We start from the raw sequence: 71,760 nt of genomic DNA on the forward strand, positions 1-71,760 counted from the left end.
AAATCTGCAAATAATCAAATCCATGAAAGTCAAAGCCACAAATGTGGAGAGCCAATTGTATTTGGCATCAAGTGATGTCCATGTATAGAGTCACCTCTTTGATTGCTTGAAGAATGTGTTTGTGATGAACAAAGTATCGGCTGTGCAAAATTCAATTAGTCAATCTCCTGCTTCATTTCTTGATCCTGGCCAGTTTTTCCTACAGTCTTTGATTCTGCTCTGACTTGTACTTTTGTATTCCAGTAGCCTAAGATGAAGAAGTCCTGTTTTGGTGTGTGATCAATCTCCTCCTGGACTCCAGCATAGAGCTTTATCACACTAGATGAATCCTGCACTAAAATGGGATTTTAAAAGTAGGAAAAAAAACATGCAAATATGGGATGATTTTCAGACCCGTTTCTCCAAAAAGTAATAACGTGACAATAAAGCTAACTGAAAGTGGACAAAAATGACAGCTTTTTACTTTCAGAAAGTTCCAAAAGTAAAAAGGTGTCATTTTTGTCCACTTTCCGTTCGCTTTATTTTCGCATTATTACTGTTTGGGAGAAACATCATCTGAAAAACCTCCTGCATTTGCGTTTTTTTTTAAAAAAACTTTTAAATCTTGTTTCTGAGTGGGACTCATCTAGTATGGTAAGGTCCATAGAATCTCTCAGTTTCTTCTTCTCCTGCCTCTGTAGTTGAAACCTAAACTTGGATTATGGTTATACTGATGCATTTTCCGTGAAGTCTAATTCATATGGTTTGGTCATATCAATGGCAAGAGACTACTTTAAAAAAATCCTCCTTATGGATGGCTACCATTACCACCCATTTCATTCCCTCTTTTTCAGCAGGGAGATATGGCTCCCAGGCAGTTCACCGGGCTCTGCCTGTGTATCCCTCTTGCTTCTGAATGAAGTGGAAGAACATGAGCAAATGTACCACTTCTTTGCACTTGTCTGAAAAGGAAGGGAAATTGGTCAGGACTGCTTGTAACAAAGAAAGAACAAGCTTGTTTCTCCACTGCGGTGCTGCCGCCCTTAATTGGTTTGTAAAGGTTTATAATTCCTTTAATGTTCTGAATGGTTGTGGGGATGGGTGGAGGAACACAACAGGGTAGAGCCTCACCTGTTCTGAAAGGCAGACCTGTCTGCACCTGTGAGCAAATGTTAGCTCTGTGCTGAACATAATAGTCAGACACTCAGAGAACTGTGTTTGGGCTTCAAACAGTGCCAACTGGGCATGACTCTCCAAAACCCAGTGGGGTCACTGACGAGCTCAATTTTAATTCCAAGGCATGCAAGTTTGGGGAAGGTATCAACTCTTAGTTAATAAAACCAGCTCATCTCCATTGTTGTTCAATCTACCTTTAATGATCTCATTAAAAAAAAGTGGGCAAGCAGAAACAGACCAGCTATACAAACTTATAACAAGACAAGTTACCTGCTTCTGTAGCAACATGCAGATGAAATTAGAAAGGTGAAGTCCTGACAGGTATAATAGCATGCTGTTCTTATGGGTCCCTTTGTTAAGAATAGCATCTAGCATCTAGCTGTATTGGCATCTAGTTGTATCGGCATATGGGGCAAGTTATCTGCTTCTTGGTTTGAGAAGAACAACCATAGCTTTGGCAGCTCACAATGATGATGCAGGAATTAGCAGGAATAGGCAGGAATTAGCTTATTTTAACACTGGAAATCAATTCCATTTATGTTTATCCTTAAGTACTATGTTCCCCCCTCTCTCCTACTGCTTTCCAGACTAATTGTGTTTAAAATGCCAAGCCTTATTAAGATTCCATAGCTAGACATTCTCTTGCAGCAGATGCTGTTCACCTCTGCAGTGCCATAGTGGTTGGTGAGCTCAGCTGACCCTGTCTTTCAGCTTAGGCAAGGGAATAAGTGCATTTTATTTTAGCTGTGTAGAGGGAACCTTAATTGTATTAACCAGTTTGGCAGCTGTGCCTGATATGAGGTTTGAAGTTATTCAAGGTGAACGCAGCAATATATGGCTGAGGAATTGAATGGTGCAGCCGAGAATAGTGTCTGCAGTATTGCAAATTAATCTCAGTTATTAAACTAAGAGGCAAGGGAGCTGTTGCTGTTAATGATTTGGTGACGTGGGTTGTATGGATGGGAGAAGATTGCAAGGGTTGCTTGTGATAAAATGCCTGCATCAGATTCTGCTATGATGTCCATTACTGTGGGGGTAGATCAAGAGGAAGATTGCATCCATCTATCTATCTTTCTTTCTTTCTTTCTTTCTTTCTTATTGAAACATTAATATATAAACATAAGTTGCATCTTTATATTTCCCAGGAAATCCAATGAAATTTTTACATTTCCAACAAGAGAGCAATGCAGGGGTTAAGGTTAATGACAGCAATTACAATATAAAAAATAATAATGACAACAATGGTGTTATCTTAAGGGATAATTAGTGTTAATAATGATGATAGTAATAAATAGATAAACAAAACATATCAAAAATTCTGTAAATATAAATATATTGATATTTACATATTTACCCACACATATGTTTATGCATGTAGATAAGTATAGAAACTAGCAACAGGGATCTTATGCTATGTCTTACTCTCTAAGTGGGACAGAGAACTGGGAGTTGTTTTTTGTACTTCTTTGCGGCTGTTTTGCTCTTCCCTTTGCATCACTGAAAGAGTGAGGAAGTCACCGTTAACCATTGTTTTCTGTCATATGACAAGTCAGAATTGAGATCCAACTTTAGTTAAGACGGGGTTTGGTCATCCAAAAAAGGTGTAAGAGTTGGTACTTGTTATTCCCATTAACTGCTCCCTGAGCTATTGTCTGTCCAGAACCAAGGAGAAGCATCCTTTGGGTTAGAGACTTATCAGACACTTAAGCAAGAGTTGTAGGCTGTGCTCCCAGTCTGATAACAAGTGGTCAGTGCAGAGCATTGATACCGGTTGCAAATCACAGGAGCTCATAATCCACACCTTTCTTTCTTTCTTTCTTTCTTTCTTTGACTGAAGATGGATCAAGATTGAATACAGCAAGTCTCAGACAGTTCACCTATTCCCATCCCTGGCCAGGAAGATCTCCATTCATGTCCTGGAACCACTTTGATGGTCACTCAGTAAATGCTATTGATATAGATGGTACGCCATGGGCGGGTTTACTCTTATCTATTTTATTGTTTGTATGTACAGCGCTGTGCAAATCTACAGTGCTATAGAAATACATCATCATCATCATCATCATCCCAATAAACATCCCAATATGTAAATACATTAAATCACCAATAAAATTCTGTATTTAATTCTCATTTCTCACGCTCTGCACACTGTACTTTACAATGATCTTGGACCTTCTTAAATCCCATCTTTATTTCTGAAGACTGCATCTTCTGGAGCTGCTTCTGAGCTCTGTCCAAATGCTGCGACGCTGCAGCTTCACAGCACTCCCCTGCCTCCAGGGAATTCTGGGAACTGTAGTTTGTTGTGGCACCAGAGCTTTCTAACAGTTTAAGTGGTCTCAAGATGGATTGTTTCTGCAGTGTGTTTTGGCCCATAATGCTGCCTAGAATTCAAAGACACAGCCATGTTAGCCTGGACAATGAGTTTGCAAGGGATCTTGTTGTAGCACCTTTGAGACCAAGGGTGTCTCCTACACCCCAGAATGGAGGGGAGGGGAAGGAAGACGAAGCAGGAAAGAAAGAAAGAAAGAAAGAAAGAAAGAAAGAAAGAAGCAATACAAATTTAATGGGAGAACAAAAAATGGGGTATAAAGCAAAGGCAAAGACCAAGCAAAGGATGCACTGTTCTGCTACAGCAAGACAGGCTCCATCTGTGTGGCAGAAATAATGCAATCTGTTGTTGTTGTTGTTGTTGTTGTTGTTGTTATTGTTGTTCATGGCAACCCAGTGGATGAGGCATCTCCAAGACCCCTGCCTTCAGCCTCTCTGTCTTTCCTAATAGCAGTCTTTCCCAATCATTCGTTTTTCCTTATGATCATGTGGCCAAAGTATGACAGCCTCAACCTTATCATCTTGGCTTCCAGGGAGAGTTCAGGTTCAAAGGCCCGTTTGCCTGTCTTCTGGGTTACTATCCATGGTAGTATCCTCAGCACTTTCCTCCAGCACCAGAGCTCAAAGGGGTTTCATTTTCTCCCTCTGCACTTCCTTCCTTGTCTAACTCTCACATCCATTATATCTATGCTGCCAGATCTCTCTGTAATGTTGTTTTATGACACAATGTCAGCCGTTGTCCTCCTCAGTTTCTGTCTGTAATATTGTGTTATTACATATTCACACATCACAGAATCCCCTCACAAGCCCCTGAGGAGAGAGAGAGAGAGAGTTCTGACAAGGGGAGGAGCCTCACTACGCCCCGCCCCTTAGCGTTCCCAGTGTTCTAAGAGCGGCGCGTTCTGGTGCCGCGCTTGGCCCCGCCTCCTCCGTTCGCGGATTGGCTGCGACTTCCCTTTCCCTGACTGGGGGCTGTCAGCTGTCAGTCACGCGCCTGCTGGCCCTTCCTGGTGCTGCTGGGGCTGAGAGGGGCGGGAGCTGCAAGGCTCAGGTGAGGAAGAGGGCTCTGGGGCGTCCACACTGCGTAGTTAGCCCTGTTTGGTGGCGCTTTAAGGGCCAGGGGCTCCAGGGGAGGGAATTCTGGGGGTGGTCGTTTGTTGTGGCACCAGTGGTACCACAACAAACCTCCACCCCCAGAATTCCCTCCCCTGGAGCCCCTGGCCCTTAAAGCGCCACCAAACCGGGTTAACTACACAGTGTGGACGCACTGCTATGTCTCTTCTCCTCTAGGCTCCAGACCTGTCTCTGGGAAGATGGATGCCTGGCCGTCCAGGGAGTGACTTGGAGGCTCTGGAGGAAGAGGAGGTAGGTTTGGAAAGCTTGCAGGGTTTTGCTTGCTTGTTTGTTTGTTTGTTGTTGTGTGCCCTCAGGTGAAGCTCTCATGGTGGGCCTACTAAAACAAATGACAGTGCTTGCCCCAAAGGAGTCCTTGGGGAATACATGCCCATTGGAGATGTTTCCTAGGGTTCCCTATGGGCCAGTATTCCCCAATGATTCCCTATGGGCAAGTATGGTTTCCCTATGGGCAGCTACAGTACTATCATTTGTTTAAGCATGGCCCCTCTCAGGGGTTTTTCTTGGTTGTCAGGTTTCTTCAGAGCACGGTTTGCCCTTGCTGAGGCCGAGAGAGTGTGACTTGCCTCAGGCCACCCCATGTGGCCCAGCTGGGATTCGAACACATAGTCCTATTCCAATGCTCAAACCACACTGGCAAGTAGTAGTATTCTCTCAGCCTTATGGAGGGTGAGCAGAGGTCCTCCTCACTGCAAAGGAGGACGAGGCACCACAAAATGTAGGACATTTCTAGAGAAACATGGGAGGACATTGGCCAAACAAAGCAGAAGACACTCCCAGGAATGTGAATATGCGCTCCTTAGGCATGCTCAAAATGGAGGGCGTTCTGAAATTCCTCCTTGACAGAAGGTGGAAATGTACAAGTTCTGGAAAAGGAGGATGGCTGGTCAAGCTGGCCTTATGGCAACCCTATCATAGGATTTTCTGGGGCTGAGAGTATGAGTCCACCAAGGTCACCCAGTGGGTTTCCAAGACCAAGCAGGGATTCAAACCCTGGTTTCCAGAGTCATAGTAGATTATCGCACTACATTCTTAAAGCATTGCTATTCCACTTTAGCTGCTCTGGCTGCCTTGTGTTGCATTCTGGGTTTTGTAGTTCAGTGAGGCCTAAGAGCTCTCTGGCTGAACATTCTAAATGCCCCTCCTTAAACTGCAAATCCCAGAATGCAGCAGGAGGCAGCCAGAGCAGTTAAAGTGAAATAGCAACACTTTAAGAGCGTAGTGCAATAATCTCCATGGTCCATTCTCAAACCATTACACCATGTTGGTTCTCAGCTTACTTCAGCCTTGAAGCCACACAACAACAGCCCAAGTGACACCCTTATGGTCCCTTTTCCTGCGTCTTGCACATTATGTGCAGCACATTTATTAATGATTTTCTGCTTGTTTGATCGGAGGAAAACCCTAATAAATTCTTGCTGTTGTTGCATGCTTTCAAGTCATTGACCCTAAGGCAAAGCTATCATGAGGTTTTCTTGGCAGGTTTGGTTCAGAGGAGGTTTGCCATTGCCTTCCCTTGAAGCTGAAAGCATGTGACTCGCCCATGGTCACCCAATGTGTTTTGTGGCTGAGCTGGGCAGTGAACTCCAGCCTCCAGAATCATTGGTCCAAAGCACGCTGCAGGAATAATCCAGTATGAGCCTGGCTCAGTGTTAGGGGATTCTGGGAACTGTAGTTTTATGAGACATTGAGCCTTCTCAATGTGAGAGAGCTTTGGTAGCCACAATAAATGAGAATTTCCACGATTCCTTAGCACTCAGCCAGGGCAGTTCAAGCGGTCTCAAACTGCATTATTTGTCCAATACTCAAACCACTACAGCATGCTGACTCTCATCCTAATAAATTAAACCACTCTTTATTCCTAGCATCTTGCAGGAAACTGCAGCCTGGTACCCATCTTTCTTGGGAGCTGTTACTTTCTTAAGAAATTTGCAGCCTTCTGAGGACAAAAACTTGTGATTGGTGCTATAACTAGAGAAGCCCTATTGAGCTTAGTTAGGTTTGCATCTTGTTGGGTCAGATATGGTTAAAATTGGATTTAGCCCATTCAGCTTTTGCAAGTGTGAGCAGCTGGAAAGATATCTGGCTGTAGGTTTGAAAATGCATGGGTCTACACCAAGCTGACAATAACTAGGGTCCAAAACACACTATAGAAATAATCCAGTTTGAGATTGCTTTAACTGCCCTGGCTCAGTGCTAGGGAATCCTGAAAACTGTAGTGGCACCAGAGCTCTCTGATAGAGAAGGCTAAATCTCTCATAAAACTACAGTTCCCAGAATTCCCTAGCATTAAGCCAGGGCAGTTAAAACAGTCTCAATCTGTATTATTTTTGCAGTGTGTTTTGGATTTAGGTTGTAAATACTAATTCAAAATGCCTCCCTCATTCTACAAACATCTGTGAGCCCTTTCACACTGCATAATCATAGCATTTTGATTCAGCTTTAATTGCCATGGCTTCAGTTTGTGGCATTCTAGGGTTTGTAATTTGGTGAGGCACTAGAACACTCTGGCTTAGCATTTGAAATAGCCCATGAAACTACAAATCCCAGGTTTCCATAAAATGGAACCATGGCAGTTGGCGTCAAAGTGCTATAATTGTGTTGTGTAAAAGGGTCCAAAGCAAACCAAAGAGTTTCTGCTCTAAAGGTCTTCTGTGTGGCAAGATTAGTTGTATGAGAATAAAGAACTGCTGATCTGGTATATCATTGCAAAACAAGAGTGAATCAATTTCCCCTTACTGTTCTTACAGGTCTGGTCTGTTAGTCATGGCTGCTTCCCCCGTTTTTGTTGTTTGTTTTGGGAGTGATTCTGTGTAATCTAAACACAGAAATGTTACTTTTGGACTACAACTTCCCAAATCCCTTAGCCAACATTGTCTCTGATCATACTGGGATTCAGTGAGTTTTAATTCAGAAAAGTAACTGAGTATATTTCTGGTGCATTTCTACTTTCTGGGAATTGCTGAGTTGCAGGGGTGCTAACTTTTGACTCTCTTCCCCCACCACTATGTCCCTAAGCAAGCCTTGTTCTATGATTGTGGTGTCAATTGTGCCTAGTTTCTGGGCACCACAATTCAAAAAGGATGTTCAGAAGCTGGAGCGTGTCCAGAGGAGGGCAACCAAAATGATTAAGTGTCTGAAAACCATGCCCTATGAGGAGCGACTTAGGAAGCTGGGTATGTTTAGCCTAGAGAAGAGAAGGTTAAGAGGTGATAGCCCTGTTTAAATATTTGAAGGGATGTCATATTGAGGATGAAGCAAGCTTGTTTTCTGCAGCTCCAGAGAATAGGACATGGAGCAGTTGGTTCAAACTACAGTAAAAGAGATTCCACCTCAACGTTAGGAGGAACACATTCCTGAGTGGTGAAGTCTCCTTCATTGGAGTTTTTTAAACAGAGGCTGGATGGCCATCTGTTGGGGGTGCTTTGATTGTGTATTCCTGCATGTTAGTGGGTTGGACTGGGTGGCCCTTGTGGTCTTTTCCAACTCTATGATTCTATGACTATGAATTGTGGAGCAAAAGGGATGTAAAATTCTAAAGGAAATGGAACCAAGGTTAGTTTGGAACATATTTATTGTGTTCCATGGTGATTCCTTCCCATGCCTCTTGTGATTTGGTAGAGAAGATCCTAGCTTAGAGCTCCACTCAGCCAGCAACTCCTAGGGCTGTTGGAATCAGAAAATGGGGCATTCTCTGCATATATAGCAGCCTTCCTCGATTTTACCCAGATGTGTTGTATCACAGCTTTGGTCTTCTCCATCGTGCAGGTGTACATCCAGAAACACACTGAGTTCAGCATCATCTGGAGGGTGAAAAGATTCCCCACCCCTAGTGTGGCTTATAGATATAGCCATGTTAGTCTGGATCATTTTGCAAAAGGAACTTGACACCAACTGAGAAAAAGAAGTATCCCAAACTGTTGTTGACTCGGGTCTTGTCTGCATTGCAGAAATAATGCAGTTTGGTACCATTTTAACTGCTGTGGCTCAATGGTATGAAGTCCTGGGATTAGTAGTTTGTGGTGGCACCAGAGTGCTCTGACAGAGAGAAGGGGAAATGTTGCAAAAAACTACACATCTGAGGATCCGAGCACTGAGCTGTGGCCATTAAAGCAGCGTCAGGCTGCATTATTTCTGCAGTGAAGATTAGACCCCTGTCTACTTTATCAGATGCAACATCTGATGAAGTAGGCCCAATCTACGAAGGCTTATGTTACAAATTTCTTTCTCTCAGTTAGCCTCAGAGGTGCTATAAAATCTCTTTGCATAGTAGTGTGACTTAATTGATTCCTTCTGTATAAAGAGTTTCTTCACAGATATACACTGTTCAGGGCACCCTGTAATGCCTTGATACGTGCAGAGGAACAGGTTTTCTTATGCATATCTGCAAGACTTCACTTGGATGATAGCAATTCACTCTCCCTGAATATTCCTCCCACTGATGCATAATCTCCTGATATAGTAAGGGAGAGTAATATGTAGTAATAATGTTATGCAATTTTCTAATGAAATTGTACTGGGAGAATTTACTTGTAGGTCCTGTCTGAAGACTTAGGGATGGGTAAAAAAAGCTGGGCTTGGCAAAATGGATTTGCTTGAAAGGTCCGCAAAGAATGTGTTCCACCATTGTCAGGCTGTGCTGGCTAGGGGTTGTTGGAATCCAGAAAAAAGTACCTTTTTTGAACTCTGAACATTTATCAGGATAAGGTTTATATTTCAGTTCTGTTAGGATGAAGGCCTCTGAAGAAGTCATTCACTGGTCTCAATATCTGAAGAGAGCTCTCCTTTAATATCCCTGAGAGGAGACTGTGGCTGCATCTGTACTGCAGAAAAAATGCAGTTTGACACCACTTTAACAGCCACAGTTCAGCACTGTGGAATTCTGTGAGATATTTAGCCTTCTTTTTCAGAAATCTCTGGGTGCAACAACAAACTACAGTATTAGAATTCGATAGCATTGAGCTGTGACAGTTAAAGCAGGGTCAAACTGCATTATTTCTGCAGTATAGATGACGCCTATAATTGTTTTTCAGATGAAATTGTATGGAAAAGGATGCTGTGAAGGGATATTGCAGCATGGGGGAAACATGTTTTCTCTTATACACAGTCTCACCATGGTCCAGGATGTTGCCTATCCTAATTGGCAGTGGCTGTCTGCAGTTTCATCACTCTTGGAGGTTCAACTTCATATCTTCTGCAATAAATACAGTATCTTCTACTGAACTAAAGGTTGTGCAAGCCACTGGGAGCAAACATTGTATGTAGTTGAAGCTGAAAAGACTGGGGGTCCTCATTCCCTGGCCCAGTTATTTTCCCAAAAAGTGAAGTGAGGAAGGTGGTGGTGTTAAAAGCATCATTTAGACAGGAACTATTGCTTTTTGAACAGGGTAGTGGGGAGATGTTCCTCTTCTACCATCCCACTGCTCCCCCCCTTGGGGAAACATCTAGGTTAATTTTCCCTGACCTGGAGCCTGTGTATTGGACTACAAAATTCCCATCATATCTCACTAACATGATCATCTAGACCCAAACATAGATGAGTGGGCTTCTGTTCTGCATTGTAGATGGTCTCATGCTTGGAATCCAAGACTTCTAATATTATCTTCTTTTTTTTCTTCTCTCTCTCCCTCCCAATCTCTTGTTCTTAGATTTTTTTTTTTTTTTTGCAGAATGAAACAGCCAGGAGCAGACTGCATCAGTTAATAGGAGAGCAGTTAAAGAACCTTTTTCCTTGCCTATTAATCCTTTATCTTGGCTTCAGTCAGCTATGGATCATGCCTCAAGGCTAAACATCACTTTAAAGGGTTTCATTCACTAGGATGAGGAGGACATGTGACTGGCTTGTGACTTAAAGAACCTCCTTATCATGCACAGCTATGGGGGAGGGGAGGGAGGTTGGGAAGAAGATTGTGGCAGCTTGAATAATATGCTTTAATCTTAAAACTGTTTGTTTTGGCGATTTTATTTTAAAGGTGGACTTCCCAATGAAGACAGAAACCCTGGTCACCCCTGAGCACTATTTCCCTATGCCATGAATAACACCACCATGCCCACTTCTGCTGGGCCAGCCAATGACTCCTTGGTGGAGTATGTTTTGGTGCCATTTTTCCTTATCACCATTGTTGGTGTCATCACGGCTGTGGTGAGTGGCTTGAATTATACTAGAAGAGGCCAGTATCCAGAACATATAAGAATACAAGTTGAATATCCCTTGTCCAGAATTCTGAAATCAGTAGTATTGTACTCCAAAATCCAAAACATTTTGAGTTACGTTGCATGTAGTGTAGTACATACCTGATCTGTATTTATGAGTGTGGAGAGAGATGCGGCTGGAGAGAGTATTGAAGATCTGTAAAATGGCAGGAATCTATGCCTCCCACCATTTCACAGATCCTCAGTCTCTTTCCAGCCTCATTTTCTCTCATATTCTCTCTCTCTCTCTCTCTCTCAATATGCAAATACCAGTATTCCAGAATCCAAAAAAATTTGAAATACAGAACCCTTCTGGTCCCAAGCATTTTGGATAAGAGATGCTCAATCTGTTGTATTTATTTGTTTATTGTATATATTGTCTTTATCCTAAATAGGACCCAAGGTGGCTCACAAAAGATACTTTTAAAAAAGTACAATTTAAAAAACAGAATTAAAAACATCATATTAATATAACAATTAAAAATATACATTCATTAAAAACATCTTATATACTCATGTATAAATCAACTTCATGATTAGGTTGAGGGCAGTTTTGGGGGCCAAGGTTATGGATTTTGATATGATAAGTTGAGTGAATAAATTGGAGGTAAATCTTAGAGGCACGTAACAAATGATGTAAAGGATGAAGCAAAGGAAAATGATGTCAAAGAACTTATACAATTCTGGCAGGCATGCTGTCTGTGCTCACCTTAAAGGCTGGATGTATGAGGAGGGAACTATGGTAAATGGTGGCTGTGCAATGTGTAGGGGAGGTGATGATTGGGCTAGGAAAATGTGCAGATGTCAAAAAAGGATGTAAAGGTAAGAGTTAAGGTACAGAATTAACTCTTATCAAAAAAGAAACCATCCACCTTCCTGAGTAGAGTGGTGAAAGGGTGAGTGCTTAGTCTGTCCCAGGAGAGCCTAAAAGAAATACCAACCCCTCTACTCTTTCTGTGCTCTTTCAGGGGAAATGCCATAGAGCTGCTGCTGCTATTTTCCCACCCATGCATTCAGAAAGGCCAGAAGTAGTGCCATGGCGGAGATCTTAGAGGGAGGTTGGTTCTCCCAGGATGAACTAAGCTCCCGCCTTTCACCACCCAGAAAATGAAATGGTTCCTTTTTTAAAAAATTAAGAGTTAAGGTACAGTACTTACATTGACCTGTGGATAAGTTGACCCAGGTTTTTGGGGGATCAGTTTTTTTACTAAAATTTCTAGACTTATACATGAGTGTATACAGTATGTTAAAAATATAAAGCATTCAAAGTAAGAATCCTCCCTGGAAATTTGTTGCTTACCCTTATTTATCACCAGAAACATTGCTGGAATTCTCCCGGAAATAAACGAGGCCTATGTTGATTAACCTGACATCTGGGACGGGATGTGTGGGTGCCACTCCTGCTTTGCCTGTTTCAGTGGTGAGAGGCACCACTGACTGCTTGTAGGAGTGTGATAAAGAAAGTTAGGGAAATAGGAAATTTATTTATTATGTTCATATCCCTCTTTCTTCAAATGAGCACTAGGAAGCATACCTTTCTGCTCACTGGCTGAGAGAGAATGACCTGCTCAAGGTCTCCTGTTATGTTTCACATCCCAATGAGGATTAAAACTTGGATCTTTCTCATCCCAGTCTAACCGCTACACCAGGGGTAGACAACCTTTTTGAGCCGGGGGCTGGGTTGCTGTCCATCAGGCAACTGGGGGGCTGAAGCTGGGGGGTGGAGCTTCCACCCTCTGGGGCGGAGCCACATGCCAGGGGTGGAGCTTCCACCGAAGCCCCGCAGGGAGGAGGAGGCGTGTGCCCGCCCTCTCCTCCTTGGTCCCTTCCCTCAGCTGAACGGGCTCCAAGGGGCCCTTTTGGCCGAAGGGGAGGGAGGCTGAAGGGAAGGGCTTGGGCCCTTCCCTTCGGCCGAAAAGGCTCCAAGGGCCGTGGAGGAGCCCAGGAGGCGGCAGGCCGCTTCTGTGGGCCCCTTCTCTGCCCGTGTGGCCCCAGGCCTCCCTCTGGAGAGAGAGGCCTGGGGCCGCAAGGGCCGTGGGGGAGCCTGCGGAGGTGGCAGGCTGCTTCCGCGGGCCTCTTCTCTGCTCGTGCGGTCCCAGGCCTCCCTCCGGAGAGAGAGGCCTGGGGCCGCAAGGGCCGTGGGGGAGCCCGCGGAGGTGGCAGGCCGCTTCCGCAGGCTCCTTTTCGGCCCTTGCGGCCCCAGGCCTCCCTCCGGAAAAAGAAGAGGAGGAAGAGGGAAAAAAGAGGAGGAAGAGAAGAAGAAGAGGAGGAAGAAGACAAGAGGGGAAGAGGAAGAGGAGGAGGAAGAGGGGAAGAAGAAGAGGAGGAGGAAGAGAGGAAGAAGAAGAGGAGGAAGCGGGGAAGAAGGAGGAGGAGGAGGAAGAAGAAGAGGAAGGAGGAGGAAGACAAGAGGGGAAGGGGAAGAAGGGAAGGAGGAGGAAGAAGAAGAAGAGGAGAAAGAAGAGCAGGAAGACAAGAGGGGACGAAGAGGAGGAAGAGAGGAAGAAGAGGAGGAAGAGGAGGAGGAGGAAGCGGGAAAGGAGGAATCCTCAGAGCCCAAGAGGGGAGGGAAGCCGCCCCAGGGGAAGGCCCCCTTCCCCCCTTGGGCTCCAGCCAGGGGCCCGGGCTGCCCTCGGAGCCCAAGAGGGGAGGGAAGCTGTCCCAGGTGAAGGTCCCCTTCCCCCCTTGGGCTCCAGCCAGGGGCCCGGGCCACCCTCGGAGCCCAAGAGGGGAGGGAAGCCATCCCAGGGGAAGGCCCCCTTCCCCCCTTGGGCTCCAGCCAGGGGCCCGGGCCGCCCTCGGAGCCCAAGAGGGGAGGGAAGCCGTCCCAGGGGAAGGCCCCCTTCCCCCCTTGGGCTCCAGCCAGGGGCCCGGGCTGCCCTCGGAGCCCAAGAGGGGAGGGAAGCTGCCCCAGGGGAAGGCCTCCTTCCCTTCTTGGCGGCGGCGGCAGGACCGGGCTGGTCCTCCACACCCCCACTGCTCTTAAAGGGCCAGGGGCAGCTTGGAAGCCAAGAGGCCTCCAGACTGCCCCTGGCCCTTTAAGAGCAGCGGGGGCGAGGAGGCTTGCCCTCGTCCTGTTCACCCCCGCCGCCGCAGAAAAAGGGCCGGGGGCAGCCTGGAGGCCTCTGGGCCTCCAAGCTGCCCTTGGCCCTTTAAGGGCGGCGGGGGCGAGGAGGAGGATGAAGCCAGGCCTCGTCCTCCTCCTTGCCGCCGCCCTTAAAGGGCCAAGGGGAGCTTGGAGGCCCGGAGGAGGAGGAGGAGGAGGCCTTGGTGGCGGCGGTGGCGGCAAGACCGGGCTGGGGCTGGTCCTGCTGCCTCCGCGGGCTGCATACGGCCCGCGGGCCGGGGGTTGCCGCTACACCATAGCTTTATGCTGTAGCTGGATGAGTTTTGCCATATTTTTTTTCTTCTTTCACTTCTGCAAGATAAAAATTCCCCTTCTTTTCGAATTGTTCCCTCCCCCCCAACTTCTTGTTGAATCATAGATATTCTTTCAATTAATCCCTTTCCCCTGTCATGGAATATACTTAGTTCTTATTTGCATTCAGCCAGGCCATCAACTGAATTTATGAAAGGGGTGTATATTATACCAGCTCTGAAAAGGTCATACACTTGCTTACCTGGAAACATGCAGCCGGATTCTGGTAATAAAGATCTTCCAAAGAGAGCTGTTTTACTGATGGTAGATATTTAATTTGCACAGTTGCTCTTCAGATTTAAAGTTTCCTTTAAAGTTGAATTTCCCTTTTTAAAGTATATAGATGTAGTGATGGGGAAAGGACTGGGACTCTGCTTTTGTTTATTTTAAAACAGGCAGCTACATGTAGTCTTCCTAACTTGGAAGGTATGCACATATTTTGTCCTTGTGCATCTGTGTCAAAGAAAAAAAAAAAGCTGATGAAATGCATCCCTGATAATGCTGAACTTTAAAAAAATTCAGATAAAATTTGAAATATTTCTTGCTTTAATGCTACTGTAGTTGACCACAGAGAAACTCACCAGTTTCCTGCATTAAATCCTTGTGACAAACCTTGTGACTGTCATTACTCTTAAAGAGCCCATAAGCTTTGGAATTAAATCCAACAGTTTTGTATCAGGCTTCTGCCATCATTCATAAAATGGATGTTGGAGTGTGATGGTCTTTTTCCCCCCCAGGAAAAGGCAAATGGGACAAAGTGTGTATAGATTACTTTAGTCCCCTCGTAACCCCCATTTTTTTTTTACTAAATACATTCGCCCCTTTGAACTCGCGGGGGATCTGTTCTGGATCCCCCTCCCCCGGTGAGGCTTGAATGGGGCACGGTCATGTGGGGAGTGTGCTGTGGGCACACGCCTCATCAAGATTAATAGCAGTCACCCCTCCGTGAATTTCCAAGTCTGTGCATTTCAAGTCCGTAGACTTGGAGGAGCGACGATATTTTAATTTTTTTCAGTAAAAAATGCCCAACACCTTCCTAAGGGCTTTGTTATGGGGCTATTTTTGTTAAATTTTTTTAAAAAATGCTAGAAGGGGCAGTCCTCTGGGGTCCCATGGAAGTTGCCTACTACTCAGCAAAGCAATTGTTTTATTGTCATGGATCCCTTTCTCTCTGTATCTTTGCAGACATCTGACACCAAGAGCCATGTTTCTAATGAGCTTAGTGTTCATCGTAATGCCTCCTGTACTAATATCTTGTGACATTCCCATTGCCAGAAGTGGATCTTGCAAGCAGGCAGATACCGAAAATGCTTTTCCTGCTGCTGTCGTTTCTTGTGCTGCTTCTCCTCGTCTTTCTTGTCCCATGCTTCATTCCCTCTAAGAAATAACTCCCATACCATGTTTATGCTTCTCTCAGTATTGTTTTCCTTCCTTTACTTTCACATTGCAGATGATGTACATCCAGAAGAAGAGGAGGTAAGAGACTGCCTTGGGCAAGTAATTGGATCTTGGGGAGTTTGGGTCACGAGAACAGAGAAGACTTTGTGTGTTGCTATCAGCTATATGCTTGGGTGGCTTTAGATGTATAGCAGTGATAGGTCAGTTTGTGGGATACTCTGGGATGTAGGAACAGAAGCAGCTTTCAATGAGTAGAAGTACTTTGCCAGCAAAATGATCTATCTGCCCATATTTTATGGCCTCCAGACTACTTTTTTAAAAAATTAAAAATTAGAATCTCAAATTCTAATTGATTTTTGAGATTTTAATCAATAAGATTTATTTAAAAAATTAAAAATTGGCATCACTAGTGACCCAACATTTGAGATCCTGTGATACAGGGCAGGAGATAATAAATGCATTATATGTTTTCAGGCAGACTGATGGCTGCTATGAGCAGACTGGCCAGGAAAAAGAAATGTCAGGAAAAATGTTGATTCTGAAAGAATCCCATTATAAAAACTTGTCCCCAGTAAGAAGTGGTTTGTATGATTACTTTTTAGGAATAGTGGAGATGGGTTTGAAATAGACTAGGTTGCAATATTGGAGCAGACAGTGGTCTTGGTATTCAATTGTGAGTTCGCAATTGTTCAAAGATTAGGGTTTTTATAGTACATAAATACACATATATTTTTTGTCTCTGTTTGCATGTATAATAACCACTTCTGAGTCTACAGCAAAAGTGGGCAAAGTGTGGCCCCTGGGGCCATTTTTGTAGCCCCTAAAAATTATTTCTGAGAAAAAAATGCTCCTCAAAATTGAGAAAATTGTATTATATCATACATTATTTTTATTGTTGTTGTTATTATTATTGCTGTATTTATATCTCGCCTTCCTCTTGATACAGGGACTCAGGGTTGCTAACAGCCAATTAAAACAATACAAATCAAAAACAATAGAAAACATTTTAAAAGTATAAATATAACATTTTAAAAAAACAATTAAACAATCTTTAATATGGCCATACAAACTTAGGTCCTTGGGATTTGGTGTTGGGATCACAGTTCTTCGTGGAAGAGGATGGGAGTAAAATATTTTATTATATTTTTGCCAGAAATATATAACCTGAAATCCCCTGGCTGCTCTAAGACAAAAGGAGCAATAATATTGCACTGAGTGGTACATAGTCTTACACAGTGTCATTCAAAATACATAAGCATTTTAAAAGTAAAGAATTTGGAAGCATTTGTAAAAAAGAAATATTATAACGCCTCCCCATCATTCCTCTTAGATCACTAAATTTTCTCCATTCAGCCACAGTTGAGGCATTTTCATTGTAATGAGATTAGAAATAATGGTTTTGAAGTGCCCTTACAAGCCACTGCTATCCCTAAAGCTTCTATATACATCATTGTATGTGTATTTGTGGGGAGGGGGTTGATGGAAAACAAGATGGAAAAAATGACACCTCTTCTGGAGCATCAGATTTGCCCTACCCAGCTTCCTCTGTGAACAACCAAAAACACTGCTGAAAATCAGGGCCTTTCAGCCAAAAGTAACTTCCACTTGTGATTACATTCCAGCCCAAAGTGTCACGGTGGGGTCCATTGCAGGTGCTCAACCCTGCTATATGGGTGCAGCTTCAAGGGCAGGCATAGATTGTACTTTGACAAGGGCAGTATATTAAAGTGATACCTCACCCATCAACTTATATCTCAGGTACGACCGGTTGCGTCATCACTTGCTGCCAATGTACAGCTATGATCCTGCAGAAGAGCTGCATGAAGCTGAACAGGAGCTCCTAGTAGAGCCAGAGGACACAAAGGTGAGCATAATTCTACAAATCAAAGCAAAGTTGTGCATCATTGTAAAGGATATTTTAGGGTGTATGTGTTTTTTACATTATGCTCTTGTGACTGTGACATGGACAGTTGCTAAGAAAAAAGAGAAGATTATGCATCTAAGCACTAGGCTTTCAAACAATCCTTGTTTACTACAGCACAGAGCCTGGAAACATTTTTTTTAAACTACAATTTCCAGAATCCTCCTCCCAGCTCTGATTTAGCAGTTCTGTAGAACCAGCTGATTTGTCTTTGGGGCATGTAGCTAGGCAATGTGATTGATTCAAACCCACACTGAGTTGTTGACATTTTTATTCCTGTTAAGGAAGGAGAACTAAAAAAATAGAATGCCTCATTAACATGAATTCCATCTTAAAGTTTGGTTTTTTATACTTGGTGAGTGTAGGAATTCAAATATCAGGTGAACAGTTCTTTGGTACCCAGTTAGGCCACTGTTTTTGTGTAAGATGTTGCAGTTCTTCAGAATGAATAACCTGGGAGCTGCATGATGATGACATTAATATCTCTATGGCCATGGGGCCACAGGTTGAACATGTGCACCCATATGGTAGAACAGCAGTGTGGAGCTTCTTTCACCCCAAGGACTGAATTTTGTTTCAGAGATTTTGTGGGCTGCTTTCCATTCATGAATGAGGCCAAAGGCAAAAGGATTGGATGAAAATGCCAGCATATTTTAGCTTTACAGCTCTTAACTGCCAGCAACAAAATATTAGGAGAGGCAATGCAACCTTTTAGAACAGGAAGAATGCATACAGAAGCCACCAAAAATGGTGTCAAAATGAAAGGGATGTGTCCAGTATGGAAAGCCCAGAAGTCTGGAGTGGAGTATCAGCCCTAGGACCTCACATTTGGATCACTCCAGTTTTTGCAGTAGACTAGAAATACCAGAGAACAAAGGGGTTTAACATCCCTGCTACTTTGCTTGGAAAAAGGTTGGAAGTAAGGATCCACAAGGCATTTTGAGGGGAGGGGGACTTTGTGAACAACAGCTAACACAGTGCACAAAAGCTGTGCTTACTCTGTACTGACTACCACTCCTCAACAATCATAGAAGAGGGGCTCCTTCCCTTGGTTCAACTGGCTGCATTTTAAGGTGGGTTTTGCAGGCCAGATCAGGCGACAGATCACAGTGACCACATTGTGTGCCCCAGTGTCTTTTCTTTTTTAAAACATCATTTTTATTGATTTTTTGCAATAAAGCATACAGAGTCTGTACAACAATGACAAAAATTAATACATAAAAATAACAACCACCACAGCAATTTATAACATGGATCAAGAGTGTGTATCTGGTGAACAATTATTCTGCAGCAGAATCAAGGAAATGGTTCTCAGCATAAGTCCGTCTTGTGCAGCTGTAGAGTGCCTTTCTGGAGATCTATCTGCGAAGTGGGAGGTTAGAGTTGATGGGAATGTTCATTTACAGTGTTTTATTATTTCTTTACTTGTTTTTATTTCCAAAATATGTTTTTTGACAAAAGTGGATATTTGGCAATTTACTACTAGCTGCTGAGAAATGTTTTGCTACCTGGTGTCACAGTTTTAAAGACATTATTTATTGCATGTTACAGGTGATGAGAGCCTGGGGAGGATACCAGCCCTACCGTGGTTCATTTATGGATGTGAAAGCTTGATGATACGTAGCTCAGACTGACAATGGGTGTAGAAGGATGACTGCATCTGCCTGGCATGTGTATCAATTTGAAGCACCCCCAAACCTCAATTCACTTTGAACCTGCTGCCTTTCTTTCCACTTCAATACCGATTTCTTCCCCCCATCCCGGCTCCCAACAAGAGGCCTTACTGCTAACAGGTTCTCTTGAGCATCTTGTGCAGAGTTGAAAGTTTGTACATCTGGATGTGGCTTAATGACATTCCTCTTACTCCTTTGTCTTTTGGTTTGTAATTGATATGGATGTTGGGGAGATACTGGAGCCTCTGAAACTTCAGTTGAGAATAGCTCTTTTTTCCTGCGAGCTACCATCCTACAAATGGCTCAGCTTTCTAAAAATCCCAGTTGATCTTTTTTTTATATATAAGCAGAATCAAAGCTGCAGCTGCTATGACATTCCAGTGCATTTGCTAGCTGCCTTTTGCCCTGACTTACCTATGCATAAAAATGGGTCTGTCATTTAGCTATTGGGTTCCTGTGATGATGGATGCAGAGAAAGTGAATAAAATGTGTAGCAAGAAAGTTGGATGTGTGGTTGTAATGTAGCATCTTTTACTTTGAAATATGTGTAATGAATACATGCTGATCTTTGTGGTTATTGTTTGATTTGCTGTGTGCAGGGAGGATGCACTTTTTCTGGTAAGGTCATGCAGGCACATCCGACCAAAGGAGCCTTAATGTATTGTTGAAGAATTGTTTCTTCAATGAAATTTTGAGTTCATCAGTGTGGTTCTTTCAATGATGGGGATTCTGTATTGGGAGCTCACAGGTTTTATAAATAAATTCCATCCTGAACAGGAATATCTCTGGCAAGATTTCACTCTAATATTTGGCTCTGGTGAGTATACTGTATTAACATTGTTCCTATCATAGCAGGTTGAAGAACTGTTGGTGCAGAGAAATCATATTAATCTTGCTGAAGCAGAAACCCCTTTGCTGCCAGCCATAACCTGACAGCAGGTCTAGACAGCATCAGCATCAGTATTAGGAGTACTGATTTTGCCTTTGTGAGTCTTCTTCTTGTCCTAACAATATGTTTCAGTTTGTGACAGACTGGTTGGTCTTCCTCACATGTAAGAATATGTTAGGCTGCTGCTGTGTAGCCCTGTGGTAGGTCCATCTGATGCCTAATTATGCATTTTCGGTTCGTTTGACAGTCGAGAAAAACAAATACAATCTGGATTAAGAAATGAAGTTTTTAATGGGCATAAAACAATTGGAGTAGGGCACTTCCCATGTATTGTTCCAGCAATTGTCTCCATTTCATTCCTGAACATATACAGGATTAATTTACTTTTGTTAAGTCAAGCTAGAAGAGATATGTGGGTAATCGTAATATAACAAAGGGAATATTATCTCAGTGGTATCCCCCACAAGGATCTTGCACTTGTACTCTTCAGTTGTAACTTTTGGTCATAGCTAGGGGTGAGAATTGCACAGCTCTACAGATGTTGTTAGACTGCAACTCCCCGTAGTTACCAGCATAGCCAATGGTAAGGAATGCTTGGAGTTGTAGTTCAAGACTATCTGGAGGGTCATACAATCCCCAATCTGGATCTAAACCCAGGGTGACCCACAGGCACCCATCTGATGTTGGACTCCACAGGTCCTGACCTGCATAGCTGCTGAAAGTAGTTACCTATCTTCTGCTCTGAGCTCTCCAAGAGCTATGTAACCCTCAGTGTTTACCTATAATGACTCATTTGTAAACTCACACAAGTCGGGTAAGTCTGTGCCTACGCAACACCATCTTTGTAAACTTAAAGACCTATGCAGTTTTTTTGGTGTGCCCCCTCTTCAATGTGCATACTTTTAGCAACTTCTTAAGCTTTCTAATATGGGGAACTGGTAATTTTCTCCCAGTGTTTTGGAGACTGGTACCATATTCGTGACTATTGGCTGCAGTTCTTTCTTTCCTGGCATCAGCTGATGGTTATGGATTGACACTTCTTCATGGACCACCCTTTTGAATAGCTCTGATGTAGAGCAGTCTTCTTAAATTATCTAATGTGTGGGTATTATATTTGTACCCATGACTACAACTGTTTCTTGTTTTCCCTAAATTTGCACTTTGAATCTGCCTGTTGAGGATTGGCTGGGGATTACACCAAAAGATGGCCTAGCTCTAGAAGTTTGCAGACAATGGTATAAAGGCTCAGCCTGTGACATCACTTGTGTAATAGAGGCCATGAAGAAAAATCAAGTTTACTCCTAGCAGTAAAGAAGCCTGTCATTTCATAGGTTATTTACCCATGATAAACTATTTTGCTACAGCAAAATTTTGCATTCATTGGTGAGCGATGGTTATATCTATCCCACAACAGTGTTAGTGATGAATCTCAGCCAAAAGCATTTAGCTGCTGTGCTACTACATACCACTGCAGACACAATAAACTGTTGCTGCCATAACATCCTCTTCTATACAACTATTTTATGCCTTCCATGGCTTGCATTCCTCTCCCTCAAACACTGCTTCAGAGCACTTTTTCTATATGGATGATGGTTTTATTTCCAGACTGTTCCAAGGAGAGAGCAGGAGAAAAATTTTCAGTGAAAAAGAGGCATGAGATGAATAAAATATCCTCTGCCTGTAATGGGTTTTAGAGGGAACTGGTGACATACATGCCTGGGACATGAATTGGCCTGTTTAAGACTTACTTACCCCCAGTTACACACGGTAATGCAAAAGGCAGTTCAACTATGTTAAATTATGGAGCAATGGAAAAAGTTCGAAGGAACAACATGTAATTGCTCTTTATGCCTATTGAGGACAATGTTTGGAGTATTGATGCCTAATCTGGTCTGCTCTGTTCATGAGTGCTCACTGATGACAGCTGATACGACCACAGTTCCAGGTGCTCCTTGAACAAAATGTAGAATGGAAGTATTGAAAAATGAATTGTTTTATTCAAGTAAAGTAATCTGCAAGTAGGAGATCAAGGAATCTTTAGCGATGGATCAGAGATTTAACACAACACCCTACAAATCATCACCACATTTCCCCCCACCCATCTTCTCTTGCATAGTAGTTTTGTAGGCAATTACAGTACAAAACTCAACTGCTTTCAGACCCCATGGTTCACTTCACTGAGCAATGAAGATCAAGTAGGATAGTGAAAAGACATCCAACTTGAGACAGGAATAAAGATTGCATTTCTTGCTGCATCCCTGATAAGCTGCAGTTAAAGGACAGATAACCTGCTAATTGCAAGCAATAGTTAGTATCTCCTTCAACTTCATGTTGACCATATAGTTCAACCACATTAATGCTCATCCTCTAAAATGAAGATGTTATTTGTTCAGACACTGTGCAAATTTTGCTCTCCTGGCTTTGAAAGCTGTACAGTGTTGCAAGAGTAAGCATTTTAAAGCATAACAATCAGAGCCACTTAATTTGTCTTAGCAGAAGGAAGACCATCTCTCTAGCAATTATAAAGCAATCCAAGGTTCTCTTAATCATCTTCTGCTTTTAGGAGAAGTTATTAATGGATAGAGTCCCTAGATAGGATGCTGCTGAATTTGAAGCTATTTCCAGTCAGCAGCTTGTGTGCAACTGTAGCACTAAACAAGCAAGTATTTAATATACAGTTGGGCCGCTGTATCCACAGATTCAACCATATGTGGCCTGAATTTTTTTAAAAATATACATTTCATAAAGCATACTTTGATTTTGCCTTTTTGTATACAGGACACCATTTTACTATGCCACTGTATTTTATGGTTTTTGAGCATCCATGTATTTTAGTATCCACGGGGATCCTGGAACCAAACCCCAGTGGATACCAAGGGTCCACTGTACTAGTGCCACTCATGGTGATGGTGCTAGGCTCTCATGTTGAACTGAAACTGACACATCCACCAACATGGTTTGTAGCTATTGAGTATTATTGATCAAGCTTGAACACTTGCCATGCCCTCTGTCTGAAAGCCGTCTTTAAAAGGTGGCTGTCATGGCCAGCCAAGATCAGCTCTCGGAGGATGAGGAGGAGGATGAGCCTCCTCCAGAGCAAGGGCTGATTGAGGCAACGCCAGGTGCTGTTCCTGCCCTGCCAGGTCCCAGCTGTGATCCTCCAGTCCCAGAGGAGGAGATTCAACCAGGTCCTAGTGCCACAGAGAGGCTTCCTTCGGTACCACAGCCTAGTGGTGAGTCTGGAGACGAAGCTTGCCTGCAGGTGCCTTCCTATCAAGAGAGAAGGGCCGAGAGTGCTTGCAGGCGCAGATCCAGGAGGATTGCAGAAAGACAGTTAGCAAATCAGCCTCAGGTGGCTCGAGGGAGAGCTTCCCTGATTTAAGTGGAAGAGAGGCTTGAGTTTGTTGCTAGAGTTTATTGCATGAGCCCTTGGTGTGATTGCTGTCGCTCTAGCTCCAGACATCTTGTTACCTTGCTTCCTTGCTACCTTGACCTCGGACCGGACCTTTGTTATCTCTTGGCTATTGTGACCTCGGACTGTTTTGACCACGCTGCTTTCTGGCTTCCTGACCTCGGCTCGTCTTTCGGCACGCTTGACTTTCTGCAACCCCGACACCGGCTTGTTTCCTCGGCTTGCTCTTTGACTGCTTCTCCACAAGGTTTGTTTTGCCTACACGTATCAGCATAAGTCAGAGATTGCTGGCAGCAATCCCGGACAGTGGCCCTCACTAAAAACTGACCAATCTAATCTCAAATAGTCCATCACTCTTTAAAAAAATAAACAAAGGTGGTATGAACATGGGGCTTAAAAGAATTTTCATCTTCATTTTCAGAAGTATATGCTAATAGATGACTCTTGGAAATGATGCTAATCTTCAAAGAACCTCCCTCTCCCCAAACACTCATCAGTCTGACAAATAGAAGATTTTATCCCTTTTTAATAGAACAATAGTTTTCAAAATCAACTCTAAACTTTCTATAATGTAAAATGTCAGTTCCAGAGAAAGAAACCAGACAGAACCTGTTGGAATAATAAAACTTGGTAACCAGTACAGCAGCAGCAACAACAAACAGCAGCAACTCCATGTTTTAAGAGAATGAAACTTAAAATTATCCAGAGGTAGTTGTGAATTAAGGAAAAAGAAAAAACCTTGAAAGACATGTTTTGAAAAGACAACTGTAGCTAAAACACTTTGTGATATTCCAATGCAGAAAAATCACCAAACCCAGAGAGCCTGGGGTGGAATTGCCATCCTGCTTTTGGTGGTCTTGGAAATGTCTGGTCTAATTTCAAAGAGGATCCAGCAGGACTTTCTGTGCAGAATGACTGAGCACCGAAGGAAAAGAAAATTTAGTTGTAGATTCCACCTGCAAATCTCTCATACCTGGGCACTGGCAGCTGGGGTTACAATGGGAAGAACTTTTGTGTGGTCAGTGAAAAAAATACACTCCCACTGCCTATGGCAACACTTGCTCCAAGGCAGCTATTTGTATCTGGGGTGCACGCTGTCAACAAGAATGCACAGGCCTACTGTATAGAAGCCTTGTAGTTCTTGAACCATAAGAAGTGGAGTGTAAAAAGCAAGGTAGCATCCTTTGAAATCAGGATCCAGCCAAACGGCTTACAATAGGCACATTTTACTATCTTGCTCTTCTTCAATGCTGTGGCTTTTCCTACTATACTTATTTTCCAGAAAAAGGAAGATTCCCAATTGTCCTCTATGGTGTAACTTTCTGCCAGTGCCAAATATCCTTTTGGAGGATGGTATAGTCTCTCTAAAGTAGAAGTATTGGCTGGTATGAGGGGAAAAACAGCAGGTTGTCCACTCAACATGAATAAGGAACTACTATAAAGATTTATATACCCCTTTCTCAACAAGGAGTGTACCAAAGAGACAAGACTAAAAACAAAAACCAAACTGATATAATGTAGAACTATATGAAGTGGTAGGCTAAAATTTTAACCCTGTCAAATGAGAAGGGGGAACAAAATACTTGGTTCTCCCATTAAACATTACACATCAAGGTGATGGCTGATTTGTTTTACACTGTACTCCAGTGTTGCTGTTTTGGCTGCCAGGACATTGGGCAGGTGAGAGTCAGGAAAGGGGTGAAAATTCTTTGTTCCTTCCTCAGTCCCAGAACGTGACAAGAAATAGGAAAGATGAACTGTGAGGTAGAATCAGTTGGCTCTTTTCACTGCTCCTCTTCTGATGACTCCTGGGAAATGTTCACCTCTTCTTCATCCTTTTCCTGCATAGGAAGAGAATTGATTGGGAAAATACCAGATGGAGTTACACTGTACTTGGTTTAAGACAGTTGATTCCGTGAGACAGTTATGCCTGCAACTTGCCATGGATGTGTAATTGATCACACCACATATTTTCAAATAAATATTAATAAATGCAAAATTACTGCTTTTACAACTGAAGATTCTACTGAGATATCAGTCAATGCAGGGCCAACTGGGGCTGTGAGGTCTGAAGAAATGTACCGCCTCCGGCTCTGGCTTCAAAATAAAAACATATAATATTAAATCCCTAATTTGCTGCCTATTTTACTTCCAGAGGAACTTAGGAAGGTTTTCTTGTTCAGAAATTTTAATCAAATAAGTATATTTTATTTTGTAACAATCTAAGTCCCCTCTGGCTTTGCTTCACGAACGAAGATTCAGGAAGGACTCATCCCGCGCTTTGTACAAGCACGTTGTACAAAGGCCAATCTGGGATAAACAGGTTGATCACCAACAATTTAAATAGGCTGATGATTAATGTGGTGGTGATGAAATGCCTTATGCTATCATTTTACTACAGTAAATTGGATATTACTAATTAATGCACGTTTGCCACTTACGAAGGAGTTGGACAGCAGACAAATACATGAGAAAGAGTTAAAGGGTTAGTGGACTGACTCTGCAGCCCTGGGGACAACTAATTGCACTCTAGCCCACCTAAGGTCCTCTGAATATACTCAAAGGGGAAACTTAAATTCACACAACTCCCATAATTTTTTCTCCACCAAGCCTTTTACGTGAAGCCAGCATAAATATTCAGCTGGCTGCTTCCTTTACTTTTCTGGTCCCTTCTTCCTTCAAGAGAGGTTAGTAGGAGTACTGTATTTCCAAAACCATCTTGCAGCCTCCTCCTAGAAAATACCTGTAATAAAACTCTATAGTTTCAGAACATTTAGAGATGGGCAGAAACAGGCAGATCCCCATTGTGATGAATGATGGAATCAGGTTTTGGCAAAAAGCAAGAGCAAGTCTTATCCCTTGCCAAAGCAGCCATGAAAGACAAACATCTACAAATGATCAGGAAGCAGTGCTGGAATAGACTGCAGTACCACATGTCTTTGTTGTCATTATACCATGGAACACTGCTACACAAAGGAAGGGGCTATGTGCTGTTGCTAGTTGATGGGCCCCAAGTTGCTCGTCCATTGAGTTTCCAGGAGAAAAAAGAAGAATGGTTGTAGCCAATAGATACAATTATGGTCTGGATCTCTGGCACACTGGGGAAAAAAATGCTAGCTTTCCCAATCAGGTAGCATAGGGGCAGAATATTTGTTAACACAGAGACAAACAGATTTGTGGATCAAACAGACTGTAAAATCATTTGGAAACTTATCCTAGATCAGCCTTCCTCAATCTGGTGTTCTCCAGATGTACCAAGCTACAACTCCCATTACCTTCAAACAGCATGGATACCATCCATGTTGGTTGGGGATAATCAGAGTTGTAATTCAATGTGTGTTGAGGACCTAGATTGAAGGGGGCTTCTGTCCATAGGCATGAACAGCTCCAAATATACAGTGGTATGTTTTTCATGTTTTAGTTGTCATACATTTGAGAATCCACAAGAGGGACACCAGTATTAAGAAACTTCAAGATCCAAGCTCTCTTTCCCTCAGTGAACTGTTTCCATCACTCAAAAACTGTTTCCAACACCTCCTCAAATATTAGAAGCTACCTCCATCCACACCCTCCCAAGCCTAAAAGGCAATTGTTTGTCTATGAGCTTCAAGGTCTCGCCTGCCTGCTCTCTTTAAAGAAAAACAAATGCTGTCAGAATGAGATGAGTCAGGACTGAGTGTGTGTGTGAGTCAGCAACATTCACTTCCTTGTGCTTCATTCATAAAAATATACATTTAAGCCACTGTGGAATGTGCCTGCCAAGTCTGTACAGCAAGTTCCAGGACAGGAGACTTGATTTGGCAAAGGAAGGAAATGACTGGTGCTACTTATCCTCTCTTTGCTCAGTGGAGAGCTTACAACTAAATCAAGCTACTTCCCTAACCTAGCTCAGTTTGGCAAACTCCTGTGAAGATGGCTAGAACAGTTATATGAAGCTATTGGGCTGCCTGTAGTTGAAATGGAGTTCAGATTATGCTCGCAATCATAGTTATTCGAAATAACTCCATGCTACTAGCAATTTAATTACTGCTGTTAATGTAAACTTCCATTAATAAGAGCTCTGCCAAACTATCTTATCACAAATAAACGTGTTCCTTGCTCTACTGTGTTGTGTGACCCATGGTCTAAATGCAGCCTTCAGGAGCTTTTTTGTCAGCCCTGTGTTTACCACCACACCTCAATTTTTTGGGGTATGGTAAAAATTATCCTAAAAAGGTCTCTCCCCACTTCATTGCTACTCTAGGATCAGCAATCTGTCATCCAACAAACTCCTTTCAAACCATCAAATCCAAGAAATTGTAACTGGAAGCTCTCCCTGAACTGTGGTTTGTCTTTGAACCCTGCGAACTTCCCTAAATGTAGCCAACTGAGAGATGCTGTCATCTACATCTATGTCCATCTACATCAGATGATTTGATTGTGTGTTCCTGTATGGCGTGGGGTTGGACTGGATGGCCCTTGTGGTCTCTTCCAACTCTATGATTCTGCAGCAAATCTGCTGGCATGAAAATCAGCTTTGTGTCTGCTGCAGTTGCTCACCCCCCCCCCCCCAACTCCACTGCCTTCTCACCTACAGCCTTGGAGAGATCAGCAAGGCTAATTCTGTTGTTCACCAGTCTTGTAAGAAGGGGCTGAAAGAAAAAAAACCTATGGTATTGTCTACATATGTGAGCTTATCTGTACCTCTTTAGCCATTCCAGTTAAGTGTCAACTATGGACAGAAAGGATGTCCAGCCAGCCAGTGATTGCAAGGCCATCAGACTCACTAAAATACCCTGCAGCATAAATAAAAGACTGTTCAAAGTGTAACAATGTAGTGATAGCAGAGGAATCTAAGACTTAGCCTCCTCCTATTGCCAAAATCTTGTTTTGAGAAATTAAAGGCCACGTTTTCTTGTTTGTATTGTTCTGTGTCAGCATTACAAGCACGAAACAAACAGACGAGAACAACAAAGAAAAATCTGAGATGCAAATCTGGTTCCATGTTTTGGAAGGCTGCCGTTGCCTATTAGGAGTCCTTCCAGTCAGACGCTTCTGGCAGGATTGCCCTACATTTAGTTCGTACTTTGTTGGCTGGGGACAGATTTGTACTGTGGCGCCATCAGCCACCTCTGAAGCTCTTGCTAGGATGGAAAAAAGCAGCAAGTTTCGTACTCACACAAAACCAAGCAACCAACCAAAGCACACTTGTCAGTGGGTATTTTAAGCTTGCTCTTATGGATATGAGATAAACACTGCAGTCTATCCCCAGCCCCCACAGGAGTACTTCTGTTCAGTGGTCCTCAACCAGCCTGGAACTGAACTGAGGCAATTCAGGCTGTTTTCAGAGGAGGTCGGAAGTGGAAAAGGAGAAAGGGAACACTCTTCCATAAGCTGCCCCTTGCCACACTAGTGCTGGAGGACCCATGGTTAGGGCTATCTGGCAAACCAAACTGTGACCACTGTATAGTTATATAGCAATGGGATTATACTGGGGTATTAGAAAGAGACAAACTATTCTCTTCCTCCAACCTAATTTTTTCCCTCTGCATATTGCAGGAAAGGGAGCTTAAACCTCATGGTATCCATCTCTCTCCTCACTTCACATCTGGATTTCTTCCTCCAGAAGATGTATTTTAAGCCATTAGGACTTAGTTCAGACAAGGGGTTTGGGAGTGGCACAGTGCTCACAAAGATATCCTTTAGCACACACACCCACTCCCAGTTCCTCCACCTGTTTATCACATTGTTCTGCCTCACGCTTGCCTTAACACCAGAAGAACTAAAGCTGACTCAGCCTTCCATCCTTTCGTAGGTTGGTAAAATGAGTACCCAGCTTGTTGGGGGCAACTGACTTATAGATTGTAAACCGCTTAGAGAGTGTGGAGTTCACTGATAAGTGGTATAGAAATATAAATGCTATTGCTATGCTGTGCTATTGCTAATTGGAAAAAGCCAGGTCTGTTGGTGAATTGCTGAATCCAGACCAGAACACCCTAGTGGGCTGTGAAATGCTGTGGCTGATGTAAATAATCAACACCAGATGAAACTGGCTGAAACTCACTCAGCAGGAATGCTAGAATGCCACAATGGTAACACCAAATGTGAGCCAGCAAACAGAGGACAAGCCACTTCCTATTACTCACTTCTGGCCAAGAAAGAGAACACCAGGAAAAATTGTAAATAGAAACACTGCATAGGGAAGATGACAACATGATAGTCTTTAAACCAAACATACCACAGAGGAAAACCCAAGCAATTTTCAAAGCGAGGAATACCTGTGGCAGGCAGCAGACACCCCCTGGGCTTCCAAACCCAGACATAAGAAGCTCTCCTGAACTATATAAATACCTTCCAGAAAAACATCCCTTAACTGCTGTTTTGCTGTTTGGTTCTTTGACAACATTCAAACTTCTAGCACAGTTGCAAAACACACCACCTGTTACAGTAAAGGACCACCAAAAGCCACACAAGTAGTGGCTTGGGTCTTACCCCCATTACATTTTAAAAACGGCATAACAAAGCAGAGATTAAAGATGTTTTTTAAGTTTTAGTGTATTGGTCCATGTAAAGGGATGCCATATTTTCTGAGATGAAGGGTATCATAAATTTGCAATAGGAGATTAATTCCAATTGGTCCACAATCAGCATTCCTTCTTCTACCACCTTTGGGCAAGCATCATCCCATTCCCACGCATAAATATTATGTGTGTGTGTGGGGGGGCTATTCTGCAGCAGCTGGGCTAAGTTATACATATTCATGTTTGTTCCATATCAGGCATTACTATGAGTGCTATCGTGGTGGGTATTTGACAGTTTATTACTTTGTAAGTTACAGCCTCACTCAGAACTACTGTACTTCTGTTGAAACAAGAGGGTCAGAACCATGAGAAAGAGAAGATAATCCATTAGCCCTTTCATTTCAGGATCTGAAATGATTTCAGAACCATCTCAGCAGATACACCAGCAAAATGCAAAGAACGAGAGGCAACCACTTGTTTGCAAAATTCCAGATTCATGAGGAAGAACCACAGAAGAAGCTCAGTCTTGGACAAAAGACTCAGAACATGGTGTTCATTCAATACATCTACTCTTTTTGATCCTAAAACAGTTCGTCCTGTCTACTAAGAGCAGTGTTCACAAGTAGGTTGAAATACAAAGAAATTAGGTAACCAAAGCACAAAGCTTCTGTTTCACACAGTGTGTACAAGTGAAAATACCCTGAGGAATGTTGCTAGTCTTTAAGAACAAACACTTACTGTTTTTTTGGGTCGCCCTCGAGGTTTCCTCCCAGATGATGTTACAGCAGCTTTCTGGACAGAAAGACAAAACTTTTAAGCCAAGAGAATGTACCAAGCTTTCACTACCCACTCCAAATCCAGAGCCATTTAAAACATGTTTGTATTTGGGGTTTCTGCTTTTTGATTAAAAGATGATCATATACTTGGATAGCTCTGGAAACAAACAGAATAAGACAATCATTGCAAAAATACCGAGAATAAGAGATTTTTCTTGGTGGCTTCTAGCTCCAGGGGTTACTGGACAAGAGTGTTTCTTGAGATCCATTTCCATTTGGCTCTGTTATAGGGAAGAAAATGGCTTTGGTTGCTTTACTGGATGATCTTTTTTGAGAACTGGACACGGTTGTCCCCACTGGTTCTACTACACCTCTCAGTGGCTTTTCATACTACTGCCATGATATTTTTTCTGGCAGCCCTCACTAGGATGGAACTTGGGGGTAATGTTTTATAGCAGGTCCATTTCTTTCTGGAAGGGCAAGCCTAGAAGGTGGTGCTGCAGAATTCCTTTGACTCTTTCACCACTGGATTGTGGGGATCCCACAGTGTTTTGTTTTGTTCCCCCATGCTATTTGACATATACATGAAACATATACATGACATATACGTATACATCAGGGATAGATTGTCTAGAATTTTGGGGTCTGTTGCTGACATTATACTGATGACACCTCTTATCTCCCCATTTCAATCCATACTATTTCAATTCTAAACTAGTGTTTGTCAGCAGGAAGATGGACTGGATCAGGCCAAACAAGCTGAAGCTTACTCCAGGCAAGACAGAGGTGTTCCTGGTCAGTCACAAGTCAGATCAGAGAATAGGGATTCAATCTTTTCTAGATGGAGTTATACTATGAAAAAAAAAATGCAACTTGGATGTACTAATTGACTGAGCTCTGAACATGCAGGTTCAGGTTTTGGCAATGGTTAGAAGTGTACTTGCACAATTAAAGCTAGTGTGCCAACTGTACCTATTCTTAGGGTCATCTGATCTGCCTATGTTGGCACATGTTTCCATTACATCTCATTTGGATTACTGTAATATACTTTGAAGAGTGCTCAGAGTGCTTGGTGGGTGTAAAGAGCTGCAGACAGATTGTCAACTGGGGCTGATTACAGGGAGAACATGATTTCCTTGTTGCAATAGTTCTACTGGCTGCCAGTCTGTTTCCCAGCACAATTCAAAGCACTGGTTATGATATATAAAGCCTTATAAGGCTCAGGTCCAGACTATCTGAAAACTATCTACCTATAGAGTCTGTGTGAGTGCAAAGATCTTCAGGGGAGGCTCTTCCTAATCCCACCACTGCAAACAGGAATTTCTACATGGTTCCTCCTAAACTCTGTAACTTGTTTTCTAGGGAGGCTAGGCTGACCCCTTTCTTTATTGTCCTGTCAGCTGGTGATGATAATTAATAATAATAATATTAATAATAATAATAATTTGTTTTATTTATATACCGCTATTCCAAAGATCATAGCGGTGAACAGCAAGTAAGCTAATTAGCAAGTGAGCTACTGTAATTTGCCCCCAACAGTCTGGGTACTCATTTTAGCGACCTCGGAAGGATGCAAGCCTGAGTCGAGCTTGGGCCCTTTTGCTGGTCTTGAACTCGCAACCTTGTGATCTTGAGTGAATGGCTGTAGTACAGGCATTTAACCTGTGCCACCAGCAAAGATATTTTCATTTCAGTAGGATTTTGGGAACTGACTGCTTTTAAAGATGTTTTTTTCAGTGTGCTGTATTACTTTTATCCTTTGCTTTTAAATCGGTGTTTTAAATGGTTTTAATTCTATTGAGAGTTTCAAACTCTTTTTGTATGATTTTAGCTGTGATTCTTTCTATTTCTAGGCTGCCAATAATTCCCGTTTTGGGGAAATGGCAGTGTATAATGGAACAGAATGGAAATGGTAAGAGGTGCCACCCTTTCCAGAAAGAACTGTTATTCTGTATCATTTTCCATTACTTGAGTGACTCTCATACATGTTGACTATAATCCCCAATCAACGTTCTCACTGAGAATGATGAGGTTGCAGACCGCTTGGACTAGATTAGGAGTAGCCCTTCTAGATTAAAGGTCACCATTTCAGGGAAGAAACTAATTCTGGCATGAATAGGGAGTTCAGCAAAGGTTTCTCTTCGTGGTTCAATGACTTCATTTTTTATTCATAAAAGCAAGTCTCTGGAGCTCTCACTTCCCCACTTCAAATCCCCACCTGGATTTGGCTATAAACTAAATAAAACTTCAGGAGCGCTGTCCTCCCTTCTTGAATCTACAAAATTCCAATTTAGTACAGATAATGATTTACCATTACATTTCACCTGGCAAGCAAGGCTTTGTATTAAATAGGGAGAACTGACAACTACAAATGAAGCAAAACCACAAATTTTGCTTATTTAACACAAATACATATGCATTTCTTTTCTACTTTCTTTTTTCAGACAAGCATTTTTTTTATTTCAGAAAGCATTTGATGAGTGGGTATATATGGCCCATCTTATACAATACACTGGGTATTGCTAATTGTGTTGGATTGTGTGTGTTTAATGTTGTATATTTTAATCTGGTTTTAATAATGTCTTTATTGTTGAATTGTGTTTTAACATTTGTATCTTGTGGATTTTAACATTGTTTTCTTTTTTTAATTATTGTAAACTGCTTTGAGTCCCAATCTGGGAAAAGGAAAGGATACAAATAATAATAATAATAATAATAATAATAATAATAATAAAGTGGCATTGTGAGAACCATTTTTATATTATTATTTTTTGTGCACTCTAATTTACAATCAAAATAATACACAACCAAAGATAAACAGAAGGAAAAAAAGAGAAGAAGAAAAGGGAAAAAACAGAAAGAAAGAAGGAAAAAAAAGGGAAAGACTTAATACACAATAAGGCTCAGGCCCCAAAGCTTAACTGTAATGAAAAGAAAAAGAAAAAATAGAGGGGACTTATTCTACCATTATAGATACTCAGATTACTGCATATACTTGATTATAAATTGACCTCACGTATAAGTCAAGGGCAGGTTTTGGGGTCAAAATTATGGATTTTGGACTTATCCTCGTGGATAAGTCGAAGGTAAAATTTTGGGTTATGTAACAAAAGATGTAAAGGATGAAGCAAAGGAAAATTATGTCAAAGAATTTACAAAATTCTAGGAGGCATAACTTTTTGTGCTCACGCTAAAGGTTAGATGGATGTGAAAGTAGAGGGGGATCAGTACTTTCAGGCCAGATTACACTCTTGCTTTTTACCAGAAGATGTTTCCTTTTAAAATAAAGAGTTAAAGTGCAGTAATTACACTGACTTATGGATAGGTTGACTCAGTTTTTTCTGTCAATTTTGGACTAAAATTTCTAGACTTATACATGAATATATACAGTATTACATTATTAGATTTCTTACTGCTAAAAGAACCTCCCATAAATGACTTCCAACCTTTCAAAAATTCTCCACTTGGCTTATCCTTTAGAATCCATGTTATTTGGCTATTTGGGCTAGCTCACTAACTTGTGAAAATTAATGGTCTTATGAAAAAAGTATTATTTACAGTATCTGGGCAGACTATCTATTTGCAAGCAGAACTAGTGCAAGACCACACCCTAATGCTACTTTCCAGGGTATACAATTCTCCTTTAGTATTCCTTGTTCTGAGTTGTTCCTTTTAAAAAAAACAACCTGCAACATCCAGTTAGCACAGTAAAGCAAAAAGGAAACGATGAAACTAAAACAGTCCAATTTTGATGGAGACATAAGCTTAGGTTAAGTTTAAGAGTTATATGATGGTGAAATTCTAAACTTCTCTCTCTCTGTGTATTGTATGTGTATATATAGTTAATTAGCTGCTATGAAAAACCAAAAAACACAAAGATGCATTAAACGGGAGACACTAAAAACATGCCAAATCTCATGAATCCTACATTAATCTTGCAATCATAGGATATGACTCATCTGTGCTTTGAACACATGGGGCTGGCAATAGTGTCTTGTTCAACTGGCCTTTCCTCTTGCCTTTTGGAGTCAATGCAACAGGTCCCTCCCTTGTCATCCCTCTCTATCACATCCATTTTCAGAAGAACCCATCTGGGCTCTGGCTCTGTGACTCAGAAGAGTACACAGGATATGAGTCGTATATTTTCAAAACACGAACACATGCATGCACACCCTATTTTTGGAACTTTTGTACAAGCACCCTTCTCTCCCAGCATGGTGGCATACACTGGGCACTAGAAAGAGGTCAATAAAGAGGGCATGGGTTTGGCCTCTATAATCATGGATTGACCCGACTGATACCTGGTATCCTGACTGGTCCCAGCTTTCAGCTACAATACACCAGATCATTCCTACCTTTCAGGCAGCCATATTATGTTCTTCTGCTTTAATTTTAATCTATGAGTGGTCTGGAAGAAAGGCTGAACCCGCTTGCCCCTTCTGGAGCAACATACACATCCTTACAAGTAGCAGTAGGCAACTATCAGGGCAACAGCTCTAAATGCTTCTGTGCTATATGAGCACAGCAGGTGTGACCATATTTATCCATCACTGAGAATTGATTTCACTGCAATGTGAACGTAATATTTTCTCTGTCACGGAAAAGGCTCTATATTAAGTGACTCTAGAGCCCAAAGCAGGACTTAGGTCTCTAACTTCTGCTTGAATATGGAGTCAAATATGGATGAAGTTCTTTCATAAAGTCCAAACAGTGGAAGGGAGGAAGACAGCACAGCAGCTGCAGGGCCAGGTGTATGGGAAGCAGAAGCAAGTTGTTGTCCCTAGAACTTGCTGGGTGCTCCCTTGCCTTTGCATTTCATAATTTGAACAGATGGTAAAAGGTTAAGGATAAGCTGGGGTGTCAACTGAAATAGCTTATGTAGCTTTGCTGTGAATTCAGGACTAGGCATCTGTTGTTCTAAAGCAGCTGTGACACTTAATAGATCTTTTCTTATATCTACCCAGCATGGTGGTGGGATGGGAAGAGGTAATAAAAGACTATACCCTTTATGAACTGGTCCAGTTTTTTTATTTCACACACACAGAGACAGCTGCTAAATCATGAACTGTGGGGATCAATTATTTCCTTGCTCTTTTTCCAACTATCAGCCAGTTTCACTTCACTGCAAGTGATAGTTCCAAAGCATCACTCCACCACTATGGAGACATGTATATTCCAAAGAGTGCTGTATAGGAGTTCCAGAGTGCCAAAGTTATGTATTGGAGGGAACAACCATCCACACCATTATTCCTCAATGAATTTCCCTTCTTTCTCCTGAATGACCAAGAGGGGCATATCATTTTCTGTTCCTTGCAGCCATACAAAGTCCAGCTGTCAAAATGCACTAGCAAAGAGCAAATTCCACCAGCTGTCTAGCTAATTCAGATCTCTGGCACTCAAAACAGCTTAGACTAGATGTCTGCGAAGCTTTTGTATTCCTCCTTGGAAGCTCAAGCCACTCTGACTTAAAAGGACTTTTAAAAAAAGTTTCAAAAAGCTATTTTAAGGCTCAGCAAATGTTTGGTTCATTGGGCCTACATATTTCCTGAGACAACTGAGACTATGATGAACATGGACATTTGTACAGAAAGGGTACTTAACTCCCTCTGTGTCAACCATTTCTGCCATTCAAATACTTTCCCAGTCCCAAGCAGAGTGAAACAAGTTTTAGGGCTGCTGGAGACTACTGAGGAGAAAGACAATTGAAGTGAAAGAGTAACTTCTGATTTTACCTACAAAGTATTCCCAAGTCACCATGTTAATCTGTTTTGGATAAAACAGCCATGGGGGACTCCAAACATCCACTGAAAGATATGGATTTGTTCCTGAAGTTGAATTTCAGTATAAACATGCAAAAGCTGCCAAGTGCAAGTCTACCATATGACTGCATATCTTTTTTTGCTTATTGGAGAAGTTGATTCTCTTTGCAACGCACAAGCCTCCTGCTCCCTTCAAGGACTCATGATTTTGCTGCAATAGCCCCCTGAATAGCCATTACATGACCAATGGAGAGCACTGGAGATTGGAAAAGCATATGGCTATGGCAGCTTGGAGTAGTGGTTTGAGTGTTGGACTAAGGTCCTGAACAGACTGGTGATAAACACTGGCATCGGGGCAGAGAGGGAGCATGATGACTGCACACCATGTGCCCCAAATCCGCCCTCATGCTGGCAGGATGCTGCATGGCCCACCGCACAGCGGGAGGGGTCATAATGCTCGCTTGGTGCAGTGTGTACATGTGCTGTGCCAAAGGAGCACTGAAAAGCCACGGCGCCGGCAGCTATGACACTTTTTCTGTGGCACAAAAAGGAGGCAGCTGCTGGAGCCCCGATCTGGCAAGGAAAGGGGCAGCACTCCGCCGCCCCTTAGGGGCTGTCTGTACAGCCCCTATGACTCTGAAGACCAGGGTTTGATTCCCAACTTTGCCATGAAACTCACTGGGTGACCTTGAGCAAGTCACATTCTCTCAGCTTCAAGGAAAGGCAATGGCAAACCTCCTCTGAATAAATCATGCCAAGAAAATCCCACAAGAGGTTCATCTAAGGGTCACAGTAAGACAGAAATGACTTGAAGGTGAACAACAAACAACAACGCCCCATAGTGAGATGCAAACCAATGACATCATTTATCACAACCCTTTGCACCTCCAGCAGCCTGTACCTGGCTCCTGAGCACAGCCAGATAATTCTCAGCTCCCCACTCCCCGTGCACTTCTCAACCGGCCAAGGAATGGCTGGTCAAAAAGTCCATCAAAGCAAAATTGAGACCTGGTAGTGGGGAGCCATAATGGCGTTCTGCCTGTGGAACTCTTATACTACAACAGGCAATGAAGGATCTTGATGGAACAGAACAAGATTAGAAAATGTCTCAAGAAAAAAAAAAGGACAAATACTGTGGGAAGCTATGCTGGTCTGTTTGGGAAGTGGGAATTGAAACTAGAAACAATGTGACAACTGTTTCTCTTACACCACTTTATTGTTGTTAGTCCTAATTAGTTGGTCCTGTTATTGTTAGTTTGTTCACAAGATCTTTGACAGACCAAAAACTATTAGGACGCTCCTGCATAGGAAGTGTCAATCTCTGTGACTCTTCCTCTCTGAGACAGAAATTTTTGCCCAGAAAACATTCCATGGGCAGCCCTACAGTCATTTACGCTTGATCAGTATTAAAGGAAGTACTAGCACATGCGGCTAAAGACGATATATTGTCCAGTCCACAAAATACCTACCCTTCCCACTGACGCGGCCTTGTTTTTGCTCCCCTTTGGTCTGCCACGTGGTCTCTTGGGTTGTGGTGCTTCACTGGGTTCTTTCTAAAAACAAAAAGCACTGCAGTCAGCAACAGGGCAAGAAAGAAGAGAATATACATGTGCCTTCCCAGACTAGGACAGGGCAGGTCCAGCTCCTTCTGCTCCCCAGTTAGAAGCCCTGGTAACTCCATTAAATGATGCAAAACCTGAGTCTTTTTATACTTGGGCCTTTCCACTCTCCACAAATATAGTCCTATGATTCCACTTTATCTGCTAGGACAACATCCTATGGAATCCTGGGATTTTTAGTTTGGTGAGATGCTAGATCTCTCTATCCGAGAATTCTAAGTACCATTCCTGAAACCACAGATCCCATGATTCCATAAACTGTTGCCATGGCAATTAAAGTAGAACCATAGCACTATAATTGTATAGTGTGACAGGGTCCTTCACACACATTTCTGTTTAGACAAAAAGTGCATCCTGGAATACAGATATTCCTGGATTACAACTCCCGTCATTCATCTCCACTGGTCACGCTGGGTATGGGAGAAAAGTTTAACTTCACCCCAGTGCAAGGTGAAAAACAAGGGTCTACTCTTAAGATGGCAAACTTTATGGGTTTATGACTTTATGAAACTCTGATCACTTCAGAGGATGATTTCAGAGTTTCATAAAGTCTTTGACAAACCAAAAAAAATACTGTTCAGATTTCTTGTAGAGCTTTTTTACTGTGGAAGCAGTGCAACATGAAATAGAAAGAAGCATCATTTTTAGACAAGCTTGGAAATTTTAAGAACTAGCCCTGTTAAAATGCAATGTTTTTTTGAGAGAGCAGAAAGGCAAATTTATTTCTTTGGAAGCTTTGCCTCCCCATACAAAAGTGCAATCTAGAATTTAATACCTGGTGAATAATAAATATTTTGAAACTTATATATTTCTGTTGAGTGTCACAGAGTGACTGTTTCTAATTCCATGTCACATTCTATTTATAGCTTCAGCTAATAGTCAATCAGTAATCTAACACCAGCAGCCCTGTTCCATCCTTCACCAGAGCAATTGCCTCACTCTTCCAGCTCAGGCAGATGGAAGAACAGGAGGGTAGCAGCTGCTGTCTCAGACAAAATAGGGAAAATGGCTTTGAGCTTATAGCTTCATGCAGGACTCAAGTAGGACTTCATGTGGGGCTCAACAGTAATTTTATTAACAGGAGTCAGAAGTTAGGGCTGCAAGACTTGAATGAAAGAAACCATGCCCAAGAGAGCCAGAAGTGATTAGTTCAATATGAAGTGTATCAACATCAAGTCAAAACTACATTTAAGTCCATGGTAGGGAATCAGTACAATGGAAGCAGATTTTCCATGCCATGCCATACCCCTCAGGGCTTATGGCAGCATTGAGCAAACAGAATTATATTATACTAAGAAAGTGAATGAGAGCATGCTAAAAGAAACCTTACTGGAACTCATTTTATATGTTTAGCAGATCAACTGAAAGACAATTTTTCAACATATTACATACAGTAAGGAGGTTATCCCTTCTTTATGGAACTTGTATCAACAGACACACACATCATGTGAGCAACAGACCTGGAGAGGACTGTAATCTCACAGAAAGCTAGGCACAGTTTATCAAATGGGTGAGCAATTTCATAGGGCATAGTACTCAATTTGTTGAACCTGCACTTCCTTGGTGGGTTGCACTGGCATGTTCCTGCCATACAAGTAGTAATGCCATACCATTTCCAGTTTCATTTTTGTCTGGTTTGCAGCCTTTTGGGAATGATGAAAAGGCAGACTACTACATTTTCGGTGGTATAACAGGTGTGTGTATATGGGAAGGACAGTGGTTCTCAACCTTTGGGCCTCCAGATGTTTTGGACTTCAAATCCCAGAAGTCTCAGTCAGGAATTCTGGGAGTTGGAAGTCTCAAAAATCTAGAGGACCAAAGGTTGAGAACCACTGGTTTAGGAGCTTTGGTGGTGGGGATCTCCTGGGACACTGTGAAAATAGATTTGGGAGCTGCATGCAGTCCATGGACAGCATTTTCTCCACCCGTCTTAGTGGACTAAAAGCCGGCTTCTCAACTAAAAGTGAGGAACCAAAGGTTGTTAAGACAGTTTTCCCCAGCAGCTTAAAGAAGCATTGAAGCCCATAACCAACCATCAAAAACATGGCAAAGGGGAAGTCAAGCTGTGAAATTAGACAACGAGTTCAAAGCATGGAATAATAACAACAACAATAAAATTTTATTTATGTTTCTCCGCCTCTCCCAGTTGGATCGAAGCAGGGTTATAGACTGAGTAAAATTGCAATATATGCACTAAAATTCTCCAAATTACTAACATTAAAATATCCAACATGTAATTAGCAATTAACAATTAACTATTAACAATACAATCAGTAAATAAAACAGCGTCTCATTCAAGGGGTCAAGTCAGTCGGTATATTATATCATGTCAGGGTATGCTTGGCGAAAAAGCTCAGTTTTAATTGCTTTCCTAAATGCCTCTAGTGAGGTCGCCAAGCGAATATCCTCAGGAAGGCTATTCCACAATCTCGGAGCCCTTATGGAGAGGGCTCTTTGTGAGGTGGAGACATGTTTGGGATTCGTAGTTTCCAATAAATTCTTGCTCGATGTTCTAAGAGTGCGGGGCGGATTATATAGAGAGAAGTGGTCCTGTAAGTAACTCGGACCCAAGCCATGTAGGGCTTTATAGGTAATGACCAACGCCTTGTATTGTGCCCGGAAGCTGATAGGGAGCCAGTGAAGATCTTTTAATATAGGTGTTATATGGTCATATCTCGAAGAACCAGTGACCAGTCTGGCTGCCATATTTTGTACTAGCTGAAGCTTCCAAACTTGGTACAAGGGTAGCGCATTTCAGAAGTCTAGACAAGGGTACCAGAGCATGTACCACTGTTTCAAGATCCCTTTGGTCTAGGTAGAGTCGCAGTCGGCGTATCAACCGAAGTTGATAGCAAGCACTTCTGGCCGTCACATCTACTTGGGATGTCAACTGCAGGGACGAATCCAGAAGTACTCCTAGACTGCGAACTTCGTCCTTCAGGGGAAGTGTGACCCAATCAAGGACGGGTTGACAAATTTCCTTCCTTAGACCTTGGGGACCTATCACAAGTACTTCCGTTTTCTCTGGATTCAATCTGAGTTTGTTTTCCCTCATCCAGCCCATTACCGACTTCAAGCAGGCATTCAGAGGAGAGATGCCTTCCTTAGACACTGCATCAGTCGGAGACATAGAGAACCATATTTGAGTATCATCAGCGTATTGATAACACTTCACCCCATATCTCCAGATGATCTCTCCCCAAAAGGCTTGTAAAAAACAACTTCTTCAGCAATCATGCTCACATTACAGCATTACAGGAGCCAATGTGACTCAGCCTTAAAGGGCACCAGAGCTGGTGTCACCTTGCTAAGAAAACTTCATTGTCCCTAGGATTAGAATATTTTAAAGCAACAGTAACATCTAGAGCACAAGGCTAACAACATCAATTGTGCATAAGCCAAATATCCGTTTGATGCCAAGATTTCTTTTGAAACCCATTGTGGGAAAAAGGTGGGATCCTTGAAATAAATAAATAAACAAACCTGATGATAAACATTATGCTGCCAGCAAGTATTGCAAGGCTCCCAGCGATTCAGAACCCAGTTTAGTAGTACTCTATGGAGTTAGTTGTGTGGGATGTGGAATAAAGTCAGCATACTGTGATTATTGCCAGCATGAAGCAAATCCACCCTTTCCCCCAGAGGATTTGCTTTCAATAACTATGTACTCTAATGACCCATTGATCCTGAAGCCTCATTTGGTATCAACAATAACCATGCTTGCACCATGATAGTGCTCTCTTAGCTTCCCATTTTGCCATGTCGGTTACTACTAGGAACAGCCAACAAAAGACAGACTCTTCTTTCCTGCTTGCAAAAGCTTCCCTTATAACAGCACTAAAGGAAATGATCTACAAACCTGAGGCTGCTTCCTGGGCCTCCCTCGTCCTCTCTTCTCAGAGACATCCTTGTCTTGTTTGGCAGCTAGGGTTTGGCTAGATTTTGCACTAGATTCACTCATCTTCTTTCTCTGAAAGAATACAATAAAAACAAAATTAAGGAAAAGTATAGAGTAAAAATATGCTAAAGCACCAGATCCTGTCTGATCTTGGAAACTAGACAGAGTCAGCCCTGGTTAGTATTTTGATGGGAGGTCACCAATGAATGACAGGCTATACTTCAGAAGAAGTAACTGGCAAAGCCAACTCTGAATATTTCTGGCCTAAGAAAACCCTATTAAATCCACGGGGTTGCTTTAATTTGACAGGCAACGCAAAGGCACCTATACACACACATACTTTCAAATGGCCAATCTATTCTCTAGATATTGGGGACTACAAGTGGATTTTGTCATACAAAATGGCCACTTCATGATTCTCAGGCTGCATATGCACGCTGAAAGGGGTAACCTACAACATGTCTTGTGCAGGAGGATAACCTCCCCCACTGGATCTGTCCTTTCAGAGAGTATATCAGTAAAAACAAAACAAGCTCCCAATATACATACATAGGTGAATGCAGGATGGATGATTCCAGCACTCCCTTAAATTTTTTCTCTCAGACAATGTGGTCGTTAGTAGTAAAAGGGCTGCCTGCTCCTGATCTATAGTAATCACAAAAACATGTAGTTTATTAAAGTACAACATGCACAATAAAATGGCTATTATGAACATTCATCACTAGAAGCACTGGTTGTACCACACTATCAATCTACTAACCATGACAACATAACACTTCCAATTTACATTAAAGGTTAGATGTTTATTGTGCTACGAATCCAATTCTTAATAGAAATAGACTCACGTCACATTAATCTTTGAGCCAAGAGACTATGATACTTTTAGGATTGCCACTTTAAATAAAAAAAATCCCTTAGTTGACTAGACACAAATTTTAATCAAGTGATCAGTGACTGAATTTTTAAATCAACGTATGAACAAACACAGTTCCAAAGGTAAAACAGTATGCTTGTGTTTGAATTAGTGACTGCAAAAACGTGTGCATCATAGGAAGAAACATCCCCTCTAACACAGTGGTCACAATTCTTTTGAGAAGTACTTGTACTACAAGCCTCTTAATTGTTTTTAATGAGTAATTACCTTTTAAGCTTGTTATTAACATATTATTTAACTAAACATTTCAGGCCTGTTTATTTTATCATGGCACTGCTGGGTCACAAAAAGGAAAGAAAGAAAGAAAGAAAGAAAGAAAGAGAAAAAAAGAAACACAGACAGACATGCCAATGTTTTGTTACTTGGAGATCTATCTGCAGTTGTACATGAACCAGGAAGGATACCTTTGCAATTGAGACATCAAGAAAGGGACCCCTACCCCACCTTGAGTCCCTATATTGAGTCCCTATATTGGAGAAAGGTGGGATATACTGTAATAATAATAATAATAATAATAATAATAATAATACTCCATAACTTATGCATGACCATTAATAAGACATCAGCATCCACACAGCTAGCATTCTACTGTGTGAGAGCATCTCATCAACAAATCCATATCATGCTTTTCACTTGTACCTATAATACAGATAGCCAATGTACATCTGGGACACCTGTGTATCGACAAAATCCAGTCCCGCAGCAATTAAAACTTTTACTATTAAACAAGTTCTGATGAATGATGAAAGGAATGTTAACTCAAGAAGGTGAGGGGAAGGGTTTACTACCATTGGCAATTCAGTCCGTACATGGAGTTGTTGCAAGAAGAGAGCCATGGGAAGCTAGAAGAGCCACAGGAATTTGACAAATACAAAGGAACACAGAGCAAGGGGCATCTGAATTCCAAATAAATGTGGTCAACGTATTTCAGGAAGTGTAGAAGGCCTTCGGTGAGAAATAAAATAAAAACAAAGTTGGTTGTATAAAAGTTACTAAAACTGGTCAAAGGAAACGTGGGGTGCCTCCCACATCTCAGAGATGCTGTTTGGTTTAGCCTAGGCTCCTTTTCCTCTTCAATGCCGGAAGCCATACATCCACTGTCCCATTGTCACCATGGCAACATATCTTGCTCTGGGTAGAGCAAGAGCCATACTGCCTTTGCCCTGGAAGCAATAAGGAGATGAATGTTCTCCTGAGATTACCTGGGTTATTCCCCACTCCCCCATTCTACACGCTAACAGCTTTAGCAACGAAGATTTCAGAGACTCCAGGGTATTGCTAGTGGATTAAACTCCACCTGCCCCTCCCGGCACCACTCCTCTGGCTGGAATGTTTTGCTTTACAATAAAAATGAAAACCTAGAAGGTTACTGAATTACAGGGTCATTTTGGCCCCTATGTACCACCCCTCCATTAACCATTGCAGCAAATTGCTTTCCACTGATCTTCACACCTGCTATCCATGACAGCTGCCAGTAGCAAAAGAAGAAATGGGCCGCAGAAAGCTCGGCTACCCTGCGGAGCTGTTGCCATAGTGACCCCAGGGGACCAGAAGGAGTCATGGCGCAGCAACTCCAACATGACAAATGCTTCAATCTGAAATGCCAATTGAAGGCCACCACTCTGCTTCCAGTTCTAGGGGGAAAAAAAAGCAATACTGACCCTGCATTGTTGACCAAACAATCAATCTCATGTGGTCTTCTGGGCAGCTTGAAGGCAGCACCAGAATAGTGAGATTAAACAGCAATAGCAATAGCATGTACATTTCTATACTGCTCATCAGTGAACTCAGCACTTGGTTTGCAATCTGTAAGCTAACTGCCCCTAACAATCTGGGTACTCATTTTACCAACCTACAAAAAGATGGAAGGCTGAGTCAACCTTGGAGCCCCTGGGATTGAACTCACAACCTTGTGGCTGCAGTACCAGCATTTAACTAAGACACCACCAGGGCTCCCTGATTTCCTCTAATGGCCAAAGAAAAAGAATACCATATATATTCATCTATAAGTCTAAAAATTTATGCCCAAAAATTGACCCCAAAATTGCAGGTCGACTTATTTATGGGTCACTATGGAAACGTGACAGCAGCTCTTTCAGATTTTCCCCATGCAGTGTGGAGAGGATTTTAGCAAGAAAGAACCAAGCAGAAAGGGTCCTGGGTGATTGATGGATATTGCTGTTTGTATGAGGTCAACTTATAGCCGAGTACATACAGTAGTCCTCAGTGCCTTTGCATATCTTCCACAGAGACATGTTCATCTGGATGCAAGGATACTGTCAGATCCATTCTTTCCTTGCTACTTGGAAGGAGATGCAGTCTCCATTTTTCTAACACTGTGAAGTGACTGGAAACTCAAACCATTATTGCAAGCTGCCTTAACACTGAGTCAGACCATTTGGTCCATCTAACACAGGGGTAGGCAACATTTTTGAGCTGGGGGCCGGGTTGCTGTCCCTCAGACAACTGGGGGGCCGAAGCCAAAAAATAAATAATTAAATAATTTTTAAAAGAATTAAATAAATAAATAAACCGGGACAAATGTAGGACAAAAATTTCAAATGGAGGACACTTTTTAAAAACATGGAGTACACGCTAAAAAATTTGCTGATTTTTAAAAAAATGTTAATGTAAATGCATGTTTCGGAGGCTTCTGTAGACAATTGCCCCCCTTGCCCACTGCTTGCTCCCCTTGCCCACCTCCTCCTGATAGGCCAAAGGCTCCGGTGGCAATCGGCGGCAGGACCGGGCTGGGGCCGGTCCCAAGGCCTTGCCGGGCCGCATCCAGCCCGCGGGCCGCAGGTTGCCTACCCCTGATCTAACATGACCTCTGAATGGACAAGTGATTCTCCAGAGTTACAGGGAGGATTCTTTCCTAGCAATACCAGGAGATGTCTAATATATTCCTAGGTGGTCATCCAAGATATATGCATCTGACGAAGTGGACTGAAGCCTATGAAAGTTCATGCTGCCAACTTCTTTATTTCAGTTAGTCTCAAAGGTGGTACAAAATCTCTGTACACACTGATTCTACAGACTAACACGGCTATATTTTTGAATGTCATCCATTCAAAATGGTGAGCCGAAACCTGCTTAGCTTCTCAAATCAGGTGAGACTGTTTTATACTACCATCACATCTTGGAACACACCTGAAGACGAAGTAGGCCTCCTAAAGGGCCACAGATTTGTAATGCTTCCAGACAAGGATTGCCTCATATGATTTTATTGGAAGTGGCATGGCATTCCAGATTGCATATGCCTTCTACTTACAACTCTCCCATATTTCTTCACCACTTTTATCATTATTGTTCTTTTTTCCTCCACATAAAATTAATTAAAAATAAGAAATGCAACATATTTTTTAAACAGTAGCACTAGGAGTCCTGTCTGAAAGTACTGTACAGTACTCTTAAGAATGACTTCAGGGGAAGGATAAGCCATGCCAGACTTGCAAGATTCAGTTGCAAAGCACACACATGTCAAGAATTCCAAAAAGAGACCAAACTGTATCTCTCCTTGTATTGCTATAGCAAAATAACAAAGAACCAAAGTGATATGATTCTTTCAAAAAACACAGCTTTTGCTCTTCCTCCTTCACCCTCCTCTTCAGTCTAAATGCATAACTACGTCAATGTCAACAAGAGAGGAAGTTCTTGAGGCTCTCTATGTATGAAGATCTGAAGTACCAAGTCCATACAATTAGGAGGTTTGAGCTATATTCAGAAGACGGGTGAAACTCTACTAAAAAATCTAAACTTACAAACAAGAGGTCGATGTAAGACTAATTTTCACATTTGGATCTTTTCCTTAATTGCATAGCATGTGGCTAAAAGGCTCTGATTTTCTTAAGGTCAAGATGTTAACCAATTATTTATCCTCACAGCTTACACTAAAAAGGTTAGCATGTTAGTAACCAAATGTTACAGTGCAGGAAAAAGCCTTTTTTCGCAGCTCTGCTAACAGACTTCAGAACTGAGAACCAACAGCCTGAAGGATGTAGATTATGTCTAGGAACAGTATTTAAAAATATGCTCTATACAGACACACCAACTTTGAACACAGAGACCTTCTAGTCTTTTTACAAATATGTAAATTGACTCATGTTCAGTTATAGAAGTGACTCATGACTTAAAAACATCCTCAATGTTTTTTTAAAGAAGCCACAGATTCCTATAAACACTCATGAAAAGTTTAAATATTTAAAAGGTACTTTAGGGCTGCAATGCTAAACATAAATTACTACTACTGAGCTCATTACTTACTTCTGGATAAGGCTGTTGAGCATTGTCCTTCAAATACAACTCTCAGAGGGGGGGGGGGGTGACCAAAATGATGAAAGGTCTGGCAACCATGCCCTATGAGAACAGACCTAGGGAGGTGGATATGTTTAGCCTGGAGAAGAGAATGTTAAGAGGTGATATCTGAAAGAATGTCATACTGAAGATGGAGTAAATTTGTTTTCTGCAGCTTCAGAGAACATCTAGGTTAACATCTAAGTTAACACCTAGGACCCAGACCAAACTACAGGAAAATAGATTCCACTTCAACATTAGGAAAAACTTCTTGACAGTAAGAGCTGTTTTGACAGCAGAACTTGTTGCCTTGGAGTGAGGTGGAGTCTCCTTCTTTGGAGGTTTTTAAACAAAGGCTGGATGGCTCTTGAAGTCTAATTCTAAGTATCTATATGAAAAATGGTTTTGGTGTTGAGGGTTTCCGTGTAGATAATAATTACGAACATGCTTGTGATTAAAAAGCCACCTAAAATCAGATACTGAAGTATCAATATAATAATAATAATAATAATAATAATATAGTTTATTTATATTTTCCCGCCTCTCCCACATGGATTGAGGCAGGATTAGAGTCCGCTAAAATACATACATCAATACTTAAAATACATATAAAAGCACATCAAATTAATAACAATTAATCTTAAAAACTAACTCTTCAGATAGCAGCAACGCAATAAAGTTATACAATAGTCAGAGGGTATTTCTTACATAAGGTCAGGTGGGTAAGCTCGCCGGAAGAGATATGCTGGCGGAAGAATGTACAACATTTCTCTTTTGAAAAGCTGGAGGTTTCATAGGGTGGCCTGTGGAAAGTGCAGAACAGAGTTGCCTCCAAAAAAAAAGAAAACAAAAAATGAGGTCTTCCCGCACAGCAGGGAAACGCTTTGGTGGAATGAGATGAGTAAAAGATGTTCTCTTTCTGCTAAACACTCAGCCCTTATCACCAGCAGTTCCCAAAGTTTCCTTTTCTACTTGAGGATCCTCTTTCTAAATTCAGAAGAAACTACTATAAAACTGGAGTATGGAAGGATAGTGATTCTACATTTGTTCCAAACATAACAGTACTGAAGAAAATAGAAGAACTAAAACCATCTTAGAATTCAAAGATATATCCGTGTTAGTCTGGATCAGAATGAAAAGGGAGTCTATTGCGCCTTTGAGACTAACTGGGAGAAAGAAGTTTGTAACATAAATTTTCATAAACAGAGTCTACTTTGAGTTCAGTCCATGCATCTGATGAAGCACAGACCTAGTTTATGAACGTTTATGCTACAATCTTCTTTTTCTCAGTTAGTGCTAGAAAGTCCTTTTACATACCAAAACGATCTTAGATTATCAGGAGCTATGGGACCAAAAAGGCAAACAAAGAAGCAATACAGTGAAAATGTCTGAGGTGTGACCAAATCTGATTGCTGTATAGGGAACTTATCTGCACTATATGGCAGACTTTTCCAACACAGTGCCCTCCAGTTGTATTGGACTACAACCTGTATCCCTAGCCAGCAGGACTGAAACTGAATACAAAATAAGCCTAAAATCACAGAATATAAAAAATAGTATAAGATCAACTAATGACTAGTTTTAAAGCAATTAAAAATGTTTAATACAGCCAAACTTAAAGAAAAATGAAAAAAAAACCCATATTGCAGCTAAATTTTAAAGTCAGCAGCAAACATTCTAGGTTTTCTAGCTTAATATTCTGTTAAAAATGTCTTGGGAGCAACATACATAGAGGGAGACCTATGGCATTTGACTGGGAAACAAACACATTGTGGCACCACCTGAATGAAGGCCCTATCCGCTAAATTCGCTAATTTAAATATCCTGGAATATTCAATCTGTTTGTGTAACAAATGCTCACAATTCAAATGACAGATCAAACAGCCAATACTAGTTTTAACTTTAAAGGATCTATTAATTTGTATATATGCCCAGTGTGCATGTAACTGAAACTAAAATATGATTCTATTACCGATTATGAACAAGCTGGAATAACTTCTAGTAATAAGAGGTTCAACTCTTAGCTAACCAGCCAAGCTGTAGATGTTGTTTGTGATGTTAGAGAGAATGTATTACAAATGCATGTGATTCTCCTCTAAAAATCTAAGAAACATTTGTGGTAGTATAAGACGGTGTCCAGTGTAAATGCTTATGAGATATAGAGGATCAAGGGACTTTTTACAAGTGTATCTAATGGATAATAACTTTACATTTGTCCTACAATCATAGTTCCCAAATGTTTTACTATAAGTATGCTACTAAGAATGCCAGCCTAAATACTCCGAAACCACCAGATTGATCTTGGAAGCTAAACAGAGTCAGTCCCAGTTAATACTTACATAAGGGAATATCAGATGTTGTAAGATATTATTTATTTATCATCCTCCTCCTGCCTTTTCCCCAGTTTGGGACTCAAAGTGGTTTATAACTGTTTACAATAGTTAAAATAAATATAGTTAAAATTTCACCACATTAAAAAAAAATAATTTTTTTACATTAAACTAAGATATGATTCTATTACCAATTATGAACAAGCTGGAATAACGTATGATAAGCATAGAACTCAAGACTAAATGTCTAGTAATAACAGGTTCAACTCTCAGCTAACCAGCTAACAACCAGATGTTGTTAATGATATTAAACCTTCATAAAATTAACCCCCCAAAGCAATGGCACTACTTTTCTGCAATGGTGGAATTGCGTGCTCTTGAGAAGCAAGAGGCTAAGTTGATGGGTTTTCCATGCCAGATAGGTTGCTGCTGAGGAGCCAGACTGAATGTGTCACACAGCTACTGGGCAGCAGCAGTAGTGAGGGTGATAATGGCAGAAGATCTTTCAGAGACAATGGGAGTGGCACCATAGCTAACATTTTTAGCAATGTGCAGAAAGAGGCACAGTAAACCCCTTTGGAATATCATTTCCCACAAAAACCCGAAGAGGAGGCAATGCAAAATGAAACAAGAGATTGTGACAGAAGATGAAACTCCCTGGTGGGATGGCATTCAGCGAGATACTGAGTACAACAGAGGGCAACTTTGAGTTGCACTGTGGCTAATGATGCAATTGAACTCAAGCTGAAAGGACATCTGCCATTGATCTGCTCGGAGGTATAAGGAAAGTCTGAAGCTGCATAAAACATATTAGAGGAACATGGAAGGTGGGATGCATGAATCAGAGGAAACTAGGCATAGTAAAACAAGAATTGGAACGTATAAACATTGCAATACTTGGGGTGTGTTAAAAAAGACAGGAATGGGACATTATGAGTCAGATAATTCCACAGTGTTTAACTGCTTTAAAAACTCAGTGTTTTTTAAATTGCTTTAAAAACTCAGGAAATGAAAATTGAAGAAGAAATGGAATGGCATTTATAAAGATAAGACACATATTAAAAGCAGAAAAACAATATAATTTTAAGCGAGACTAAATCATATCAATAAGACTTCAGGGAAAACCCATTAATATAACCATAATCCAAGTTTATGTTCCAATTACAGAGGCAAATAAGAAACGGAAAAAATCTATGCTGGAGTCCAGGAGGAAATTCATCACACACCAAAACAGGACTTGTTGTTAATCATAGACAATTGCTATGCAAAAGTAGGAAACACAGAAGAATCAAAGACAATTGGAAAATTTGGTCTAGGATCAGGAAATGAGCAGGAGAATGACTGATTGAATTCTTTGAAGCTGATAGTTTGTTCATTGTAAACACATTCTTCAAGCAACCAAAGAGGTAACTTTATATATTAACATCACCTGATGGCTGATACAGAAATCAAATAGACTACATATCTGGAAGCAAAAAAGCTCCATGCTCTCTTCAAAAACAAGACCAGGAGCAAGCTACAGCACAGAACACAAGCATGCAGCAAAGTTAGAATAAAGCTACATAAGAACATTAAAACAACCATTGTGACAAAAGTTAACCTGAAGAACATCCCTGTAGAATTTAAACATAAAGTAAAAAATAGATCTGCAATATTAAGCCTAATTCTTAGAGAGCCAGAAGATATCTAGTAAAGCCGGGACATTGTCAGGAAAGAATTGAAAATACACTATCTACAGCCAAAAAGGAAGAGAAGCCTCAATGGGTGACAGATGAAGCTCATCAAGCAGTTAAGGACAAAAGCAAAAGTAAAAGGTGACAGAAATAGGGTCAGAACACTGAATGTAACTGTTCAACAACTTCTGTGCAGGGAGAAGGAGAACTACTGTTACAATCAATGCAGAAGGAGACCCCTTTCACAAGATCTGGAAAAACAAAGGAAAATTTAAACCAAGAATGGGGATATTCTACGACCAGCAGGGAACACATTACATGTCCAAGTACAAATAAAAAGAGAATGGAAACAATGCACTGAAGAATTATATCAAAGACATGAAAGGATGAAAGATCCATTCAAGGAAGAACCATTACAAATGAACCCACAATTTTAGAATGTGAAGTGGAAGCTATATTCACAGCACTTTACATAAATTAATAATCAGTAACACATGGCACACCAATAGATCTGCTTCAAGCAACAGAGGCAGAATCTACTCCAGTTCTAACTAAAATCTTCCAACAAATATGGGAAACAAAATAATGACCCTCAGATTGGAAACACTCAATATGCATGACAATCCCTAAGAAAGAGGACACGACCAAAGAATTTCACAAGAAAATCAGCCCATGTTTTATAGATTACAGCAAAGCTTTCATTGTGTAGATGATTAAAAACTGTGGATCATTATTAAAGAAATGAATGTGCCACAGTATTTGATTGTCCTGAATTTATACTCAGTCAGGGCAGGAGGCTACTCCCAGGATAGAATATGGAGACATGGAATGACTAGCAATCACCATATCTGTTTACCTTATGTGCTAAATGTTTATATATAAAGCAAAATTAGACTCGGAGGAAGGAGGCATGAAACTTGGGGAAGGATCATCAATAATTTAAGATAGGCCGATGACACTATACTGCTAGCTAAAAATAGTGAAGATCTGGAAACATTACTGAAGAAAGTGCAAATGCAGGTTTATAGTTGAACATCGAGAAAACAAAAATAATGACAACGGACAGTTTATGTAACTTCAAAGTAGATAATGAAGACATTGAAATAATAGCAATAGCATTTACATTTCAATACTGAATAATAGTGAACTCAGCACTCTCTAAGTGGTTTACAATCTGTAAGCCAATTGCCCCCAAAAAGCTAGGTACTCATTTTACCCACCTATGAAAGGATGGAAGGCTTGGGGCACTGGGATCGAACTCAAAACATTGTGGCTGCAGTACCAGCATTTAGCTATTGCACCATCAGGGCTCCTGATAATTCATGATTTCCATACTTTGGCTCAGTTATTAATCAGAATGGGAACTGCAGTCAAGATATCAGAAGATTTGGCGTTGGAAGGGAAACTATGAAGGAACTAGATAAGTGTAAAAATACAATTGGCCTTTCGTATCCACGGATTCTGTATCCACAGATTTCAACCATCCACAACTTGCAAATAGTCAACAACAACAACAACAACAAAATTCCAAGAAACAAACCTTGATTTTGCCATTTTACATTAAGGGACAAAATTTTACTACCTGCTTGTATATAATGGGACTTAAGCATCTACAGATCTTGGTATCTACGGGGATCTTGGAACCAAATCCCAGCAGAGACCAAGATACCATTTGAAAAGAATACTAAAATTGGGATTGTCCATGCTATCATATTTTCAGTGTCTGTGTACAGCTGTGAAAGTTGAGCAGTTAAGAAAGCTGATAGGAAGAAAATCAATTCATTTGAAATGGGATCCTGGAAAGGGTTCTATGGATACTGTGGACTGCAAAAAAGACAAATAAATGGGTCCTAGAGCAAATCAAACCTGAACTGTCATGGGTAGATCTACTTTATCCATTTTATATTTTGCATGTACAGTGCTGTGTAAATCTACAGTGCTATATAAATAAAGCATAATAACAATAATAACAATAATAACAATAACAACAATGAACCCTCCTTAGAAATCAAGATGACTAAACGGAGAGGGTAGTACTTTGGACATATCTTAAGAAGACACGACTCACTAGAAAAGACAATACTGGTAGGCCAAAGGAAAAGAGGAAGGCCACATTACAGATGGATAGACTCAGTCAAGGAAGCCATGTCCCTTAGTTTGCAAGACCTGTGGAGGGCTATTGATAAGGTGACTTAGGTGCTTTACAGAGCGCCCAAACAGGGTGCTCTGCTAGCGCCCGTGATTGCTGTGTGAAGGAGCCGCAGCAAACAAACCGTGCGGCTCCTTTGCACAGCAAAAAGCAGCTTCTTTTTGCGGCACGGAAATGGCGCTGCAAAGTGCCAATGGTGCACTCGCAGTGTCATTTCTGCTGTGCAACGTGCAGGCGCTAGGCATCCATGCTGTCAAAATGGCGGTGCCCATGTAGGATGGGTGCCGCCATTTTGTACATGCTCAGCACGTACTAGGGTTAGGGGCATCCGGAAAGGACGCTCCTTTCTAACCCTAGTACGTGCCGCGCACGTACTTTCCGCCTGTGTGGAAGGGGCCTTAGAAACTTCACAGGGTTGCTCTAAGTCAAAGCTGACTTTAAAGCACTTAACAGCAAAATTAAAACCATCAAAAATGTAAATTATTTTAAAAGCAACTAATAAATGTACAGCACATTATATATAAATTGTTTCCCCTAACGATTATTTCTCAAAGGCCTGTCAGAATAAAAAGGATTTTGCCTGTTTTCAAAAAGATAGCAAGGAGGGCACCTTTCTGGGAGGGGGGAGGAAAAATTCCAAACCTGGGAGCAGCCACTGAGAAGGCCCTCTCTTGTATTTCCACCAAATGTACCTGTGAGGGAGGTGGGACAGAGAGAAGGGGCAGATCTCAAAATACATGCATGTTTGTAAAGGAAGAATATGGTTTCAGAGCAAGACAATGGCAAAACACTTCTGAGTATTCCCCGCAAAAGAAAACCCTATGGAATTCATGGGTATGCCATAAGCTACAGGCGACCTGAAAGTCCACACAAACACAACTAAGAAAGTTGGTATCATGTGGAAATAATTTACCTATCAAATTGTTGTCCCTAACATGGAGTGATCTTGTAATAATTTATTTATAAATGTGGCCTTCTCAGTGATTAATGAAGGTGTTACTTATAAGCCTTATCCTATCCATGAATCTCAGCATTCCTGGAGGTTAGAGAGCCATGCCAGAGTATTAAATTAGTGCATCATCTGATATGGGGGACCAGCATTATTTCCTGCACTAGGGACCAGTACCATTTTTGTGAACTTGGACTAAATTTGCTTCTTTCTTTCTAGGAAATGTACCAAGGACTGCTAGCCAATGGGTCTGAGACTGGCACCAATCCATGGGCCACCACTTTGGCTAGCACTGCTCTAAATCTTGCATTGCAGAACTATGGACTATATGCAACCCTCACAGGTCCCTCCTGCAGTGTGAGCAGGTGCCCTAGTGCCTCTCCCACTAAAGGTGCATGGAGAAAATCATTCCTGCACCTCTCCTTATAGATTATACATCTTTCACATCACCAAGCAGCTGTTTGGCCTACTAAGGAGAATGTGATTTCTCCCTTCTGGGATGGCAAGGGTCTGCCCTTTTAAAGCCAAGATCTGGTACAATGCCATCTTGCTTTCCAAGAGATCTGAGCATACACTGAGGGGAGATTTAAGGACAAGGCTATCAATGGTTATTAGTCACAATGTCTATATACTACTTTTCATATCAGAGGCAGAATGTTTTGCAGTACCAGTTGCGGGGGAAATGTTGTTGCATACACATCCTGCCTATTGGCCATTTGGGGGCCACAACACTGGGCTGCGTAGGCCTTTAGTTTGATCCAGCAATGCTCTTGGTTAGCTTGGGAAGTGTGCATGCGTATTAATTTATGTCTGAATGTGAATGGAAGGTGTGTGTGTTTCAGGGGGCAGAAGGGCGCTGCAGATGTGTGTATGCACAACTTCCGGCCCGCTCAACCTGTAATAGAATGCCACTTTCTGGAGGAAAAAAAAAAAAGGTTGCCCATTCCTGCTCTCAAGGAAGTTAAATGCCAGCAGCTGCCACCTGCCATGCTGAGGAACAACAGTCCTCTTGTTGTTCTTTTCAACACAGAAACCTGCCGATGCCTCTCCCCGATTCCCACGCCCCCTGGATGTGCTAAGCATCCACTTGCGCCATAACTCCTCTGCCTCTCTTGGATTCATAACCAAATAAATTTTGAAAGACTGACGCTTGCTTAAGTCGAGAGCTCTTCAACCCCAAGATGGCTGGCCCAATTCCAAACAGCATGGTGTGTCCCTGTGGCCGCCAAATGGAGATGGATTGGTTTCTTACAAGATGCTGGGGGGGGGGGGGAGGGAACACAAAACAAAACACCAAAACCAAGAACTTGAAGAGCTTGTTTGATGGGAGGAGAAGAGGGTTGGCGGTGGAGGGAGACCCATTAACTGAAGGGGGGGGGGGAAGAGAGATTATTTGAATGCACAGAAGATGGGCTATTGAAAGCAGCCAACTTTTACTAAAAGCTAGCATAATAAAAGGAAGAGATAAAGCCAAGGGGCCACACAGGAAGGTTAACAACCCATGACTTTTGAAGAGCAAAATGAAGCTCCAGGAGGCCTTTTATTTGAGAGTAATATCCCTTTTAGAAAAAGGAGGCAGAGGAATAAAGAATGCCTTTAAACTTTGCAGTAAGGCTTCTAGGAGGAAGAGGTCAAGCCAGGAGAGTGGTTACCTTTTCTCCTCCAGCCACCTCCCTCTGCTTGCTGGACACAGAAGCTAATGACAAGTCCAAACACAAAGGAGAAGAGGAGGAGAAAACAGTCAGAAAATCCCCCCTCTTCATGCAACGTGGGGATTTGCTCTCAGCTCTCTTGTGACACATCTGCACTGCAGAAATAATTCAGTTTGACACCACTTTAACTGCCAGGGCTCCATGTTACAGCATGCAATGTGGGATGTGCTCTCAAATCACTTGGGCTGCATCCCCACTGCAGAAATAATTCAGTTTGACTGTCATGGGATTCTGGGAATTGTAGTTTGTTGTTGCACCAGAGCAGAGCTGGATTATTGGATTATTTCTACAGTGCAGATGCCCCCCTGGTTTCAAAGCCACTGGAACCAAAGCCGTGTCAGAATGGATTATTTCTGCAGTGCAGATGCATCCATAGTTTCAGTGCCACCTGAACCAAAGTGGTGTCAAACTAGATTATTTCTACAGTACAGATGCCCCCTTGGTTTCAAGGCCACTTGAACCAAGGGCCAAGAGGTGTGCTCATGCAAACTCCAATTCCCAGAATCCCATAGCATGGAGCCCTGCCAGTTACAGTGGATTATTTCTGCAGTGCAGATGCCCCCTTGGTTGCAAGGCCACTTGCCCTCCAACCAAGGGCCAGAATGTATGCTCGCCTTATTTTTAATTTCAGGTTCGATTTCATGCTTCCTCCTCCAGTCTTGTTTCAAATAAGCAAGGCAAGGACATCAAGAGGACCCTGGACATTAAAGAGGAAAAGAGATGGATGCCATCCTCCCTGAATTGAGCCCCCCCCCCCCATAGTCATTTTATGGAGGAGGAAAAAACACCCTAGAAATCCCAACAATAGCAAATCCCTTTTTGCTCCAGAATGGCATGCTAGGAAGGAGACACAGGTTGGAAAAAGGAAGGCATGGGGAGAAAAAATAAAATAAAAACAAAATACAAATAAATGCTCATCCCTGAAACCAAGAAGCTATTGCAACCTACCCGTTTAGCCATCCTCCCAGATCTTCAACACGATCAGTTTTTGCCAAGCTCCAAAAGCATGCTCAATACCGATTTAAAGGGGTAAAAAAGACTGCTGGGAGAGCTTCCCCTTTAAAAGCAGGGAAAGGGGGTGTTTCTAGCAAGATCGACGCACTACCTGCTCTTTGCAAAGGACACACACAACAGACAGACACACACTCACAGCTCCCAATTTCCAGATCTGCCTGGCTATTGGAAGGCATGGCTTGCCAACCAAATGGGAGAAAAGTGGAGGAAAAGTCGCAGGATTTGAAAAATGAAACAAACCACAACCAAGGCAGGCTAAGGGAAAATAGAAAGAAAACCAAGACAGCCTGAGAAAAGCTGCAAAAAGGAAGGCAAAGGCAGGGAAAAGCAACCTGATCCTCAAGGAGCCCCTGACACAGAGCAGCACTCTTCCTGGGTATTGATTTTGTTTTATATACAGACAATATTTTATAGCATGCACACCACTGGCAGGGTCATTTTTATTGTATTCTATTTTATGCACAGCCCTGTGTCAACCTGCAGCTCTTTATAAATAAAGTTTAATAATAATAATAATACTTATAATAATAACTATAATACCTTGGGTTTGGAGCAGGTTTGCCAGAGGTCAGCAGGAGCCTTTTTTGGCCAAGCCAAACTTAACCTCTGCTCTTCCAAGGCAAAAGAAAGGGAAGGAATCCCAGCCACCAGATCTTTAGACCTGCTGCAGAAATATGGCATTTTTTTCTTTTGGGTTTAAAAACCCAGGAGCATTTGATCTGTTTTTTTTTTTTTTCCTGCAAAGGAAAGGAAGGGGGCTTCTTTTGCAGGGAAAACAAGGTCAAATGCTCCTGGGGTTTAACTCTAAAGGAAAAAAGTGCCTGGAAGATCAAGCCCCACATCTCTGATGCTGCAAAGCCCCATAACTATCCAGCTATGCCATGAATCCCCCCATTCTTTCTCACATACACCCCTCCTCCACTTACCATGAGAATAAAAGGCAGGAGATTGCATTATTCCGCATGCCTTCCTTGCTTGCTTGCTTGCAAAGGCACAAGCCTCCTTCCCTCCCTCCCTCTCAACCTCTTTTTTGCAAATTCAAAATGACTTTGCAAAACCAGATCTCCCCATTTCTCCCAGTCCTAGGAATCCAAGCAAACTTTCCTGCCTTCCACAACTCCTTAGAGAAAAAGAAAAGCCCAAACTTACACAGTTCTTCCTAGTCGCCAATCTGGTGTTGGGTTGGCTGGTTTGTTTATTTCTTGGAAATATATATATATATATATATATATATATATATCAAAAAGAGGATCAAACTCTCCTGGCTGATGGTAGCAAAACGCAGATCTGAAGCTGAAGCAGAAGGTAGAGAGAGAGAGAGAGAGAAGAGGAGGGAAAATAAGAGAGAGAGAGAGCAGACAAGGCCCCCCTCTTATTTATATAAATTTAAAAAAATGTTCCAAGAGGAAGGAAGCTGGATCCAAATCATTTGCAAGGTTTTAAAAAAAGAAAAGAAAGAAAGAGGAAAGAGAAGGAGAGGGGGAAAAAAGTCTCCCCCACTAAGTCTTCCTGGAGGGAATCCAAGCAGCTAAAAATAGCAAAATCACACACCAAATTAAATAAGGGCAGGCAGGCTTAGCCTTTCCAATGGGAGAGAGAGAGAGGCAGGGGGGCCACTGGGAGTGGGGTGGAGCCAGGGGGAGCTGCATCATCACCTGCGGGGAGGGAGGCAGCAGGCACAGCCAGCCAGGGAGCCTGCAAAGAACAAAAGGGCAGAGCCATGGCAGAGAGAGAGAGAGAGAGAGAGAGGTGCCACCCACAGCTCTGGCTTCCCCTCCCTTGCTGTTGGGAGGTTGTGTGCCTTCCAGTCATCCCCCACCCATGGCACCCCTAAGGCCACCCTCTCATGGGGTCTTCTTGGCAAGTTTCTTCAGAAGGGGTTTAGACATAGCTGTCCTCTTGAGGCTGAGAGAGTGTGACTTGCCCAAAGTCAAACCCACCCACCCCCAGTGGGTTTCCATTCCCAAGCTGGAAAATAGGGTTAGTAAGTCTGGAGAGGGACAGCTGTAGTGAGGGGTCCAGTGTGAGACAGAGATGGTTAGGGCTAGAGTCCAAAAGCTCGGGGTAGAGAGAGTTGCTGGAGTGGGATGTCCTGTGGAATTTAGAGGCTGTACAGACAGGCCAAAATAAACCTGCTTCAGGTCACTTTGGAGGTATGCTGTTTAAATGATGCATGCGTCCTAAGAGGTTGGAAGCCACACCAAAGCCATGCTCCAGTCGTAAGGACCAGAGCACAGCTTTGGCACAGTTTCTGGCCTCTTAAGATGCATGTGTCATTTAAACAGTGGCCTGCTACAGACTGCCAAAATAAAGCTGCTTCGGGTCTCTTTGGAGGTATGCTATTTAAATGATGCATGGGTCCTAAGAGTTCAGAGGTCGTGCCAAAGCCACACTACATTCCTAAGCACTGGAGTGCAGCTTTGGTGCAGCTTCCAGATTCTTAGGATGCATGCGTCATTTAAACAGCATACCTCCAAAGAGACCCGAAGCAGCTTTATTTTGGCAGTCTGTAACAGGCCAATATACCTTCAAAGTGACCCGAAGCAGCTTTATTTTGGCCTGTCTGTAAGGACCCTTACTTAGCCTGGTTTTGCTAGGGTAGAGATAAGTTTGAGAAGGGAACATACTGTATATACCATTCTGGACCCCCTTGCGTAAAACAAAAACGGCGTATGCTCGAGCCTCGTTGCAAATAATGGGGCTCATGCTCACGGCAGCATGCGGCACTGCTTTCAGCATATGCGTATGCTGAAAGCAGCGTATAATGTGCCTGCATATGGCGCGGGTGCACTGTACTCATGTATAAGTAAGTTTAGATATTTAGGTTAAAAAAATTGACACCCCCCCCCCAAAAAAAATGAGTCTACTTATTGACAGGTCAATCTAAATACGCTCATCCCTCCATATTTGTGGCTTTGATATTTGTAGATTTGATTGTTCACGGATTTGATTAATATGTTCTCTCTAGGAATACCTAGGTCCTCCAATGCAACTCTATGGTCAACTTTAACTAAAAGTTGCACTGAAAGACCTAGAGATTCCTAGAAAGTATACTCTACTAGGCATTTGTAGCTCCTCGAGTATGGTTCTATGGTCAGTGTCTGTTGGACGTTGACCACAGAGTTGCACTGGAGGACCTAGAGATTCCTAGAGAGCTGTCCTCTCAGGTAAAAACATTGTGTTTTCGTTATTTGCGGTTTTTCCATATTCACAAGGGTCTTGTGTCACTAACCCTAGCAAATATGGAGGGAAAAGTGTAGTTATGCCTGCTGTAATTTTGTAAATTCTTTGGAAGTGTTTTCTTTTGCTTTGTCCTTTACATCTTTCATTGTATGCCCCCTAAGTTTTACCCTTGACGTATCCATGGGTCATATCAAAATCCATAATTTTGGCCCGAAAACCTGCCCTCGACTTACTTTTGAGGTTGACTTATAGTCGAGTACATTTGGTAACCATTTTCTCTAGAGAGAATGTGCATAAAAGAAGCCATAACAGTAAGAAGTGTATAAAACAGCCCAGTACATAAAACATTGTTAAAACTGTTGCTTAAATGTATACTTACCACACTACTAACAATTCAAAACATATTTTGGGGGTAAAATGACAGTTCTAAAGAGGTGGCAGGATCACAAATTACAGCCAGCCCTTCCCATAGGCTGGCTTGCCTTCTGTGGCTTTGAGCATACGCAGAAAGCAAGCCCACCTGAAGTAATGGGGTGTGTACTCATGTCGCGCTGTGAGCATGTGCCCCATTATTTTCTATGGGGTTTGAACATATGGTGTTTCCCCCATACTCGGTGTGTGTGTGTCTGGAACAGATTCCCCGCATATGGGGAGTGCGGACTGTAATAAGAAAAATAGTATTAAAAGTACAAGTGCTGGTGACTATTAAATGGCAGCAGTGGGATGAAAAGGCCCAGGGTGGTGCCATCGAAGAAACTTAGTGGTGGAGAAAAAAGTGGTCCTGACACATTCCCTCCAGAAAACACCCAGGTGTTGCCCATATAGCAAATCCACATCAAAAATCCACCAAATGATGATAGAATTCAAAGATACAGCAGTGTTAGTCCTGTAGAATCAGTATGCAGAGAGATCTTGTAGCACCTTTGAGACTCACTGAATGAAAGAAATTGGAAGCATGAGCTTTCAGAGACTAAGGTCCAAAACACACTGCAGAAATAATTCTAGTTTGAGACCTGCCATGGCTCAATGCTAGGGAATCCTGAGAACTGTAGTTTTGTGAGATATTTAACCTTCCCTGTCAGAGATTTCCCATGTCACAATAAACAACAATTACCAGGATTTCCTAGCACTGAGCCAGGGGAGTTAAAGTGGTCTCAAATTGGATTATTTTTGCAGTGTGTTTTGGGCCTAACTGAAAGAGAAGTTGGTAACATGAGCTTTCCTAGACTTGAGCCTACTTCCTCAAACACGTCCAACTTCTATCTTTCAATTGGTCTCAAAAGTGCTGTAAGATCCCTTTGATACTGATTTTATTTAGGTTTACTATGAAGAAAATAACACAGTTCTACTCTATTCCAACTGCACACATGGCTGTTAGGTGTCAGTGGTGGTGGAGGAAAGCAATCATACAAAGAGGGTATCAGGTAGATCAGGGGTAGGCAACTTAACTCAAATGTGGACTGCAATATACATGTAATAAAATTGACAGATATCCTCAGAGTTAGAGAAGTGAGAATGCTACAAATCTATTTTATAGAGAACATTTATTACATACTGAAGTGGTAAGAGTTTAAAAGGAGACACAATCATATGTTGTTTTGGGTTCATGATAAAGCAATACAAGCCAAATAAGGTTGTTGTTTTTTTTAAAAAATCCTCTACTATTATTATATGGCATATTCTAACAACTCGGGAGTGTTTATTTAGGTTATTTTCTGTTAAATTTTATCTACTTATATTTTAAAAAAAACTTTTCTAGGGAGAAAAAAAAGAAGAAAATTGAAAAACCCACAATTCTGAGATACTTCTCTTACATCTTGCAGCCTCAGGCAGCAGGAAATTATCATTTTGTATTTTAGGAATTCTAGCTTGTAAGGTTACAGCTGGCACCTGAAAACATGAAAACAATGAACAAATGTGTTTAGGCTTGCAGCTTTTAGATGTCTAACGAGGTCAGAAAAATAATAATAAAGAGGTGGTTTGCTTGTTTCACTGAGGAAAAGAATAAAACGTTTTAGATAAAGGTTGTATATTGGTTTACTTACAAATGAAAGATATCAAGGATAGACTGAGAATTTTAAGAAACAACTCTGTTCACTCTTTTCCTTTGCCTTGTGAGGCCACCCCTACCATTAGGCAGGATGCACAGTTCTTTATCCATCACCTTCGGCCCTATTTACTCTAACCATACGTCTGTGGAGTCTTCTTGGGACAAACATCTAGATCAGGGGTAGGCAACCTTTTTGAGCCGGGGGCCGGGTTGCTGTCCCTCAGACAACTGGGGGACCGAAGCCAAAAAATAAATAATTAATTTTTTTGGGGGGGGAAATTAATTAATTAAATAAACCGGGACAAATGTAGGACAACATTTTCAAATGGTGGACACTTTTTTTAAAAAAGTGGAGGACACGCAAAAAAATTTGCTGATTTTTTTTGAAAATGTTAATATAAATGCATGTTTCTGAGGCGTCTATAGACAATTGCCCCCCTTGCCCCTGCGCGCGAGAGGCCAAAGGCCCCGGCGGCAATTGGCGGCAGGACCAGGCTGGGGCCGGTCCCAAGGCCTCGCCGGGCCACATCCGGCCCGCGGGCCGCAGGTTGCCTACCCCTGATCTAGATCAATGCTTCCTAATCCAAAACTATCTAATGTGAGGAACCAACAATTTTTCCCACCAGGCCAGGGACTGGTACTGTATTTGTACCCATGGGCTACAACTATTTCTTTCCTGGAAACACTTTCTGGACCGACAGTTGATGATAGCTCATGGACTGGCACCACTACTGTGGGTAGTATTGATCTAAATGGCTGAACTGATTGGCAAATTACAGTAGAAGAATGCAGATTGGAGGCAGTCAGACATCTCAAGCATATATTTTTTTCAGCAGTAAGAAACTGGCTGAGGTTGTGTAAAATATCCTTTTCTTTGAAAGAAGAGACTTGAGGAGATGTATTCTAGTGATGTGCAGATTTTGCTTTGCAGAAGAGTTATGCTTAATTATACATGTATCTCTTCCAGTTGCAGGGCTGTAACCCAAGCTTACTTGGACACAAATTTTATTGAAGTCAGCAGGGAATTAATTCTGAATAAATATGATTAGGACTAGGTGCGAGGTTGCGGTTGTAAGCCTATGTATAATATTCTCCTATCCATGTATACTTAATAGCAGTCCCACAGACTTATTTCCAAGTAGGGACAACATGCAGCAGTCTGCCTTACTTGTTGAAATCAATAGGATAGCTTCTGAGTAAACATAGGATCAGGCTATGATGTTTATTTCACAAGTCTACACATCTATACTCACAAATAAGCCTGGTTTCTTTTAATACAGCATATTCCCAAAGCATTTAAATATACATACCTTTTTGTCTCCATCCTCTTATTAAAATGGTTCCTAAACTTCTCTCCTGCATACACTCCTGACATTCAGACTAAAGAAAGTGTGATTTTAGAAAACAGGGAGTAAACATAGAAATGCAAATACCTTTATACACATAAGTGACCTTTGCGAGTTGTAGCTTTCAGTCTGACTTTGTTCTCAGTGTATCGATTATATTGTATGTGTCCATTTGCTTTCACTGGGTGCCCAGAAGCTAAGATTGAGTGCCCGTTTGGACACACAGTTCTTATTTTAAAAATGCCATGGTACTTCTGCTCGCTTCATGGTATAGAAATACCAAAGAATTTAGACCTTCTTTTAATAGAATGTGTGTCATAAGATAACATCTTTACTTTGGGGGTGAACCCACTCCTTTCCCCACATTTTATAGTAGCCTAGCAATAATGGCATTCATTGTTTTCATGGAGCAGTAACATTGTGAAAATATTTAATGTATTATTTAGAATCTTTTAATATGATTTTAACAGTTGGAGCTTAAGAGCAGTCACTTCCATGTGACCAGCTATTTCTCCATGGAAAACCAACCCATGCTGTGCAGAATGGTTGTTGTAAACAAATCTGGTGTTTTTTCACCTGTGTTACTATAGCATCTGAAATCCTTAACAAGGGCTTGAATTTTTGTAGAGCTAAAGCTGTGATTCATGCACTACTTAACTCAGCAATTGGATCTAACCATTTATACTGGTCAGGAGCCTTACTCTGTACTCTCATACTCTCAGGACAAGAGTGCTGCAGCTGTAGACCCCACTATTTGCTTAACTGAAATTGAGAAGTTACCTTTTGGGTTACAACTCTTGGATTTCCCCAGTGGGGCACCATCGATACATACTGGATGGGAGATCCTGAGATGTGTAATCCAAAAAAGGAGAACTTTCCTGAGTTCTATTGGTAGGTAGGATAGAGCTGCCTAGTTTGTTCCCTGCTACATGCCCTTGGATGGTTATGGACCACTCTAATTTTGCCTCTCTCAATCCAAATACTGAGTCCAACAGAAGTGAAATGCATATCTAATGCAATGTATGGCTATATCCCTTTCCTGCCCATTTAGGAAAATATGTAACCCATGAGAATGAATACATTATGGAGTTAAACAGGTGGGGTACAGACCGCTCCTTTAGGGCGGCCTGCACATACTCCTTTATTCCACGGATTGGGGCCAGGGCAGCCACACCAGCAGCCCAGAGGCTCCAATCTGGCGCTTTTTGGGACCAGGGAGAAGTGGCAAAATGCCGCTTCTCCCTGGTCCCGAAAAGGGGTGTCCTTGGGGCTTCATGCCCCAGGACACCCTGGGAACCACAGCCAGGAGAGAAAGGGGCCGCTTGGCCCCTTTCCCCCTGGTGTTGTTCCTGCAGCCATTTCAACCAGCCTCCTTTGCTCAATACCTGCCAGCTTTATAGAGTTTCTCAGGGCCAATTCACATGTTACATTTGGGTGGAGAACCTGGGACCCTCCAAAAGCTGTAGGGCTCCAGTCCCCATCAACCCTTGCCAGCCCAGTAAATTATCAAGGATAATGGGGGTTCATCAGTTTTATCAACATTTGGAGGGTCACCATCCTTGTATTATATATTTGATTTTTTACACCCCCCCCCCAAAAAAAAAAATTGGTTTGTGAATGAGTAGATGTGTTTGGAAATGCATTTCGCTTGTGTTGGACAGACAGAATTGACAAAAACACTCATAAAGCTGGCTGTGACATCCTGTATGAAATCTAAGCTGTCAATGGAAAAAATATTGGGACAGTGAATGTTTTATGCCATTACTGGGCAACTTGTAGCTTTCCAGATGTTGCTGGACTGTAACTCTATTCTGCCAACATATCTGATGGTGAGAGATGATAGTCTAATTTGCACTGCAGAAATAATGCAGTTTGACATCACTTTCACTGCTATTGCTCAATGCTCTTGGGATTTGTGGTTTGTTGTGGCATCAGAGCTCTGTGACAAAGAAAGCTAATTATTTCACAAAACTACAGCTTCCAGAATTCCATAGTATTTAGCCATGGCAGTTAAAGCAGTGTCAAACTGCATTATTTCTGCAGTGCAAATTAGACAGATGAGGGCTACATATGAACAATACCTGGAAAGCTATATGTTCACCATTCCTGACACAGGAGTTTATCACACGAAGGGAGAATTGGTAAAATACCGTTCAGAAACGGAATTTTAAAATCCGGGTGTTGTTGTCAGATGCGCTGGTGTACTTTCGGAATTTAGCGAAAGTAAAAAGGAACTGGTTTTGATGACTTTGTGTTTGAGTTATTTCTCTTTCACACCAACGCTGTCTGAAAAACATCCTGCAAATGTGGTTTTTTTTCAACTTTCTGTTTGGGTTAACCCTGAATGTCGTCTGGAAAACAACCCGTAAATGTGGATTTTTTCCAGTTTAAATTTAGTTTCTGCATGGGATTTGTCCTGTGTGACAAACGCCATTCTGTAAAAAGAAACCGGTGGAAGAAAACGCTGGTGAAGGATGCAGATACAGATGCCTTTGAGGAGAAGAGTAACCGAGGACTAAATAACATGAGATGCTAAATCCTCACCAGCAATTGCCATTGTTATTTGTCTTGGATTGGAGTGGGAGGGGAGGAAAGCTCTTATGGGCATCATAGGCTAACAGGAGCACTGAAGAGATTTTTGTTGGGATCATGGCAGCATTGTATAGGAAAGTTAAATCTAGCCATGCACTGCAGATATGATTAAAATGCCTCTTCCTTGCAATTAATGTAAACATGCTTTAAAAAACTGGTATAGTTTCTAAGGCTATGTTCATTGTTGCATCTAAATTAGCTCTTAGGATTCAGTTTATAATTTCACATAGACATTCTTTATAGTACTACAATGAACCCAACTTTGAAAAAAGAACAGTACTTCAATTTTTATGAACTTCAGACCATATAGATGCTTAAAGAAAATACAATTTGGCAGATACTTTGTGCATAAATAAAATATATCTGAAATTATCCATAAATATGGACTAATAGAACTGTTCCCCGTCATTGTAACAACTGACACACAATCACTTGTTATACTTGAAGTTTGAAATTTCTGTTCATGTTGTTTTCATACCTACTGCCTTATCTTTGAAGAGCCTGCAGGTTTTTTCTCTAGGTACACAGACGCCCAAAGGAATAATTTCTCAATCTTCTCCACTGAGTAAAAGAAGGTAATAAAGATGGGAAAACATAGGGATGTAACCGAAGAATAAACTAAAAGGTGAAAAAGTTAATTTGGATTTAACGGCATTAAAAGTTTTTATAGACCTTAAAGTTTAAGCTGATAATAATAAAATTACTAATTTTTTAGACACTAGTCACATTAAAGATTTATATGTCAGTTATGATCTTATTATCGGCAATGTATTATTTACTAGGGTGGAATATAGATAAAAAGTGCCTCGTGGATAGCAAATTTTGTATGCTGTTTGTGACACTGAAATAATATACTACTATTCTAAAGTGTAGCTAAATATCTGAATTTGCTGCTATTATTTAATAATTAAAAAAAGAGAATATGTCCTTAGAGATAATCCTAAAAACATGGTGTTTTCTATCTGTGAGTTACTCAGTGTTCTGACAGGAAATTGAATGCTGGGCTCAACAATCCAAACACATTCTTCTCCTTGCTGCAACATGAAGACAACCTTTCTATAAACTGTGATTCTGTCATTATTTAGAAAGCTGAACGGTTGGCACTCTGCTAGTTTGCCATGCAGATCTCTTCAAAGTTTATTTTTATGAGGCACTAGGGAAGTTAACAACAATTCTTACCAGTCATTAAAACTATGTGCTATAGAAGCAGCTGTGCTCTTATTCGTTAACCATTGTGGTTTCCTTTCAGGTGTGGCTTACTGGCAGAAACAACTGACAGCCTAGGTCCTTTTACATTACACAATTATAGCTCTACAATTTCACTTTAACTGCCACAGTTGTATCCTATAGGATCCTGGAGTTTGCAGTTTGGTGAGGTACTAGAGTGCCCTGGTTGAGAATCCTAAATGCCAATCTCAAGACTCCATAGGATGAATCATAGCACTGTAATTCTGTCATGTGAATGGGTTCCCTGACTCTGAGATAGAAGATGAGATATTTCCTATATATAATGCTGGTTAAGTGGGGACACATAATGCCTCCCTGGAGCATTACTGATAACCATTTCTTGTGAACACTACATAACTGGTTGACTTTCACAAACTTTGGTCCTCTGGGTGTTTTGGACTTCAATTTCCAGAAGCCCTGACCAGCTTGACCAACAGGAGTCCTGGGAGCTGAAGTCCAAAACATCTGGAAGACCAAAGTTTGAGAACCACTGGTCTAGACTTCAGTAGGCATAGCAAAGAATAATTGTTTCTACTGTTCATTTTGTTTCTGTTGTTCATTGCTAGCTATACAGTAGCATCCCATTATCTGTTAAAGCCTTTCTGAGCTAGGTAAAACAAAACTGGTGATTCAAACCAACAGATGCTATGCCAAAAGGTTCACAATATATCTGCATGAGATGGAGGGCATCTAGTGGGAGTGAGAAGTGAGATGGTAACAAAGCGAAGATACTGGCCAGAAGGCACACAGGCTCTTTGCCAAGTGCTTCGGTTGGCAAGAGAGCAGGATGTTGGCCTTGGGGATATAAATAAATAAGCAGTGGCCTGCTTTTCAACAGAACTTCACTGTAGATACACTGAGAAGTCAAACGGAAAAGAAGAAGTAAAACTTGCATCTGTTTTGCAAGGTACATAAATGCTATTTCAATCTCTGGTATGCAAATTGTTAAAACAACATGAAAGAGCACAAAGTCAGGAAAGAGGGAAAGGCTTGACCAACTTATAGCTTGTTTCATTCACCACACTGGAAACCCATTGTGCTGTGAACCCAAAGCAGAGTATTTCATGCCAATTGGCCATTTTAAATGTTCCCTCTGATTCAGTGCTGTGGAAATTACTGTATTGCCTTTCTTTGCTTGTAGGGCTCCTGTGCCTTTAACAACTGCAGGTTAGGCAGATATTCAGTATGTGGAAATTTACTTTTCACTTCATTTTGCTGCCAGGAAACCTACTAAATGTTTGCCGATATGAAAGCCAATGGGGTGTAGTGCTTTGAGTGTTGGACTATGACTCTGTATACCAGGGATCAATTCCCCACTTGGCCATGAAACCCACTGGGTGGCCTTGGACAAATCACGTGCTCTCAGCCTCAGGGGAAAGCAATGGCAAATCTTGCCAAGAAAATCCCATAATAGGTTCACTTTAGGGTTTCTGTAAGTCAGAAACAACTTGAAGGCACACAACTACTACTACAACAACAAATGAAGATACTAAAGGCACAGACCTTCTGTCTGGAAAAGAGACATCCATTTTAGCAATCTTGATTTGTGTGGCATGGGAGTTTGGCACGACTAATGTTGGAATGTGGTATTTTTTGCACCATGAAGCTCAGAAGTTGTTGTTTAAGATTTGGCATAGTAACATACAGAGCTTTTTTATTCACAAGGGACAGTTCAGCTATGAAATGCTTTAAACCAGAGATAGGAAATTTAGGCAAGGGTCAGTGTATTTTGTTATCCATTAATAAGCTAAAAATCTCTTTCCATTGTAAATACTTTAGAAAGGGAGAATCATAATACAGTTGCCCATCCTAACTTGAGGGTCTCAGATCTGCACCTTCGAATATCTGTGGAGGGGTGATATCCGCTATTTCCTGTGGTGTGCACGCCTGGCGCACACGCTCAGGCTGCACATAGAGGGACAAGCACCTTTCAAGCCTATGAGGCTTGAATATGTGCATGCCTCCGTTTTCGCGGGTGGAGGGCTCTGGAACGGATCCCCTGTCAAAACGGAGGGCTAACTGTATTAAATTGCCATTTAATTTTAAGTTAAACTCTGAAATAAACCATTAAAGAATGAGGCTGAGAAATGCTTCCTGGGATTTTACTCCCCTTTCCTTTGTCCCTGTGTTGATCCTTGGACAGAAGGAAAAAGCTGCCAAAAGTTTTTAAAGGCGGGTTACACACCGCCATATAGTACGTATTGTATACGTACTAGGGTTAGGAAGGGGCGGTGCTTCCGCACCCCCCTAACCCTAGTACGTATACAATACGTACAAGATGGCGGCGCCCCTTCCACATGGGCGCCGCCATCTTTACGTACTGGACGCATAGCGTCCAGACGTGTCGCGGCGCCTATGACGTCGCGAATGCGTCAGCGGCGCCTCGCGACGTCATAGAGGCGCTGCAAAAAGAAGCTCCGAAATGGAGCTTCTTTTTTGCTCCGTGCGGGAGCCGCGCGGTTTAGCTGCTACGGCTCCCTCGCGGAGCAAATGGCGCCGGCGGGGGAACGCCGCAAAGCGGCGGTTTGTATCCCGCCTTCCACTTGCATAAAATATACTTTCTTGCTTCCCATTTCTCTGACATTTCTAGTCTCATCCCTTTACCTTTACTTTAGTTTACTGATTGCAGTGTGGATCCCAGCTAAAGTCTCAGGGATAAAGGCTTAAAAATTTGGGTTTTTAGGAACAAATTTGACACTTGTGTGTGTGTTGTTTGAAAGACAAAATAGGTGGATGTAAAGAAACCTGTATGTAAAGAAAGCTGCCACCATCTTCCAAGCTGCCCTTACTAATTAGTGGTTTAAATATCTTACTCTTGGAATTAACTCATCTGCCAGACTCCAATTACGTACAAAAATAATGAATTCCTATAGTCATATGCATTTTCAGTAATTTGACTCTTGTGACATAAACATTGTCTTTCCCCAGCCTTAAGAGGCTTACAAAAACCAAGAAGCCACTTTCCAACAATTCAACAAAACTAGGCTTTAGGTAAAGAATTAGCTGGGAAATGTGAAATTTGTTGGCTCTTTAATGCAGTCTTTCATTTATCTATTAAATAACATAATCACTAACTTATTTAATAGAATTAAGTTAGTGCTAAAATTCTGACTAAAGTTAAAACATAAATTTAATTAAGCTGCCCCTCTGTGTTAGAAAATTTCTAACTCAATTGCTTTTAATTAGTTCTTATTAGTGCTTTAGTCCCCTGTTAAAGATCCCTCGCTTTACCCAGCATTTCTGGATAAACATTGGTGTGAGTCTCTGGTTTGAAATGATTATTAAATAATTACATTTATCATTGGTTTGATTATTTAATGCTTTGTAATTTTAAGGACTTCAGTCTTGTAATGTGTAGTACCTTCACAAAGGTGATTAATGTGTTGTACCTCCTCTTTGCTGTGTGGCATGAGGATAACTCTGAGATCCTAAAGGCTATGCCAGCAGAGCACAAACTCAAGTAGGTTTGGCTTCTGCTACAGCACTAGCAGCAGGCTCATATCTCCCATCTGAGGATCAGCCTAGCTAAGTACAGAGAGGCTGGTCATTGCACGTTGGTCATTGGGTGACTGGTCACAGCAGAAATCACACAATGATGGTGTGTGGCATAGTTGCAGTCTACATTGTGGAAAGGACTACATACTCTGATGAAATGATGAATAATTCAGCTATTAGTTGTACATTGTTTTGAAATATCATTCAATATTGGAAGTGGTTTATAAATTAATAATATAATATAGTTATTGCTTGCTTTCACTTTCTCTCTCCCAGTTCCTTATTATGAAAGTATTCATATACACTGGGATCTTGGTATCTGCAGATGACAAGCCCATGTTGTCCCCAATGGCGATGTGTGCCATGTGCACACATTAGGGACAGTCCCCGTTGTCCACAGTCCATTAGGGACAGTCTCCGTTGTCTCCAGTGGCGGCATGTGTATGCGGCCACCCTGCCATTAGGAACAATGGGACTTCACTACTCTAATGGCCTAGTGGTATCACGACTTGATTTCTGTAACATACTCCTGGCTGGGCTTCTTCTTTCTCACCTCAGTCCTTTAATTTTTGTCCAGCATTCAGCTGCATGCATTATCACATGCTATTATTTGTTAGATTGTACGCCATAGGCAGGTTTATGCTTTTATATTTATCATTTTTATGTACAGTGCTGTGCAAATCTACAGCACTATATAAAATAATAATAATAATAATAATAATAATAATAATAATAATA

At 41.7% G+C, this 71,760-nt stretch overlaps 2 protein-coding genes across 12 annotated transcripts; one reads left to right on the top strand and one right to left on the bottom strand.

The window, feature by feature from the left end:
- The first annotated feature begins 4,446 nt into the window (after positions 1-4,446).
- Positions 4,447-20,002, top strand: SMIM29 (small integral membrane protein 29). Of its 4 annotated transcripts, none has more exons than XM_089514711.1 (7): positions 4,447-4,537; positions 4,777-4,851; positions 9,728-9,849; positions 10,593-10,762; positions 15,681-15,706; positions 17,387-17,492; positions 19,101-20,002. In XM_089514711.1, the coding sequence occupies exons 4-7, from the start codon at positions 10,652-10,654 to the stop codon at positions 19,161-19,163; spliced, it is 306 nt and encodes a 101-aa protein (XP_089370837.1). In that variant the 5' UTR covers positions 4,447-4,537; positions 4,777-4,851; positions 9,728-9,849; positions 10,593-10,651; the 3' UTR covers positions 19,164-20,002. The 4 variants fall into 4 exon arrangements, with proteins under 4 accessions (XP_089370837.1, XP_089370839.1, XP_089370835.1 ...); XM_089514713.1 differs by having other exon boundaries at positions 9,728-9,797; XM_089514709.1 differs by lacking the exon at positions 9,728-9,849 and having other exon boundaries at positions 4,448-4,537.
- Positions 20,003-22,088: 2,086 nt separating this feature from the next.
- HMGA1 (high mobility group AT-hook 1) lies at positions 22,089-58,733 on the bottom strand. Of its 8 annotated transcripts, XM_089514707.1 has the most exons (6): positions 58,279-58,733; positions 42,625-42,720; positions 42,037-42,147; positions 38,028-38,111; positions 30,762-30,815; positions 22,089-25,364 (listed from the first exon to the last, which is right to left on the bottom strand). In XM_089514707.1, the coding sequence occupies exons 3-6, from the start codon at positions 42,136-42,138 to the stop codon at positions 25,308-25,310; spliced, it is 297 nt and encodes a 98-aa protein (XP_089370833.1). In that variant the 5' UTR covers positions 42,139-42,147; positions 42,625-42,720; positions 58,279-58,733; the 3' UTR covers positions 22,089-25,307. The 8 variants fall into 8 exon arrangements, with proteins under 8 accessions (XP_089370833.1, XP_089370832.1, XP_089370831.1 ...); XM_089514706.1 differs by lacking the exon at positions 42,625-42,720 and having other exon boundaries at positions 58,279-58,732; XM_089514705.1 differs by lacking the exons at positions 42,625-42,720; positions 58,279-58,733 and adding an exon at positions 58,056-58,141.
- Positions 58,734-71,760: the final 13,027 nt, after the last annotated feature.

The sequence above is a fragment of the Sceloporus occidentalis genome, unplaced genomic scaffold, assembly GCF_023333645.1.
Source record: "Sceloporus occidentalis isolate IW3139 unplaced genomic scaffold, rSceOcc1.0.p SCAF_3, whole genome shotgun sequence".
NCBI classification, from domain to species: domain Eukaryota; kingdom Metazoa; phylum Chordata; class Lepidosauria; order Squamata; family Phrynosomatidae; genus Sceloporus; species Sceloporus occidentalis.

What these genes read in the sequence shown, in the direction of transcription:
- SMIM29 (XM_089514711.1), top strand. Translation starts at nt 10,652, where the DNA reads ATGAATAACACCACCATGCCCACTTCTGCTGGGCCAGCCAATGACTCC. An exon ending in TACATCCAGAAGAAGAGGAG is followed by an intron (nt 15,707 to 17,386) that starts GTAAGAGACTGC and finishes CTTATATCTCAG; the next exon opens with GTACGACCGGTTGCGTCATC. An exon ending in TAGAGCCAGAGGACACAAAG is followed by an intron (nt 17,493 to 19,100) that starts GTGAGCATAATT and finishes TGCATGTTACAG; the next exon opens with GTGATGAGAGCCTGGGGAGG.
- HMGA1 (XM_089514702.1), bottom strand. Translation starts at nt 48,097, where the DNA reads ATGAAACCTCCAGCTTTTCAAAAGAGAAATGTTGTACATTCTTCCGCC. An exon ending in CCGCCAGCATATCTCTTCCG is followed by an intron (nt 42,148 to 48,034) that starts GCGAGCTTACCC and finishes GTATTCTTTCAG; the next exon opens with AGAAAGAAGATGAGTGAATC. An exon ending in AGGCCGCGTCAGTGGGAAGG is followed by an intron (nt 30,816 to 38,027) that starts GTAGGTATTTTG and finishes CTTTCTGTCCAG; the next exon opens with AAAGCTGCTGTAACATCATC.